Source organism: Diospyros lotus, chromosome 1 (genome assembly GCF_014633365.1).
Source record: "Diospyros lotus cultivar Yz01 chromosome 1, ASM1463336v1, whole genome shotgun sequence".
In the NCBI taxonomy this organism is placed as follows: domain Eukaryota; kingdom Viridiplantae; phylum Streptophyta; class Magnoliopsida; order Ericales; family Ebenaceae; genus Diospyros; species Diospyros lotus.
Genome location: NC_068338.1, coordinates 25670394 through 25742482, shown reverse-complemented (window position 1 = coordinate 25742482; position 72089 = coordinate 25670394). Strand labels below are relative to the sequence as shown.

The window sequence follows — 72089 nt, the reverse complement described above, 5'->3', positions numbered from 1 at the left end:
AAATAATGAAACAAGAAAGAAAAAATTTACAAGGGAATGGGGTTAAGAACAATGATAAGCCAAATAATGAAAAAAAGGAGCATTTGTGAGACCAAGTGATTGGGTAGTGTGTTTAAGAAACATCTTAGAGGAAAAAAAGAGTTAGATAATAAGCAAAAGATATATATAGTTGATCTCAATGTTTCGGTAACAACTTAATTAGTTTATTGATAAGAGGTAAATAAGAAGATAAAAATAAGCTAATTAATTGAGGGAATAATATTATATTTATTTGACCTATATATACATCAAGTCTTTTTCATTCAAGATAAGCTTCAAATAGGGTTGCAAATGAGTCGAGCCGTTTGAGTTTGACTCGGTGTTCAACACAAATTTTTTTTTTTTTTTTAAATTTTGTTCGTTAAGGTAAACGAGATGAATTTGAGCCTGACTTTGAAACTCGATTTGTAAACAAAATGAGATTAAGCTCAGTAAAGCTTAGCTCATTAGCTCCCAAGTTGGCTCGATTAGAAGTTCACGATTAGATATAATAATATATGTATGTATAATATATTAGATATATAATTTATAAATATATTATTTAACATACATACATATTATTATTACATAACTATCATATCATCACTTTTTCTCTTCCTCTATCTCTTATCTTTCTCCCTTCTCTTCTTGTTGCTCTTCTTCTCCAACAGTCCATTTTCATGTTCCTCTTCTTTTCGCCGCCTTCCTCTCGTTGCTGTCTTACCTCTTGCTACCTTGTCTCTCGCTGCCGCCTTGCCTTTCGCCTCTTTGCCCATAGCTGGTGACTGCCACTACATCCTTTATCTCTACCACTTATTGTCGTTGCTGCACACTCCTCCCTCTCTTGAGTATTGCTATAGTACAACCTCATCTTCAAAGTGTGATTGAACTCACGTTGTAATACCCCGCCTTTCTAGGGCATTATATTTATGCTAGGATTTTTTTTCTTTTATTTACATACTCGAATCATTCTAAAATCCTCAACAAAATTGTATAAAAATAACATTCTCAAAATAGAACTAGGGAACGGTAAACTTAATCATAAACAGAAGCAGAATTAGAACCTAATGATCTTGAAAATTAAAACATAAAAGATTCATACGTTCACATCACTCCATCCAACATAAAATTACAATAACAGTTTAAAACCAAATACAAAGCAACTGAAATACTAGTTTTAGCCTTGGCATAGGGCCCACAAAAACTTCCATCATGCTCATGCCTCGATCACTCCCTTGCCTTTTCGGTCGCTTATCTCGCCTGGAATGTGGAATATTCCAGGGACAAATGTCTGACATTAAAAGATGAATCTTCTAAGAGAGGGTTATAATAACATGTATGTATAATGCATGGACTCACATAAATAGATGCCCTAGTGTAACTTACCTGACAAACCAGCCCGACACAAAACCCTAGGCAGTAGTCCCATCTTGCACATAAGGCAATGTATTACTCTTATATGTTGTTTCAGCAATACCCTTGGGGAATTACAACTACACTATCAGGGCAACATCCCATCCCATGCACAAATATCAATATGCCAACAATATCATGTTATGTGAAAAGTCACATTTATCAATGCAACGGCATATATACAAATATAACAATATGTCTGCAATTTACATATATAACACTTGGGAATAGCATGCATAGTAAAGCAAATCTCATCACGTGTAAGCCTTTGGGGTAAAACTACTCATCTTTCAAACTAGATTCAAAAAGCCTTGAAAAGCGTGCAAAATCTTGGTTTGCATGCAAAGCATCAAAAGTCGCACAACACTAAATCTTGAGCCACAAAGCACCCTATTCATCATATTTATTCAAATAAATATCAAATCCTATTTTTTCACAATTGTTTTCCTATTTTTCTCTAATTTTCTTCTCTAATATTCCAAAATAAATACCTACTCAAATATTTTTGCACCAAAATTCCTAAAATAAATTCCTAAGAATTTAAAAAAAAAATAGAAAATAACTACTTGGCATGTGCCCTCATGCGCTGGCTCGTGAGATAGGAGTGAGGACTGACGGGTGTAACCTACGCGTCGGTTGTCTTCTCCAGCTCCGGCATACCAGCGATGCTTGCTTCTTCTCCTGGCTTGTTCTACTCCTTCAGTCAATCAAGATGGTGGGCTTGGATGCTTGAAAATATGGCTGGAAGTGGTCCAACCGAAGATTTAAACTCTCGGCCGATGCACTTACCTCATTTTTCCGGCGACCCTCAAAACCTCACCAAACCTATGCGAAAGCTCTCCAAAACCTCTAGAAACACTCCCCAACCTTAAAAGAAGAAAAGCCCCTTATCCCTTGCTCTCAATTCAACCTAAAATGAGAGAAATTTGAGTTTTAATTTTTGGAAACCCTTGGCCCTTTCGACCTCTATTTATACTGGAAATCGAGCCTCTAAACATCCAATCTTATTTAATCCAAGGCCATAAATGCTTTTAGTTTCCCTAGATCAGTCCAAAAACCTCGATGAAAGCCCTTAAAACCCAATTACAGAGGCCTAAAATTTTGGCAACCTCTTGGTAGAAATTTTGGCCATATTCGTAGTCGACACGGTCGATTGTCAGCCAAAGAATGGCCTAGGCCTAGCCCTAAGGCCCCTTAGCCCACTCCCTCGAGTCTCCCATGACTGAAATCAGTGATAGGAGGTGTGGCCGGCAGCTTGGTCGGCCATGGCTGTCCACATTTTTGAAAAATTTCACTTTTGCCCCTTTCAAGTTTCAAAATTTCATTTCAGCCCTTTCCACAAAGCCCTTGAGCCTCCCAAAATTTCTATTGGGACCCTTGCATTTTAAACTTCTCATTTGAAGCCCAAAGATTCAGAAATAACATCATTTCGACCTCCCTCGAGCAATTTTAAGAAATTACACTTTGGCCGAGAAGTATGCTTTGATTGCGAAACCCCCTTGTTTCATCTCAAAACCACTTAAAGGTTGTTACTTATGAAAAAATTGAAACCTTTGAGGGTTCCATTGACTTTTTTGAAGTCCCTTACATAAATTCAATTTTTCAACTTGAACCGAAGCTGTACCAAAAATTATCTTTTATCCGATTTCTTTTGATGTTAAAAATCATTCCTCGAGATGTTCATAAACTCCGTACCCTTTTTTCGTAGGTACCTAAGCGCCAAGGTATACCTTGCAGTTGATTAGGTCAATTTTTTGGGCTATTTAGATACTAATATTCTATGAAATTTGTTTTTTCTCAAATTAACCATTCCTGAAACAACCCAAACTTTTTGGGTGTTACACACGTTCATCAGCTTTGCTTCAGATCTCAAAACAACAACCCGCCTAGATGTAACCGCTGCATTCCTCCCTGGCCACGACTTCTTTCCACTCGCCACTCTTCAAATCCGACACCAAAGCTTTGTGTGCCTCGCCAAACAGCTCATACCTAGTGGTGGTGAGTCCAAGCTCAACTCTTCAACCGAATTAACGAGCTGAGCTTGAGCCAAGCAAAAGCTCAATTCATTTTAACCGAGCTCAAGCCTGAGTTCAAGTATGCTAAGCTCGAGTTGAGCTTACTGAGCCCGAGCAGAGTAAGCTTGACTCGGCTCGATTGCAACCATATATATAACTTCAAATAAGGCAATTAAGGGCACAATATTGTGCTAATTATCATGCTAATGAAGGTAATCAAACATTTTCGTTAACTTCATTCTAACGCATAATTAATTTATGAATGTTGAGAAAACAATGAAAATAATTACTGATCAAAGACAAAAGACAAAAAAAAAAAAAGGTTTGACACAGTGGATTTTTGCAACATATCTATTGTAATTTAGGAATAGTGGGTTTGCAATTTAAAAGTCAACTATTTTTATAAACAAAAGAATTCAAAATGGTATTGAAATGTATATTATATATTTAGTAGAAGTTTTATATATAAGTGCAAATGTGTCTCAAAGTTGGAAAAGTGAGCTACCCCAAAACCAAATATAAAGGTTTTGCAATTGAGTGAAAAATTACGTTTCTTACATTTTCTCCTTTACCACCATATCTAATCCCATCCGCCATTGTTGCCTTCTTTTTTCAAGTCAGTAGTAATTGATAGCTCTCACAGATTAAGAAGTTGAAGGATTTGACAAGAATTCAGGTTATATGTCAAAATTACATAGTTATTTTCTTTCTTTTCATATGTAGATTAATCTTCTGATAATGTTAATTTAATTTGTTTTAAGTGCACCCATTTGCTTCTAGTGAGTTGTTCATTTGGATTTTGCCAATTCCTTGATGTGATTTTGAGCATGCAAGTCGAATTCCTTGATTGATCATGAGTGTTTTTTATTTTTAATCATATGCTTGTAAACACCCCGTTTTCCCAAGGCATTAGGTAACATAAGATTTTGGGGATATATATTTTTTTTCCAACGGAAACTCAACACAAAAACCGTTCCCCGAAGATCTCGTTACACACCATCTCAGAATATCAATGTAGAATCATTAATAAACTAAGACAGGTAAATCACCTCAAATGCGAAAGCTAGATCGAAACCTCAATAAATCATAACCAAACCCAATTTATTTATAACATAAAGTCAAACCAACGCTTACATGACGTCCTCAAAATAAACAACATAATTGAAAGTGACATATTATAAGCTATCCACTAATCGCTGTCACTCCTCAACAATTTTCTTTCCCTTCGCACTGCTGCCTTCACTTGAAACGTTTGAATATTCTAGGGACAAAGTCCATATTAGATGATGAATCATCTAAGTGAGAGTTCAAAATCACGTTTTCATGAATGAATGCAAAACATGAAATAAACCAACACAACCCGGTAAGCCCTAGCCTAAGAGAATCCCACAGCGCTTAACCCTACCACGGGGAAAAAACAATCTCTCTAAAGGCCATGCCACCATACCGACACATCGACACGATGCGGTTTTAGCTTAAGAGGGGCAAGGTCAACGCATATCCCCAACATCTTGGGATCAATCGTTATCAACTCCCAGCCTAGAAGGGTCACATCAACGCAGGAACCCGGCTCACCACATTTACGTTGGGGATTACATTTCCACTCTAAACATCTAGGAACCACTACACAATCCCAACTCAATATCTCATATAGACCACCTAGTCATCCTAGTGCAACCTCCCTGACCAAATGGCCTGACACGAAAACCAAGACGGCTATCTTGGTATGCACACCAGCATAAGATACCCCTATTATTCTGTCACGCCCTTGGAGAATTATCACTACACTATCTAGACAACATTTTAGGTTGACATTCCATATGAACAATCATAAAATGCATAACAATGCCACATTTAACGACTCAATGCATCATATAAACAATATTTTATAAAATGCAATGCCCAAGTATAAAACATTTAGGGACGAACCTTCCTCATAAAACCAACTGTCACCGATTATCGTTTGCATGCAACAAAACCATTTTGCATGAAATCACAACATGTTTAGATAGAACAAGTACCAAGTTTTTCGGGTAGAAGCACCCTCAGCAAATTAAGTTTTTTGGTAGAACACCTCAAATGTATTCAGAATGCCTCGATCCATGTGCACTACCTCGATTTGTGTGCCAAATCACAAACACCCAAACTTATACTCAACCTTGAGCCACGATACTCCTTAAACACCATATTTAATTAAAGAGCATCAAAAATCATTTTTCCTCAATTTTTTCATAATTTCTTCTATTTTTCTCCTAATTTTCACCTCGATAATTCAAAAATAATTATATCCTCAAACTTTTTCCCAAATATTTCAACACAATAATTCCTAAAATAAATTTAGAAAAATACTGAAAGAAAATACCAAAATTGCCCCTATCGCACACGCCCAACATTTGTTTACGTGTGAAGTGTGGCGCGTGTAGCTCAAGCGCCACCTTTTTCCTCACTTTCGATCGCCAGAACCTACCCCCTTAAAGCCCTTGTGACATAGTAGAAGCCTTCTAGTAACCCGTTGATTAGCTCACGAATACCGGATTATAGGACTCAATCAATAAATCGTTGATTCTAAAGAATACCGAATGAATTGAAGAGAATTAAGGGAAAATTTCAACAGAAATTTTATTGAAAATTCATCAATCGATCCAAAATCTCCTATAAACATAGAATTTATAGGCTATAATTTGGAAAACATCTAGAAACCCTAAATCTCGAATCTTACCAAAAAAAGCAAGATTGAGATTTTATTACAGAATTAAAAATCAGCAAGAAATAAGGGAAATCTCTCAAAACGGCATGTTAAAATTCACTCCCTAATGAAAGTTATTAGGAAATCAATTATTTCCTAAAGTAGAAAAATTGCTAATTTCGAGGCCTAAATGAAGGAATTAGCTCGAAATCATTAGCCCGATTTCCTTAAAGTTAGCCTTTAGAATCGCCCAAATCACACTTGTCATAAAATGATAAGGCCATCTCATCCACATCACCTTGCTTAGTCGATCACAACAGCACTAGTTGCCGACCGAAAAGACACTAAAAAAACCCCCAAATCGCGAGTTGTAGGTTGGCCCTAGGCATCCGCCTCGCATCTCCGACCAATGCTCGAACAGCCTCCAAACGCACACCAAACACCCTCAAATGCTCTTTCTCAAATATTATCTTTATCCTTATCGTTACCACAATCCAATGCAAACCTCTGTCCTATAGCTAATGAAATACTCCAATTGTACTCCACCATTAATCATGATGTTGTCATTCTCTCTCTCTCTGAAACATCTAGCGAAACTCATAGCATTGCAACTATATCTTTTTGAAACCATATTGCCTTACTTTTGTTCTCTACATTATTTACAGATGTCCAATCTCTTTTTCTCTCTACTTCAAGTAAATAAAGCACAATTATCATTTACATACATATACATATGCAGTATATGCTATAGATTTCTATAGTTTTAATGCAAGAACTTTCTTTACTTCAATGTGTATATATATGTATGTATGCATGTGTATCAATGTATATTTACAAATATTTATCTATGTATATATATGTGGATATTGATTATTCCCTTTTAATGATTAGAAAAAACAACAAAAGGTAAAAAGGAAATAAAAAATACACACCAGAATAAAAAAATATGTGAATACATCATATACCAAAAAAGCCCAACTTATTAAATTCAAACAATAATGGTATATTTACATGTGTCCTCAATTATATATTGATAGGCTACATGAAGGGTTATAAATTCAAGATAATGTACAATTAAAGCATTCAATGGCAAGATATTGTGCTAACAATGAAGCCAATCAAGGTATAATTAATTTCCTACTAAATGTGGAGGAAACAAAGAGAATAATTACTCACCAAAAATGAAAGGAAACAAAAAAGGCCTGGTGTGGTGGCTTTTTGCATCAACTATTATTGAGTTTATATGAGTACAAAATAGTATTGAAACAAAGGTTATATGTTCATAAAAAATTTTATGCATGAGAGCAAAGGTGTGTAGAAGTTGTGAGAAAGATGTTTCAGCCAATCTCAACTAGAAAGTTTTTACAATGGAGTGATTAGTTACACTTACTACATTTTATCTACTCTCATATCTTTATCCGCCTCCCTTGGCACCATCTTCTTTCTATCTTCTTGACTTGTTTCTAAAGTTTGGTGGACTAGGTTAATGGTAATCTATTCCTCTTAGAGTTTAAGAAGTTGAAAGAGTTGACGTTGATTCATATTAAATATCAAACTTACTTTTAATTATCTTCTTTCCTTTTTATATAGTTTGATCTTTTAATAATGTTTATTTTATTTATTTACAACAATTTCTTCTTGTGAATTATTGCTAGTTCCTTGATGTGATTTGAGCATGCAATTCGAATTCCTTGATGTGTTTTTCAATACATACATTACCTCTTAGGATTATTGTTGATTTTTTGCACTGTATGTCCAATGATGAAAGCTCAACTGTCGACTACAAGCTCAAGAACATAAATAGAACAAGAAGAAATAGAAACAAATAGAATAACCAATGCTCACGAACACACACCACGAACACCAGAGATTACTTATTTAAATTCGAAATTGAATCCTAGTCAATTCCCTATAACAGATACAAGATTACACAAATGAAAACAAGAAGCCTTACAATCGAGAACTTACAAAACACAGTTGTTACATAGGCACTCCAACACTCATAGATCTCTCGATCTCTTTTTCAACAATAGTACTGATGCACACACTTAGAGAAATATAGGAGGCACAAAACGCTTCTTCCAGATGATGTATCCATTCGCATGGCTTTTCTTCTTGTTTATAGATGCTTCGATGATTTCAACTAGGAAATAAAAAAGGTTAGGATAGATAACGATTTCAAGATTGGCTATTGGGGCTACAATCTCTAACGACCAATCTTATAATAATGGTCAACAAATAGCATCCTACCTGTTGGCCATTTCTACCCAACTGTCGACATTCAACATGCCATCTGTCGATAGTCTCAATCTATTTTCAGACACATTCTAATAACCTCCATCTTGAGTCAAAATTGATGGATTGGATCATGACCAGGGGACTTGCATTACTCACCTAGCTACGTAGGGAGCACCTTGAGCAAGGATAAAGCCTGCTCAAAATTAGCTATGGGAACTGATTTAGTTAACATATTCACTGAATTGTTATTAGTTGAGATTTTCTCAACTTTGACCTAATCCTTAGCTATAATGTCTCTAACAAAATGTAATCTGACATATATATGATTGGTGTCTCATGGAATGGGTTGTTCTTAGAAAAATGTATTGCACTTTGTGCATCAAAATACACCTTAGATACTAGGTCTTTTGATCCCAGCTCTTGAATGATCCCCTGTAGCCAAATTAAATGACCTCTTTTACAGATTCAATAAGAGCCACATATTTAGCCTCTGTTGTTGAAAAAGTCACAATATGCTAAAGATTCGATTTCCAACTCACTAAATTTCCACCTACCATGAAGGCATAACCAATTAAAGACCTTCTTTTGCAAAGGTCAACTATATAGTCAGAGTCACAAAAACCCTCTATGCAGCTACTTCCCTTAACATTTGAGCTAAACACTAACCCTTTGTTCACAGTTTCTTTTAGGTATCTTAGAAGCCACTTAACGTACAACATTCCAATGCTCCTTGGAAGGCTTGCTCATAAATCTACTAACTAGACTAACACCATATGCAATTCCAGACATTGTTCCTATCATTTTATACATGAGGCTACCTACTGTATTTGAGTAGGGAACTCCTTTCATATATGTTTCCTCATCCTTAGATAATTCACCCTTAACAACACATAGATTAAAATGAGGAGGAATGGGAGAAGAGACAGGTTTAGAGTTAGACATTCCAAACAATTCTACAACCTTTTTAAGGTATCCAGTTTGGGATAAGGTTAAAATGTCTTTCTTTCTATCCCTTATTATATCAATTCCTAGAATTCTCTTTGCTACACCTCTTTCATTTCAAATTCTAATTTTAGGTCTATAGTGAGCTTACAAATCAAACTCCGGTTAGTCGGTTGGTTAGTTGTAATGGTAACTGCCAAGTGCAATGGTAACTAAGGTTTGTGTATTGAAAAATCTACCACTATGTATTATAAATAGATGGCGGGTGTGCGATCTTCTGATAATTGGAACAGAATGAGTAAGATAAGAGGAAAAAGCCTAGTTGTTTCTGTTAGTGTTGTGTGCCCTGATGTTAGATTTGGATAACATCTAACAGAGTTGTTTTAATGAATTAATTGTAGTTTTGTCTAAATCTATAAAATGCAAGATTTTTCTTAATTCATATTTTCTCCAATCAATTATATGAATGAGTCGCTATATTTTTTGTCTGAGAGTCTTATTCTCAAGGTGTTGAGACAATGTGATGGGATTTTTTGATAACAGAACTTCTTAAACTATTTCTAGTTCTTAGATTTTTTGGATGGGGACTCCGATTAATCAAGTATGGACAAGTACAAGGGCTACTATCTCATTTGGTATGGGATACTGATGGGAGGATGGTCTGTCACGCACCATATGACATGATGTAACACCTCGCTTCTTCGGAGCGTTAGGTAACGTAAGATTCTGGGGATATTTGTTTTCTAATCAATGGAACTCAACACAAAACTGTTCCCCGAAGATCCCATTACACCTTCTTAGTATATCAACTATGAATCATCAAAAAACTAAGACAGGTTCATCAACTCAAATGCGGAAGTTAGATCGAAACCTTAACAGGTCATAATCGAAACCACTTTATTCATATTATAAAGTTGAACCAACGTTTACATGACGTCATCAAAATTAACAACATAATTGAAAACGACATAAAGTAAATTATCCACTAATCGCCATCACTCCTTGGTGATCCCTTTCCCTTTTGCACCGCTGCCTTCACCTGGAACGTTTGAATATTCCAGGGACAAAGTCCATATTACATGGTGAATCATCTAAGTGAGAGTTCAAAACACATTTTTCATGAATGAATGCAAGACATGAAATAAACCAATACACCCGGTAAGCCCTACCACAAGAGAATCCTAAGCGCTTAACCCTACCACAACAAAAGAGCAATCTCTCTAAAAGCTATGCCACCATATCGACTCGACGACATGACGACACGACGCGATTCTAGCTTAAGAGTGCAAGCCAACGCATCTCTCTAGATTACGTTCCCACTCTAAACATCTGGGAACCACCATACAATCCTAACTCCAAAATTTCAGATGGACCACCTAGTCATCCTAGTGCAACTTCCTTGGCCAAACGAACTGGCACTAAAATCAAGGCGGCTATCCCGGCATACTCACCAGCACGAGATACCCCTATTATTCCATCACGCCCTTGGAGAATTACGACTACACTATCCAGACAACATCCTAGGCTGACATCCCACATGAACAACATAGTATGGACCACCTAGTCATCCTAGTGCAACTTCCCTGGTCAAACGACCCGGCACGAAAACCAAGGCAGTTATCTTGACATGCACACCAGCATCAGACACCCCTATTATTTCGTCACGCCCTTGGAGAATTATGGCTACACTATCCAGACAACATTTTAGGCTGACATTCCATACGAACACACAAAACGCAAGATAATGTCATATTTCACAATTCAATGTATCATATAAACAACACTTTATAAAATGCAATACACAAGTTCAAAACGTTTATGGACGAACCTCTCTCATAAAACCAACCGTCACCCATTACCGTTTCAATGCACAAAACCATTTTGCATGAAATCACAACATGTTTAGATAGAATAAGTGCAAATTTTTTGTAGTGAACAACTCACAGTAAACAAGTTTTGGAGGCGAACACTCATCTCGAATGAAACTCAAAACACCTTGAATCTTGTGCCCAACCTCGACTTTTGTGCAACTCCTCAAGTATTTTGACCAAACCACCTCCTTACATGCCCTCACACGTTGCCTAAGTGCTCTGTGCATGTGATGCCTCGCGTATGCTTTAAAAGCCCTCTATCCACTAAACCCGAAGCACTCTCGTCTAGCACAAATTTATCACAACTTTGAATGAGAGAATCCTTAGCCATGAACCCCCTATTTATAGGTTTTGAAAACTTAGCCACCAAGAAACACATTGTAACACCCCCTCTCCTAGAACTGCCCGAGAAGAGGTGCTACAGGAAAATAAAATAAAACTAACTGATAACTAAAATCTGATACCACTAATGAATATCTCAATCAACCGAAATAAAACACTGGTCAATATCAACAGAAAACTATAAACTGCATCTAAGGAAAAATCCCTAAATTGAATCAAAAATAAACCTAAACTGATAAGACATCAACTAATAAACTCCCAGACATCTTTAGTCTTGAGTGGCTCCACGTACACACACTACTGGACACTGCTACTAGGCCCCACATCTGGTACTCCCTCGCTAGGACCTGAAATGGTGAAGAGTACAAGGTGAGCTACAAAGCTCAGCAAGTAAAAAAAATCTGGAAAGAATAACTGGGGCTGAATCGAAGAATATCGATACTGATAAAATACTTACTAAACTTGTACTGAGAGATATAATAATTACTGGATTGCATTTACAAGATGTAATGCACATAAACTGTAAACTAAATGCAGGTATGCAACTTTGGCACATAAGCCCACATAACTGTAATACATACCTGGCTGATCTGAATCCTGCAAACATAAAAACTATAAGCATATATTGTGGGCAATACGCCCCTAGCCCCCTGGTCGACATCAGGCGAGCATCTCATAACTGAGATATAACTAAACTGATACTAGTGGGATCCCCGCAGACAAGCCACCTGGCGCGCATAATGCAATGCTCATATAAATACTGGCACACAATATGTAGTGCTCCATATAAAGTCGTGCTCAATGCTCATACAAATGTGTATGCACATAATCTTACAAAATAATGTTGTTCATGTCATAATTAACTGCTAAACATGGTATATGATTTTTACCAGCTATATTGAGATACAAAGATTCTGAAATTTCTGAGTATAAGCATGGCATATTGGATTTTATCATATCTTGGCATAAAAATTCAATATTTAAATAATTAAATATTTATATTAAATTTAAGACTTGCATCAAGAATTTATTGGAAGCCATTCGGATGCCATATGATACTATTTGGATGATTGAGAAAGTATAAGGAAGCAATTCGAATGAAACAACATCCCATTCGAATGAAAAAATGGACTACAGCAAGCTCATTTGAATGGCAGAAACTCATTCGAATGACAGAGGCTCATTCAAATGATAGATGATATATCAAAGGCTATTCGGATCAAATCAAGGACTCATTCGAATGACTCACAAATTCATTCAAATGAATTTTGACAACTTCCAACTTTTGAACTGGCAAAAAGTGACTCATTCGAATGAATTAATAGGATACTCACGGGTCATTCGAATGACAGAGAGACTCATTCGAATGCTAGACTATACAAAGCAACAACTTATTCAAATCTTTAAGGACTCATTCGAATGACAAGAAAACTCATTCGAATGACAGTCTCAAAACTTCAAAAATACATATGAATGATATGATAACACATGACTCATTCAAATGACAAATGACTCATTCGAATGACTGATACATTATAAGGGAAAAACTTATGATAACACTGAAAACTCATTCGGATACCACTGAACTCATTCGAATAACAAAGAGGCTCATTCGAATGACTGGAAACTTATACAAAACGAAGCTTACGATAACAGAGACCATATCTTGAATCAAAACTTAGCATCACTACACCATTCCAAAAGAAATCTTAGGAGAACAATCCCAATTGATATAAAATAATATCAAGATGTATTAAATCAATCGCTTATGAAAGAAAACGCTGTAAAGGATTATGCATAGCTTAACATAACTCACTGGGTAATGATATACTGCATGAAAATATATAGATATATGCATGATCATTCTGACTAATTAAACTGGAAACCCAAAACAAGAGTCTTGGTATTCTGAGATCATTGCTAATATGATTTGAAGATCATATTTAAAAGATTCACTATAAAGAATCTCACATACTTCCTCATGCACTCACTGATCTACGCATATATATATACATTGGAACTGATATAAATCTGAGAACTCAATAAAGAATTGGAATAAACTGAGAACGAACTAACTTGAATCTGTAATGAAAGGAATTACAGATAGGATACTTGCCTTATGCTAACTCTGATCGGATCGAATGATTGCAATGGAAGATCTAGACACTGCAATGCTTCTCAAACTCTTTGTTCTTCACAAACTTCTTCTCTTTCTGCGGCGTGAGAAAATTGACTTATGAACCTATATATATTTACTGATCTGAGAAGCCCTAACGCCATAACTCATTCTCCTATTATAATCAGGAGACTTCACAAACCCAAAACCTTCTAACGCTCAGATACCTCAATCCCTTAAGAATAATAACTCTAATTAATTAATTAAATTCTAATAACAAATTGCTAAATGACTCTCATGTCCTTGCATTTAATTTTTCATAATAAATAAATATAATTAAATGCTATTTAAATGCTATTTCCTCAATCAAAATCTCCAAATGGCCATATTAAATAATTAATTGGCCAAATCTCTGAAACAAAATTTAAATAAGAAATTAAATAATTTCTAAATAAATTTCTAGACCCTCTAATGGGTCGCTACACACATATTCTGCAATTATTTCAAATCTTCCAAAATCTTTTCCAATCATTCCAAATCTTCTAAGATCTTCTGCAATTATTGTAAATCTTCCATGATATTATATAATCATTACCAAATCTTCTAAGATATTCTGCAATCATTCTAAATCTTCTAAGATTTTATATAATCATTTCCAAATATTCTAAGATCTTCTGCAATCATTCTAAATCTTCTAAGATTTTCTACAATCATTCTAAATCTTCTAAGATTTTCTATAATCTTTCCAAATCTTCTAAGATTTTATGCAATCATTGATATCCGAATCAAATCTTATTCAAATCAAATCTTTATCCAAATCAAATCATATCCAACAAAATCTTATCCTTAAAGTCATCATGAGGCTTCATCCTTATCTCCAAAGTCATTATGAGGCTTTTCCTGAATCTCTCAAATGCCCCTAGTAAAAAGTTTTCAAGAATTATACTTTGACTTGAACTTTTGGATAATTGCACTTAGACCCTTTTTAACGTGGTCCTCGAGCTAATTTTTAATTGCATTTTAGTCTCTAAAAAATGGATTAATTATGCTAATGCCACTATTTTTTAGGTAAATTACACTTTTACCCGACCCTCTAAAATTATGATTTTGCCCCTAACTTAGAAATTAAACTTTTATCTCCAAACATCCACAATCCCTTAAAATATCCTATTTCCTCAAGTATCTGAATCTAAAAAACTCGAGTATTATATCCCTTACGATCATTCGATTTTCCAAACTAAAATTAGTCGTACTGAGAAATTATCTCTGTTCTGATTTCTTTAAGTGTCATAAATCTTGTCTTAAGACACTTGTCGATGACATACCTTTTTTCTTAGATATTTACATTCTAGGGTACTCCCTTCCATTGATTCGATAATTAGTTAACTAAATTCTCAAATTGATTTTTAGTTCCTTGAACTTACTTGACACTTTGCAACATGGGGTATTACACATGAGATGTTGCTAGTAGACCTGTGGGTGGTCGTTGGGGAATAGTTAGCCAAATGTGACGCCGATGGCTGACCACATGGCCTGGTGGATAATGGTCGAGTCATCAAGTTGTGATGGTATGATGATCCTTAGACTTGAATCGACATGGTTGTTTTGTGTATTCGTGTGCAGGATTTACTAATGAGCTAAAGCATCCAATTAGGAGGTAGGAATGCTCATCTATGTGGTTCATATTACTAGTATATGGGGATAGGTATTGGGAATAGGATTCGCCACTCTTGTCAATATTTGATAGGGTGAACGTCGTATATGATCTACTATTAATGTGACAGAACAATCCCTGGCCAGGGCAGATTGAAAGTCAGGAAAAGGTGTTTCCTAGGGTGTCATCTAGTCACATTAATGAGGTTTGATACATAGTTACTGAATTTGTTACTCCATGACTCTCGCTCAGTTGAGACGTTAGGTGATTAAAGGATTATAGTACATAGTAATCGTCAACTATAATAGGTTCATTTGAAGTGAGATTTTACTACCACTTATACTATCCCGAATTGCTCTTAGGTGCTATTCAGGAACTCTCTAAACATCGTTGGGATTTTGAGAAGTTTCGATGACAAGTCAAGGGGTTGAGTGATATCGAAAAGGATTTCGGTGTTATCTGATTGCTAGCAGGTAGTGAACCTAGAAAGTCACACACCAAATGGTTGGTCAAAAGTTAACCCTTGGCTCTCCTACCAATAATGCATAGTGCATAGTGTATAGTGCATATTGTGAAATTAATTATTGATTGCACAAGAACTAGGGGGTTGCCTAGACGTGAGGTTAGCATTAGAATTGGAGAAGAAGAAAAAGGGGAAAATGGGGGATTAATTTAAGAGTCAGAGCCCTCTACCCTTCTCTCTCTCATCTCTCTCCATATGCTGCTCTTTTCTTCTTTTTCTTCTTCTTTCTGATTCCTCTGAAAATATCATAGAAATTATACATGTAATTGTTAAATATATAATTTTAAGACATGGGCACTGACAATACGCATATCCTCTATGTCTAGCATAAGAAGAAGTGACTGGAATGGTACCTTACTACATACTAGGTGTGGACAAACTAAGACCACCACAACGTGAGGTGGACAGGTCTCTGTTTTGTACCCCAACCTTATATCGAACAATATGTATGCATTTATTTATGCATTCAATTGTTGAATATGTGTGTTGCTTAGATACCCAAGCTATGTATGGCGTGTTTATTATATTTCATTGCGTGTATCTAATATATGGTAAAAAAATTATTTTTACCCATACTGTCGTACTTGTGATTCCTTTCAATTTCAATAGCCTTTGTAATCTCTGTGAGGAAACTCATGTGAGACTTCTTGTACCAATCATTCAAGATTAGTGGATTCTTACCCTCAATTAAGGCTAAACATAGGATCGTCATAATTTGATGATCTAAACCAAGATAATTTCGTGCCTCTTGAGTTCCGTTCTTATTGTTTTGTTCCTATGTTCATTCATTTCTATGTGTGCAATTATGTGTGTGTCTCCTATTTAAGTGTTTTCATGTTTAATAGCATGGTATCAGAGCGTAGGGTTATATAGCAAGAAAACAAGAATCACTAACAAGGGTTATAATTGAAAGTCTTAACCCGTGAAAATTGTATCAACATCATTCGCAACAAGGTATGATATAGAAAAGTTTGATGGTTAGAATGTTTTCAGATTATGGAAAATGAAAATGCATACCTTGTTTGGAAGTCTTGGATTTGAGGAAGCACTCAAAGGGGAGGCCAAAATGCATGCAGTCTATACTGTAGAAAAGAAATAAGAAAGAAGGCCTATAACACTTTGATTTTGAGCCTTGGAGATAAAGTATTACGAGAGGTTTCAAAGATGAAGATAGCAGTAGAAATTTGGCTTAAGTTGGAATGCCTATACATGACAAAATCTCTCTCAAGCAAACTATATTTGAAGGCCAAATTTTTCACATTCAAAATGAATAAGGGGCAGAAGTTGCAAGACCATATTAATGAACTCAATAAGCTATGTTTGGACCTTGAAAACATATAGGTAAAGTACGAAGATGATGTCTAGGTAGTTGGTTGGTTAGTTGTAACGATAATTGCCAAGTGCAACAGTAACTAAGGTTTGTGTATTGTAAAATCCGCCACTATGTATTATAAGTAGATGGCAAGTGTACGATCTTCTGATCATTGGAACAAAATGAGTAAGTCAAGAGAGAAAAACCTAGTTGTTTTGATGGCCTTTGTAATCTCTGTGAGGAAACTCATGTGAGACTTCTTGTACCAATCATTCAAGATTATTGGATTCTTTCCCTCGATTAAGGTTGGACATAGGATCATCAAAATTTGATGATCTAAACCAAGATAATTCCACGCCTCATGAGTTATGTTCTTATTATTCTATTCCTATGTTAATTCATTTCTGTGTGTGCGATTGTGTGTCCTATTCATGTTCCTGCATGTTCAACAAGTTATAAATGAAAAGGGGATTTGTTGCATATTTTAGTAGTGTAGTACTTGCCTCATGTCATGCACGCACATAGGACTTTGCCAAACTACAATAAAATTAAAACTGTTTTTCTTATAAAATGTAAAATTTTCCCTTTCAAGCTTATATATACATGCTTGCACAACTTAATGTACAAAACTATCTTATGAATAGCGCCTAATATAAATTCACTTCCTTATCCAGAGCTTAGAGCCAAATAGTTTCAATTGCCAATTACATTTGTTCTGATGAATATATAACAGTAAATCATATCATCAAATGGACATGAAAGAGCCAAAGGAGTCAATTTACTACCTTATCTAAAAAATTAAGTTACCATATGCACACATACGAAAGAGCTGCATGTAGATTGCTTTTATGCTTGGATACTAATTTTGCAGTGTAATTAGGGAGTTACTTCAGAGGATGCTTGCCAAACTAGGTTTAACATTTTAACAGAAGTGGTAGTTGTTTTCTCTTTATTCTGCAGGGTCTACATCGGATTTAGAAAATGGACAGCTTATGCACAATTTGGTGAATATTCAAGATACCTTTTCTTTCACCTATTAATTTAATCTTCTTCATAGTTAACTTTGTTTGTTAGGACTTACAATGTTGTTATTCAATCTGTTGATATGAAGCAGGCAGAAGAGAAAATGATAAGGCAATAAAAGGTAAACTTAAATCAATCTTTCAATCAAATTAAAATTATTTCTCGCTAATTACATAAACAAGGTCTCCTTAATTCTACATATTTGTCTCAATTTAACATTATTTAAATGTCATCTAAAAATGATTTTGTAAAAAAGAACATATATACCTATTCTTGCATCTATTTAATTTTTTTCATAGTTAATATTATTTGTTATGACTTACAATATTCTTGTTCAATGCTTTGATTTAAAACAGGCATAAGTTGAGGAGAAGGTGTCAAGGCCAGCCCTCGGATTTTTCCGCTAACATAGGAAATTCGAGAGAAGATCCATTCAAAATTGATACAAATAAAAAAATACTTAAAATTGCCCAAACATTTCTTTTCATTCTATATTTGCTTTCTATCAATAAGAGCCAAAATAAAATATATAACATTTATTACATCGACATCTCGGGCTTACCATAAAAGGGCACTACAACTATAAATACAAAATGAAGCCCTCTATTTATGCCCTCAAAATTTGACTCATGGATCTTGAGGCCAGGACATTTCTGTACACATCTAACCAGAATTCGCCCCAAATATCTATCTTCCACTTTTCTAGATTGACAAAAGAAACAAAGTGAGCCATAAATTCTTAAAAATGTAAATTGTGATAGTAATGAGTAAAGTCGTATCCACAAGGATTGGTTAGATCTATTATTTTGAAAAATTAAAATAAATAGAAAAAACAATTGGGGGGTTTTGAATTTTGGAATTTAAACAATTTAAAATAAAATAAATACGGGGATATATGAATTAACGAAAAATCAGTTTAAACAAGTATTCAATCCAGTGTATAATCTTAGAATTGATTCGAGGAATTCATCATTGATGCAAAAATAAAATCCTCCATCATTTCACTAAATTGGTTATGGTTATTAACAAGCTCTAATAGCCTATCCCTCCTTACTTTGATAATAATCAAGACAAGCTCATTGATTATTTCCCTTGTTAATAAACAACCCTAAACAAGCTCTTAAAGTTTAATTTATCAACAACGTTAATTACTAGAAAGACGACCAATTCAAACCAATGAATACACAAGCTCGATTCATTGCCACCAATATTATGTAATCTCCATAACATAAATTGAAGACTTATCCATAATCAATTATGTTAATTGCCACCAATATTAGAGCATCTAAACAATTACGGATTCAGATTTCTAATTGGCAATATATTGTTCTGACAATTATACAACGGGCCCTTTTGTATTAATTAATCAAAACAATAATTTCAACAAACATAGAAGATATATAAATAGAGAAATAATAAGAGAATAATGAAAATCAATTCGATCTCACAATTCCTGCATAATCAAAATTTCGATTATCCTTGTATTGGAATAAAAGTTTAGCAACCCATCAAAAATAAAAGAAAACACCTAAGGAAAAAAGAAAAGGATCTATTGCATGCGCCACTGTTGTGCCCGTGAATCTTCTACTCCATTCTCCTCAATTGCACCGCTTGATTGCCTCTACGTTTTTCGCTGCTTTCATTAATATATATATATACATATGCAGTGCCCTTCGTCTTCAACTCCACGGGCCTTGAATTATCCAATCACATTACACATGTGTGGGCCTCCGATTGAAATATCATATTATTATAATATTCTTGCTTTCAATTGCACCTTCAATGTCCAAGCTTCCTAGCCTTTAATTTTAACTTCAATTGCACATGTGGCCCTTGACTAAAGTGTTATATTTAGTCTTTAATTCAATTCTAATTCCATGCATGGCTCATTACTTCACTTTTACTCCAATTCTTCATTATCTTTCCTGCAAAATTAATATATAACATTTATATAAATACATATAAGAAAATAATAATAAATAATAAATGTGTGAGATTTATTTTTATTTTTCTATTTTTATTTTTATTTTTTAAACATAATTTATTAAACTTTGCCACTAATGTCTTATATATAAAATATTATTATAAGCAAGCACTATAAGACCTAAAACATGCTAAATAAACTAAATGTTAGGAGAATAAAATTATAAAATTACGAGTTTATCAATGTCGTATATGGAAACACACACTAGTCTCAAAAACATAGATGACACACAAATCCATGCCATGAGGTTATATAACACGATATCCATCCATAACATATATGCATAGATGCACACATAAGGTCTTTGGGGCTCACATAAAATGTAGACACTGACGCTCAAGAACCGATATACAAACCTATTGGTAGCCAAGTACAGGCTACCAAAATAATAACATGAGCCCAAGGCTATCTTATCACATCCATCACTTCTAGTGACCCTTGTAACATCCCGCATCGAGCGATAAGAAGGATCGGAACAACTTACCCTGATGGGCCTACGCCAACTTCCCATGAGGGGTCACCCATCCTTGGATTTCCCTAGGTTAAGCACGCTTAACCCTGGAGTTCTTTGTCTGCATTCAGCCTAAAAGGTATCCAGCTAGTGTTGTTTCCTTTCTTACTTATCCTCGATATATACTACCCTTCTCTAGGCTCTTGGGGAATTACATTCTCCCCCCCCCCCCTTAAGCACATGACGTCCTCGTCATGCAACCTTAGAACTGGTCCCAGACCTTTTCCCCTTTGGAGGCTGCCATCCTAGAAGCCTGCAAGGAGCCGTTCTTTGATCAGGCCTCGCGCCCCGGCGCCATTCCCCTCCCTCATTGGACCGCCTTCTTCAAGGTCGGCTCTGATACCACCTGTAACATCTTGCATTGAGCGATAAGAAGAACTGGAATAACTTACCATGATGGGCTTACACGAACTTCCAAGGGGGGTCACCCATCCTTGGATTTCCCTAGGTTAAGCACGCTTAACTCTGGAGTTCTTTGTTTGCATTCAGCCCAAAAGGTATCCAGCTGGTGTTGTTTCCTTTCTTACTTATCCTCGATATATACTACCATTCTCTAGGCTCTTGGGGTATTACAACCCCGATCCAGTACCCCCAGCCTTTGGCTAGTACATAATTCCCAGTCCAATACCCCCCAACTCTTGGCTAGTACACGGTACTCGATCCAGTACTCCCAGCCTTTGCACTAGTACATAGTTCCCTGTCCACTATCCCCATGCAATGTAGCATATAAGGAATGCAATGGCTCTTGAAGCATTAACATGATGGCAAGGCCCCCATAAGCCAAGCATCAGGCTATGCTATGCCCACGTAGGAATTCACACACATGAATGCTCTAAATGCATATGCTCACCTAGTATACCCACGTTGGCTCTTACGCCAATCGGGTTATGCCAACATGCACACATCCCCACAAACAAAGCATGTCCCCCCAATGAATGCAACCCATAACCCTACATCATAATGCGAAGCAATATAGTATCACAATGCCATGCAACACACTCGCAGTTATTGCCCATTAAGGTTCTTGGTCATTTTATACAATTCACATTTCAATAGGTTCTCCCACATCAATTAAGGCAATTATTTGATAATATTGGTAATCAAGTCAAGGTAGAAGTATTCGATTTCCAAAATTAAAGATTGAACGAAGTTTAAGGAAGGAGAAAGCTACGAATCAAGCATACTTTTCCAAGGAATCCCACAAGCTCAATATTTGCCCAAAAAGCTCAATATTTGCCCAAATGGCTCAAATCCTATACCAAATTGAACCTTATTGAGTTAGGGTCTCAACAAAAAAAAAAAAAAAAAGGATCTTAATTATGATATCAGGACAAAAAGTTATGGTTAAAAGAGTACAAAGTGCGTAAATCTGAAAGAATTGGAATAGTCAACTAAAGCTTAGCCAACTAAGGAAATTCTTAGTCGACTGAGAAAATTGATTAGTCAATTGGGCCAAAGGTTGGCACTAAAATATGAGGAAATAGGCATTTGCTAATTCGATTAAACCCCAAAATTAGTCGACTCAACACACATAGAACACACGAAATGGGCCCCAAAATACCCCAAAACGACCACCACTAGCTTTTTAACCCACAAATGCCATTGCTTGAATGAAAAAATAGGGTGAAAAGGCCCAATAAGACTAACCACAAGACCCAACAAAAGGTTTGACTTAACATAAGGTTCGAAGAAAATATATAACCGATACCAAAAATAATTTTCAACAATGAGAAGATGAAAAACCATGAAGCATTTCGACATCACAATGAAAAGAAGGAAAACTTGTCTTTGATGATACTTAAACCAAAGAAGAAGCTTGCCCCTCTTAAAATCTTAAAATTCTTCCTCTTGAAACTTCACCCAAGAGTAAAAAATGGAAAAAATAGCAAAAAGAAATGAAGAGGAAGAAAAAGAGATGAACGAGAGGGAGAGCAAAATAATTGGAGAGGAGAGAGGGAAGAAGAATATTAAAGAAGCAAGAAGGAATGGGGGGAGATGTGCTGCTTGTCCCTTCTTCAACCACCCCTCTCCAAATTCCAATTTTGTCCCTCTCACTAACACATACACTGTCAAATATCCAAGCCTTTTTTAGACTTTTTCCATTTTTCTTATTTATTTCCTCCTTTCTTTATATCCTCACTTATGGATTTCCATAATTATCCTTAACTTTTTCTCTCCTCCAATACCTTCGTGAAACCCACAATGGTCATTTTGCCTTCTTTTACATTTCTTTTCCCATTTTCTTTTCACCCAATAATTCACACAATATTATTTATATAAAATACCTATTTCTATTTTTATTAAATAAAACACACAGTTTATGCACATTGGCCCAATGCCCATTTCTTTAGCCCAACACAATGGCCCAATTAAATAAAATAACCCACTTCCATCTTAGGGCCCAATGGGCCTTACAACTTTACTTCCCATAAATCACAAAAAGTTACACTTGGCCTCAACCCAATTTCAAAGTCCAATCCATTAAATTAAACACATAATTTACTTATAAATAGTTTCTTACATAAATATATTTTTCACATTTAATTTAAAAAACAACAACAACAACATATCAAGCCTTTATCCCACTATGTGGGGTCGGCTACATGAATTCTAGACTTCCATGTATTTATGTCTTTTGTCATATCTTCATTTAGATCCATACACTTCATAACAAACTTTAATGTCTCTCCCAAAGTCTTCTTAGGTTTGCTTCTACCTCTTTTTTTGACTAATTGTTCCATTTCATCAACTCTCCTTACATGAGCGTCTATTGGTCTCCTTCTCACATGACCAAACCATCTTAGTCTAGTCTCTCTCATCTTCTCCTCGATTGACACTACTCCTATCTTATTACGAATAACTTCATTTCTAATCTTATCCTTCCTTGTATGGCCGCACATCCATCTTAACATCCTCATCTCCGCTACACTCGTCTTTTGCTCATGTTGGTATTTGACTGCCCAACATTCTGAGCCATATAGCAAGACTGGTCTTATAGCTATCTTATAGAATTTTCCTTTCAGTTTTAATGGGATTTTACGATCACATAACACCCTCGATGCATTTCTCCATTTTAGCCAACCTGCCTTAATTCTATGTGCGACATCCTCATGAATTTCTCCATCTTTTTGAATCACTGATCCCAAATATCGAAAATAGGGAAAAAATTTCAAATGCCCATAAATAAAATATTAATAAACTCCTAGACCCACTAACGGGTTGTTACAAAAGGTGAAGGGCAATATGAGGTAAATTTAAGTTAGCCTCCTATTTAAAGTCAAATTATTTCCCATTGTCTAAATAAACAAGTATGTCTCCCCGATTATACATAAATGCATCATTATTTACATTATTTAAATGTAACCTTAAATGATTTAGTGAAACTTCATTTTTCTAACCAAAAAATTAAAAAGGATTTTGTAAAACACTTTGTTTTCGCTTATACATATATCAACAGGTTTTGGAAGAGAAAGCACCAAAGAGACGACTGAAAGAAAAGGAGGACCTCAAGCTTGGGTTTGTGAGCCACAATAAGACCTCAAACTTAGGTTTGTGAGTTGAAGTGAATTTGCAAAGTGAAGCACAAAATAAAAAAATACCCAGAATAAAAAGTTTGGCTTGCAATAAGAGGGGACACAGCTAAACTCAATTTTGAACTTATTCCTGTGGAATACGCATATGTTTGGGAGTTATGGAATATGTGTACTTGGGTATGGAATAATGGATGTATCTTTCTATTTGGATATATATAATAATGCTGGAATTGAACAATAATTACAATTATGTTTTCTTTTTCAGTATAATAATGCTTTTGGGTATGAATACATCTGTTTTCTTTTGTTTTCATGTACCAATAGTCAGTTCAACGAGATGATTAATTACAACTATTTAGAGGGAATTGTTCCCCCTTTATAATAACAATAAAACTCAGATGCTTCTCATGAAATCAGTTTAAAGATTTCTTCCTTTGTATCGAATTGCTTAAAACTGCTAATGTTTTTTCTTTTTAACGCAAGAATTAGAGACCATAATACATAAGCCTTAGGCAGAGACCTGGACCCTCCTATAACCTATGGGCAACTAACTAAACCGGGCAATCTAGCCGGGTCGGGTTAATCCGAGTCAAAGACCCATGCCCGTCGCCCCCATGTAGCGCAAATGATACAGATATTGCGTCACTCCCTAGAATCGAACACACAATCTTGTGGCACCACCCAAATCCTACACAGCTTTGAAAAAAAAAATTAGCAATTTTAACCAAATTGATACAAAGGATAAAAAAAAAATGCTAATGTTGCCTCACAGTAGGTTCAGTCCTTGCTTAATAATTTTTGGTCAAGAGATTTACTGCATTATAATTTCGAGTTTTGCATGTGTATATTTATGTTTGGACATCTTTATTATGTATTATGATTGTTACTTTTATGTAAAACGTTCCCACTGATCCCACCCCCAATAATAGATCAATCAGCCCCTACTCAATTTCCAGAAGTTTTGCCAAGCAAGCTCTTTGGCATTCAAAGGATTTAATGGCATGGTTACGAAGTTTAGTTCCGTTTAGATTACAATCATAATGTAGAATTTAGAATTATGAAGTTCCCAAGCTTCCTTATATGCATATATATTTGTGTTTGTGGGTTGGTTTTTGCTGATCTTGAGGAGCATACATGTATTTATTATAGGCTGATCCATAGCCTTGGAAGCATTTGTTGTGTTCTTGGCTACCCTGATTTATGATTTATGAAGCTCGTGTTACTGGAATTTCTACAATTAATTACTATAAGTTTTTTAATTACTACATGTTTAAAAATTGCTACATTGATCAAACTATTTAACAGAAGATTGTTCTATCTTGCATTTTAGACACCACACTAGAACTTTTCTAGTGGCAATTTGTGACGGGGGCAAAAAAGCTAGTGATATTAGCTTTGGATAAAGAATTTTCAAACAAATATTGTATACTTTCAGCAAAAGAGCTAGTGATATTAGGGGAATGAAAATATAAAAATATATATACAAGGAAAATAAAGAAAATGAAATATATATGTATATTACGATATACTAGAAATAAGTCTTAAGTTAAATAATTAAAATTACCTACCTTAAGCCCAAAAATTTAAAGAAGAAAATTTTAACTCTCCCCAAATTTCAAAGTTTTTACAGCCATCTTGAGGTTGAGATTTATCTCTATTTGTCTAGTTTGCCTTTTATTTTTGGTGATATTCTAATGTTGTTAAGCTCCTTTAGTTGGATAATCCCATCTACACTTACTTGAACATTGTTTGTTGTCGTGTGCGTACAGGTTGTCTTGTCCAACATGCAACTCTTTCAATGACAAACACCTTTTTTTTAACCTTCCTAGTCAACATTTCCTTTCTTGTTTATTCTAGAATAGTCTTTTTTTTTTCCAATAGAACTTTCTAACTCACTTGAAGAAAATTAGGTGCTATGTTTGACTTTATCTATCTGCACTCCTAACTCTATTATTTGTCATTCATTTGTAGTTCTAGCTCCCTTGAAAACAGGTTCATCACTTTTTTTTTTACCTCTTGTTTGTTCTTCATGTGCCATCATTAGGTCTGCTTGTGAGGAGTTTCGAGTCCCTAATGGTGGTCAAGGGTATCCAATTTCATTTCCCTCTTCTACTTGTTTTAGGATAACTCTTTGTTTTCTATTTTATAACCCTGTTTGAAGTCACATTCATGATAGATTCTTCCATTTGTTTTATCTTGCATGCTTCCATTAGGCGAGGTAAGACTTTCACACCTCTTGTTGTAACTGATGAGAAGCTGAAATCACTCACATAGTTTTTATTAAATCCATCGAAGCTTAAATACAAGAGATTTGTAACTAAATCAGCTGCTAATCCTGAAAACTTGCTACAAATTCTCCCATAATCAGCTATAGTTTTTCAACAGAACGCTAAATTTATGCAACTAAACTTGACTTGATAAGCACATAACAAACTCCTAAAAAATATACAACAGAAGAAAAAGTAACAACCTCTTAAACTCATGGATGAGTCAGCAACTAAAGCATAATTATCAACATTCCTCCTTGCTTTGGTGGCTGCACACATCAAGCCTAGTCCTTAGAGTGTCAAATATGTCCTTGGGGAAAGCTTTAGTGAAGATCAGCTAACTGATCATTGGTTCTGCAATGTAGCAGAATAACTTCTTCTAGCTTCTGCACTTCTTGAATGAAATAAAGTTTAATATTGAAATGTTTTGTCTTTCCATGAAACACTGGGTTGTTTGAGATAGATATAACTACTTAATTGTCAACATAAATCTCTGTCCTCTCCTTTTGTTCTAGTTGTAAATTAACTAGAAGCTTTCTTAGCCACAAAGCTTGATTCACTACTGTTGTAGCTGCTATAAACTCAGCTTAATTAAGTAATAAACTGTGCAACCATATCTCGCTTCTTTGAGCACCATGAGAAAATCCCTGAACCAAGTGTGAAATAATACCTAGAACTCTCTTCATGTCATCTATAGATCCTCCCCAATCTGAATCAGTATACCTTAATAGCTTGAGCTCTTGATTATGACTGTATCGAATTCCATAATCTAGAGTTCCCTTGACATACCTTAGCACACGCTTCATAGCCTTGAGATGAGACTCTTTTGCATAATGTAGGAACCTGGATAAAACCTTGATCGCCTGAAGAATATCAGGACGTGTTAAATACAAGTACATTAAGCAGCCTATTAGACTTCTATAGCTATGTTCATCAGCTTTCTCAACTCCATCTTCTTTGCATAACTTTTCCTTTTGATTCATAGGAGTGGCCATGGGTTTGCAATCTTCCAACTTAAACTTCCTTAGAATCTCATTAACATATTTTTGTTGGCTCATAAAGATTCCTTGCTAATCTTGTTTAACCTCCATTCCAAGGAAGTAGGTCATCATTCCAAGGTCTGTCATCTCAAAAACCTTCCTCATATCTTATTTGAACTCTTTAACAAGCTTGACATTGCTTCCTATTACTAAAAGATCATCAATATATAGGGACACAATCAAGATGCCAGCATTTAAACTCTTAGCATATAATATGGATTCACTTAGACTTTTAGCAAACCCAAGCTCTTTGAGATAGTCATCAATTCTGTTGTACCAAGCCCTAGGGGCTTGTTTTAAACCATACAATGCCCTTTTCAGTAGACATACTTTATCCTCCTGCCCCTTCTTTGCAAAGCCTTCTGATTGTTCAAACAAAATCTCCTCCTGTAGGTAGCCATTTAAGAAGGAAGATTTGACATCTAATTGGTATACCTTCCATTGTTTTTGAGCTGCCATGGCCAAAAGCAATCTAATGGTGTCTAACCTTGCAACAGGAGAAAAAGTTTCTGAAAAATCAACTCTTGGTACTAGTGCATAGCCTTTAACTACTAACCTGGCCTTATGTTTATTGATGGAGCCATCTGCATTCAACTTGGTTCTAAAAACTCACTTCACACCAATAACATTTCTATTTTGAGGTCTGTCTACCAACTCCCATGTTTAACTTTTCTCTATCATTAACATCTCCTCCTTCATTGCAGCCTTTCTTTTGGGATCATTTTTCGCTTCACTAAAAGTTGTTGGTACTAGTATGGCAACACTGTAGCTTTGGTAAATATCAATGAGCAATTTGATTCCTTTAACTGATGGATCATCCACAATTTCATCCGAAATTAGCTCAGGTAGAATAGTTTGCTTTGCTTCTTTTTTTTTCCAACACCATTTCTCATCCTCAACAAAATGAACATCCCTGCTGATTAGAATCTTTCTAGTCTCAGGTTGAAAGACTCTATATGCCTTTGATTGTGAGTTGTAGCCAATGAAAATACAAGTTTCTTCCTTCCTATCCAGTTTATCTCTCTTTTCCTGTGGAATATAAGTAAAACAAAGACAACCAAACACCTTAATTAAGATTCATAACTTGAGGCTTACTACAAAACCAAGCCTCATATGGTGTTTTTCCTTCTACTGCCTTTGTAGGTAGTCTATTGAGGAGAAATATAGCAATGCTAGATGCCTCTGCCCAAAAAATTTTAGGAAGATCCTTCTCATGAAGGAGGCACCTCACCATCTTACCAATAGTTCTGTTTTTCCTTTCACTTACTCCATTATGCTGTGGAGAGTAAGGAGAAGTGAATTGATGCTCTATACCAGCCTCTTCACAAAACTGAGTAAACTAGTTTGAGATGTACTTTGTCCCATTGTCAGATCGAATGGCTTTAATCTTGCATCCACTCTGATTCTCAATCCAAGCCTTGAATCTCCAAAGTATACCTGCAACTTCAAACTTAAACCTGAGAAAATAAATCCAGCTCATCCTTGTAAAATCATCAATGAAAGCTATCTAATATCTACTCCCTTTCAGTGATGGTTCTATCTTTGGTCCACTCAAATCAGTGTGAATGAGCTGCAATTTTTTGGTTGCCCTCTAAGCCTATTGTGGAAACGACAACCTTGTTTGCTTACCAAATTGGCAAGCTCTACAACTTGGTAAATGCTCAACTAGAGGTGGCAATCCCCGCACCATTTCTTTTGTCCTCATCAGCAATAGTGCTGCTTGATTGAAATGTCCCAACCTTTTGTGCCATAACTCAGTTGTCTGTTCTAAAATATTGTAGGCATCATGTTCCTCTTTCATAAGATCCAAAGAGAAACTTTTGTTCTTCATCTTTACTCAAAACAGTTCATTTCCCTCTGCATCCTCAATCAAACACATCTTATTTTCAAATAGTGTATCCTTTTTCAAACAGTTGTCCAACACTTAAAAGATTTTGATTAATGTCAAGAACATAACAAATATCAAGTATAAGCTTGGTACCTGAATAGGTTTCAATGGAAACTATTCCTTTTCCTTCGACTTCAATACACTCTCTATTTCCTATTCTGACTTCTGTGGTCACTACAAAAAAAATTGATTTTTCACGACAGTTTTTTTGTGGTGGTTTCTAAAACAGCCGCAAAACACTGTATTTTGCGGCAATATTAGAAAAATCATCCCTAAATTCAAATAAAATTAAATAATTAAAAAAACTAAATTAATAGTTGCAACATTTTTTCAAAATCACCGCGAAAATACAATTTTTTAATCAATTTAGCGGCAGTTTCTAGAAATCGCCGCTAAATTCAAAAAATAATTAAATAATTAAAAATAAAATTCATTAAAAATTTTAATTTAAAAAAAAACATGCAGCAAAATTTTAATATATAAAATTTTAATAATTTTAAAATGAAATTTTAAAAAATATATAAAATCTTCTTTTTATTTTTAAACAATTAATTTATTTAAAATTTAGTCCATTATTGTTTTAAAAAATAATCCATTAATTTATATTAAAATATATAGAATATAATTATGGAAAATGGGATTGGTTTAGTATATAATTTATATGTAAGAATATATAATAAAGAGGCCTCATAGATCAGATGGTTTTAAGCGCACGCACGTACAAGAGGTTGTGGGTTCAAATCCAAGGAAGGGAGAAAAGTTGGAAAATCAAAATTCTAGCATGGCTGCGTGTGGGCACGCGGCCTAGCTGCTTACTTGTGCGCTGGTGTAATAAATAATGGCAGTTCTGAAACCCACTGCTAAAATTCAAAATTTTTGCAAATTTAATATTTTGAGGTTTTTTTGCGGCAGTTTCGAAACCGCCGCTAAATATTTTAAAAACCACCTCTAAATTACTTAGTTTGAGGTGGTTTTTAAACCGCTGCAAAAAATAGCATTTAACGGCAGTTACTCCAGCGATTGTTGAAAATCATCTCTAAATACTTCGCGACACCAGATATAGAGGCAGTTTTCAAAATCGCTGCTAAATTACTTTAACTGCTGCAAAATGCAAAAAAATCGCCACAAAATGCAAAGAAAAAAAAAAGAAACGTCGCTAAATTCTAATTTTTTTTGTAGTGTTGACTTGCTTAGTTCCTGAAATAGCTCCTTATCATTTGTCGTGTGATTAATACAACCGTTGTCCACCAACCAACTTTCTCTAGAACTGATAGTGGAAAAACAGGTAGCTACAAACAATTGTTCCTGCTCTTGCTCTTGTTGATCTGCTACTTGTGCACCTGCTTGCTGCTGTTGAGTTTTGTTCTTGCAGATCTTAGTAATATGACCTAATTACTGGCACTTGTGGCATTTCACATCAGGTCTCCTCCAACACTTAAAAGAAGAATGACCTTTTTTTCCACAATGCTAGCATTGAGGATAATTTGATTTGTTTGCTCCCCCAGGTGTGATTGAATTGCAAGGCTGATCAGCACTTCCTTTCTTCCCCTAATTCTTCTTGCCCTTGATCTGCAATTTGTCTTGTAAAGCACCTTTAACAGCTCATTCTCGCCTCATAAGTCTTCTCTGCTCTTTTGCTAAAGAGATGTTAGACAAATCCTTTGAGTTCTCCAAAGTAGAAATTGTTGATTCAAAACGTTCTGGAAGAGTAACCAAAATCTTTTGAACTATTCTAGAGTCAAGAAAATCAACACCAAGTACCCTTACCTTATTTTCTATGCAAAGAAGCTTATCAGAATAATCTTTCACAATTTCTTAGTCTTTCATTCTTTGCATCTCAAACTCTCTGATTAGGTTCAGCATTTGCATCCTTTTGATCTTCTCATTTCCCTCATACTCTTTCTTGAGAAAATCCCAAATAGCCTTTGCTGACTTGAGAGTCATAATCCTGGTAAAGATGGTTGATGAAACTGCTATAAAAAGACAGGTTTTTCCCTTGGATTTCTTTTTATTTCTTCTCTTTGTGATTTCTGATCAATGCCATTGTTAGATTCTCTGGTAAAGGTGGAGCTTCGTAGTCCTCTTCCACTATTTCCCAAAGATCATTGACTTCTAAGTAGGCTTCCGTCCTTACTACCCATATTTGATAGTTTTCTCCATCAAACACAGGAGGTGTTGTAGTTGTAAAGGATGTCTCATATTGCATTTTTACATTCATAAGGTCCCTCAAGATATGACGGGCTCTGATACCAATGTTGTAACTGATGAGAAGCTGAAATCACTCACACAGTTTTTATTAAATCCACCGAAGCTTAAATACAAGAGATTTGTAACTAAATCAGCTACTAATCTTTAAAACCTACATCAAATTCTCCCATAATCAGCTATAGTCTTTCAACAGAAATCTAAATTTATGCAACTACACTTGATTTGATAAGCACATAACAAACTCTTACAAAATCTGTAACAGAAGAAAAAGTAACAACCTCCTAAACTCATGGATGAGTCAGCAACTAAAGCATAATTATCAACACCTCTTGAAAAAATATCCCACAATTTCTCCTGTGACAAGGAATAATTGAGACCTCTTCTCTCCCTTTGATTTCAAAGCATAAAGAATGTCAAGAAGGGTTGACTAATATCTAGTTCCACTCTAAATCTCAAAGCATTTGAACCAGCCACCATCCTAGAAAGGTTTCATTCATTTGAATTTGCATCTCTTTGAGTATTGCCATTTATAGATCATTTTCTCCACTCATTTTGTTAGGGATGAAACCATATGGATTTGTACCTAGAATAGCATAGTACAAAACTCCACTTCCCTAATAAACAATGATGGATCCTACTTATTCACGATCATAAGTTTACTTGAACATTCAATTCATATGCTATATTATGTATCATTTATGAATCAATTGTTCTAGCAAAGTGTAGGAAGAAGATGTTTGCTTACTCCAACTTGCAAAATCCCCCTCAATGTTCTAGGTATGAGCTCTCCACAATAATTTTGATGGCATTTTGGTTTTATCTTCATGCTCGATAGCACTTCACCGAGTATACTCAAGTCTTGCATCTCATTTAGATGTTCTGAAGTTATCGACTCCAAATTGTAAAGTTAGTTGTTTCATTTAGTGTGCCACAACTTTTGTTTGATGTATTCTTATCATATAAAACCTGGTGTTGACTTCCAAAAAGGCTTCCTAGCCTCTAGGGTGAATGTGGTTGTTTGAGTTAAAGGAAGTTATGGTTGACTATGACAGGTGAGGTAGGGTGGATTTATTTGATGGGATTTTATTATTTCTGCTTATTATTGTTTGGATTAGGTGGAAGAGAATGCTTGAAATGTTATTGGTGCTAGAATAGAGGGTTATGGCATGACTTGTAGTGGTTTGAGTGTTTTTTCTTATAAGTAAGAATATTATAAAACAAAAAACTAACACCGAAGCAACTATAAATGAACACCAAGGCATACCTCGGACCACCAAAAACTAGGGGAAAAACACCAACAATCACCCTTTGAACCAAAGAAAAACATAATTATAAACAAAAACTAGAAAGTAATCACTAAAATCATCCAAATTAGACATTCGCCAGATAGGATTGAACAGAACATAAGCCCAAAAAAACATGGCAAAATAAAACACAGTAGGCACTGGTACCAAACATGAAACCACAGGATCGCATCAACCATCCTCTAGAAGAAAGAAAACAACAATGCATCAGTGAAAAAGCTGGTCCCTCGGGAACCGCCAAACATAACGAATGGTATGACTATGCAAAGACAATCTGAAGCGAACAGTCACCAGATAGGCCCAAACAATGCACTGGATTTGATGCTCCAACTGAGAAACAAATCTCTCCTGATCTTGAAAACATCTGTTGTTGCGCTCCCTTCAGATTAAATATACAAATCATGAAGCACCATCTTATTTGAAACCGACCATGAACCCTTGCTACTCCATCTAAGAGCCGCCCACAACACCCCGATATCCCATCAACGCCACAGCCAACTAAATTTCTTAGATCTACGAAAGAAGGACAACACCTTGTGGGAAAACAGACAAGTGTGATTGTAATTCTCTTGATAGTTCACTAGATGTTGTCATCCCAGTATGAGGAGAGAGATTTACAAAGAGAGTAGGACAAAATAAAATAATTTAGAGATAATATTTAGTACAATTGTTATATTTTTACATGAAAACAAAATTGTAATTAAATGCCACTTATAAACAATCTCCAAAAAATCACTTTGTTTTATATAACTTATTAGCATATTCAAAACACTACAAGAAAAATGGGTTTTAACAACAGGAAAATCAGTCGTTGAAAGTTGATTTTCGGTCGTTAAAAAGTTGTAATGATGGGAATTTTCCTGTCGTCAGTCGTCCTTATTGCCTCCGAGGATAAAAGTTTTTAACGACGAGAATGATAAACTCGTCATTAATTGTATTAGCGACCGTATGATTCCCGTCGTTAAAAATAATTATTAACTACCAAATTATAACCCAATAACGACAATATTTCTCGTCGTTAATAGTCTAAACAATTAGCGACTGTATGATTCTTGTCGTTAAAAATAACTTTTTAGTTATCAAAACACAAACCAATAACAACAATATTTCCTCTCGTTAATAATGTGAACAATTAGTGACGGTATGATTCCAATCGTTAAAAAAAATAATAATAATTTTTTTAATAGTATGAAAACAATTACTAGTCATCCTTGACAAAAACATCTTGTTTTGATATAAACCACCAAACCTATATATCATTATCCATATCAAATTGGAATTGTTGATATTATGTGATTCAAAATGGTTTTATCAGATTTCTGGCATGCTGTTACATGTTGCTAAGATGCATTTTATATTTGTTTCATTTAAATATAAATATGTCTCATTATATGCTGTTATATATATATATGATGTTAATATATATATTTGCTGCATGTTATTAATATCTTGGGCTGTTGTGTTTATATGGGCCGAGCCCATATTATTTCCGTGTTGCCTCTTGTGCTGCTGGCCGAGCCCATTCCTGATAACCCATGTTGGCGTTTCTATAAAAGGGCAGCTCGATGCCCTAATCTCCAGAACTTTCTGATATTTGTCTTGTGCTCTCTCTCTCTGAAAACCCTAAGTCGGCGGTTCTTGAAGCGAGACACTCTTCGTGAATCCTTCGTTCTGATCTATGTTTCAATCGATTCTTTGGTTACTTCCATGGTAAGATCTGACGGTAAGAACGGTTATTGCTTAATCTCTATGTGCTTTAAACGCCTGAGGCGTGAGAGGTTGTTGATTGATAGAACAGACTTTTGCCTTGATCGTGAGATCAGTATAGAACAGATCTACCTTGATCTTGTTGTTTTTCGATCTGTTTTTCAGTTGTATTGCAATACTGTTTCTATTTTTGTTCATGATCTTGTAATCATTTGTAAACTTGAGATCTAGTGGATTGACTAAAGGTGGAGCCTCTGCAATGAGTGGGATCTATTGATCCGAACACGTATATCACTGTGTCTTGCATTTATACTTTTCTGGTTTAAAGTGTTTGGTTTACTGTGTATCGCGCTTAATCTGTGTTTGGCCGAGAAATCAGGTTGTACAAAACCTACAAGTGGTATCAGAGCCACGAGGTTCTAAGATCCCGATCAGACTATCTCAGATCCGAAAGGCAAAATCTCAGATCTGGTAAGAACTTAAAAAACTTAAGGTTTTTTTTTTTAAATCTCGTACTCTTTTTACCCTAACTTTGTATGTAAAAAAACTGGTCGAATCTTAGTCTGTTAAGATCTGTGCTGCATGCTCTAATCCAAGCTGTACTTTCTTGATCTTGAATAACTAATCTATCGTTTACTTTATTCTGTAACATTCTCTGCCTTGTGTTCTTGTCTGAATTTGAAAAACCAAACTCTGGTTTAGTTAATTTCTGAAAAATTAAATTTCAAATTCTTATATTCAAAACTTAAATAAGATTTATATCTTATCTGTTCCTCATACCTATTAGTTCCTATTTCTGCTTTATTCCTGTCTGATTAAATCACAGTTAATCTCAAATATCACCTGTAATTACCATTCTGTTTTTACTGTCCATAAAATGGCTCCATCTAAGTATGAATTAGATAAGTTTGATGGTAGTGGTGATTTTTCATTATGGCAAAAGAAAATGACTGCAGTATTGGTTCAAAACCAGTGCTCTGAAGCACTGGATGAACCTTCTGCAGCTGAGAAGGATAAAATAGAATCTCCACCTATTCCTGAAATGCGAAAAATGGATAGGTTAGCTTACAGTATAATAATCCTAAATCTTTCCGATAAAGTCCTTAGACAAGTAAATAAGGAGAAGACTGCTTTAAAGGTGTGGAATAAGCTAGAATCTCTATATATGACTAAGTCTTTAACAAGTAAGATTTTCTTAAAAGGAAGACTGTTTGGTTTTAAAATGAATACCTCTAAAACTCTAGAAGAAAACCTAGATGACTTTAATGTCATTGTAATAGGTCTAGAAAACATAGATGAGTGTATCTCTGAAGAAAATCAAGCTGTAATTCTTCTAAATGCTTTGCCTGAATCATATAGAGATTTAAGAACTGCAATGCAGTATGGTAGAACTTCTTTATCCTTAGAGGATGTAGTGTCTGCCTTAAGATCTAGGGATCTTGAAGATGATAAGAAAGATAAGAAAATAAATAGTTTTGAAGGCTTAAATGTAAAGGGTAATTGGGAACAGAAATCTAAGAACAAAGCCAAAGGGAATTCAAGGGGTAGAAGTAAAACAAGGTCAAACTCTAAGTCAAGAGGAACAAGTAGAGGATCCTCAAAAACAAGAACCTGTTGGTATTGTAAGAAAGAGGGTCATGTAAGAAAGAACTGTTATAAGAGAAAGAAAGATCTAGAAAATGAAAACTCAAATAATCAGGATGCAGCAAATATTTCTAATGGATATGATAGTGCAGAAGGCCTAATTATAACAGAACATATCGTAGGTAATGAGTGGATTTTAGATTCAGGTTGCACTTTTCACATGACACCTAGGAGAGACTGGTTGCTTAACTTCCAGCATATAGAAGGTGGCAAAGTCCTAATGGGTAATAATCAATCCTGTAATGTAACCGGTTTAGGGTCAGTTAGGTTTAAAATGTGGGATGGAGCATATAGGACTTTAGACAATGTGAGGTTTGTGCCAAACCTTAGAAGAAATATTATTGCTCTAGGTATGTTAGATTCGAATGGGGGGTCTTATAAGTCTGAAAATGGGGTCCTTAAGGTGTTTAAAGGATCCATGGTAGTTCTTAAGGGAATCCGCAAGCAAGGACTGTATGTCCTTCAAGGAGAGTCAATCTCTAGGTGTGCTGTAGTTTCATCTTCTGAAATAGATGACACTGTGTTGTGGCATAGGAGGCTAGGTCATATAGGAATGAAAGGATTACTAGAATTAAGTAAGTAAGGAATCTTAGATTCCAGGAAGATTGGAAACCTAGACTTTTGTGAGACATGTGCCTTAGGCAAGTCTCACATGTTGCAGTTTGTTTTTGCAACTCATAAGTCCAAAGATGTTCTAGAGTATGTTCATTCTGATCTTTGGGGATCTCCCCAAGTCCCTAGCTCCCTTTCAAGTGCCCAATATTTCCTTTCCTTTATAGATGACTATTCTAGGAAGGTTTGGGTCTATTTCCTTAAGTATAAGAGTGAAGCTTTTGCTAAGTTTAAGGAATGGAAGACTTATGTAGAGTTACAATCAGGCAAGAAAATAAAGACCCTTAGAACAGATAATGACCTGGAATTCTGTAATCAAGAATTCTCAGATTACTGCACACAAGTAGGCATTGCAAGGCATAGAACTTGCAGTGAAACACCTCGGCAAAATGGAGTTGTTGAACACATGAATAGAACCATCCTAAACAAAGTTAGATGTTTTTTGAAAGACTCAAACTTGCCCAAGAAATTTTGGGCTGAAGCAGTTTCAACTGCTTGTTATCTCATAAACAGATCTCCTTCCTCCACCATAGAATTTAGAACTCCTGAGCAGCTATGGAGTGGGAAAATCCCATCTCTTAACCATCTTAGACCTTTTGGATGTATAGCTTATGTCCATAAGAAAGAAGGGAAGTTAGACCTTAGAGCCAAGAAGGCTGTATTCTTAGGATACCCTCAAGGGGTAAAAGGATACAAATTATGGCTGATTGATGAAAAGAAAACTGTTATCAGCCGGGATGTAGTATTCAAAGAATCAGAATACTATATCCCAAATAAGGTGGAAAATGCTAAGGAAAACCAAGCTGATAAATTTTAGCTTGAGGTGGAAAGAGATAGAATTAATGAAAATGTAGTAGAAACTGACCATGAGAGTCATCAAGAGTCCAGTTCACAAGACTTTGCTGAAACTGAAATAGAGAGTGAGGATAATGAAAATTCAGCTGAAATCATTCCAGAATTGGATGATTATGTCCTATCTAGGGATAGGGTAAGAAGGAGATTAAACCTCCTACTAGGTATGCCCATGCTGATGTGATTGCCTATGCTCTTAATATTGGAGACTCAATAGAGCATGAAGAGCCTCTTAGTTATCAAGAAGCTTGTTTCAGTAAGTATAAAACTAACTGGTTAAAGGCATTGAAGGAAGAGATGAAATCTCTTCAAAAGAATAAAACCTGGATTCTTGTAAATAAACCTAAAGACCAGAAAGTTATAGGTTGTAAATGGATATTTAAAAGAAAACCAGGTATCCCAGGTGTAGAACCAGCCAGATTTAAGGCTAGGGTAGTTGCCAGGGGTTTCTCTCAAAGAGAAGGCATTGACTACCATGAAGTATTCTCACTTGTAGTAAAGCATACTTCTATAAGATTAGTTTTAGCCTTAGTAGCCTTAAATAATCTAGAGCTTGAGCAATTAGATGTTAAGAATGCTTTCCTTCACGGAAACCTAGAAGAGAAAATATATATGGACCAGCCTATAGGTTTCATAGAAAAATGTAGAGAGAATAAGGTCTACTTGTTACAAAAATCCTTATATGGTTTAAAGCAATCTCCTAGACAGTGGTATAGGAGATTTGATGAGTTTATGCTCAAAGAGAATTACCCTAGGTGTAACTTTGACCACTGTGTCTATTTTAAACAACTTAAAGAAAAACTATTTATATATCTCCTTATATATGTTGATGATATGCTTATTGCATGTAAAGAGAAGGGAGAAATAGATAGATTGACTCAAGCATTAAAATCAGAATTTGAAATGAAAACCCTAGGAGCAGCTAGGCATATCTTAGGGATAGATATCACTAGAGATAGAAAAAGGGGTACATTGACCTTGTCCCAATCAAGGTATTTAAGAAAAGTGATAAGCCTCTTTGATATGGAAGGCTGCAAACCTGTTTCAACCCCCATACCTCTTCATTTTAAGCTCCAAGCTGTAAAAGGAAACTTACCTGAAGAAGAAGCTGACTACATGAAGAAGGTTCCCTACTCTAATGCAGTGGGAAGCCTCATGTATGCCATGATAAGTACCAGGCCTGATATAGCCTATGGGGTTAGCCTAGTAAGTAGATTCATGTGCAATCCATCTAAGGAATATTGGTCAGCTGTTAAATGGGTCCTTAGGTATTTAAAGGGGTCAGTGAACAAGGGTTTAGTGTTTAGATCAAATGCTGAAAATTCCAGCAGCATTAAGGGTTACTGTGATTTTGATTTTGCAACTGATTTGGATAAGAGAAGATCCTTATCAGGATATGTTTTCACTTTGGGTGGAAATGTGATAAGTTGGAAAGCAAATCTCCAACACATAGTGGCGTTATCAACCACTGAGGCTGAATATGTAACATTAACAGAAGCTATGAAAGAAGCCATCTGGTTGCAGGGAATAGTTAGAGAATTAGGTTTAGGTAACCAAATTTCTAAAATATATTGTGATTCCCAAAGTGCAATTCATCTGTCAAAGAACAGTGCCTTCCATGAGAGAACCAAGTACATAGATGTGCGTCTTCATTTTGTTAGAGATATTATAGCTAAAGGTCAGGTAAAAATAGAAAAAATTTCTACCTTGATAAATCCTGCAGATATCCTAACTAAATCAATTCCTGTAGTGAAGTTTGAGCAGGCTTTCGACTTGCTCAATATTCTTCCAACGTAGTTGTGGAAGATTTGCAGGGGTCTCTAGTCATCATCCACTATTTTTAATCCATTCTTGAATCAAGGTGGAATTTGTTGATATTATGTGATTCAAAATGGTTTTATCAGATTTCTGGCATGCTGTTACATGTTGCTGAGATGCATTTTATATTTGTTTCATTTAAATATAAATATGTCTCATTATATGATGTTAATATATATATCTGCTGCATGTTATTAATATCTTTGGGCTGTTGTGTTTATATGGGCCGAGCCCATATTATTTCCGTGTTGCCTCTTGTGCTGCTGGCCGAGCCCATTCCTGATGACCCATGTTGGCGTTGCTATAAAAGGGCAACTCGATGCCCTAATCTCCAGAACTTTCTGATATTTGTCTTGTGCTCTCTCTCTCTCTAAAAACCCTAAGTCGACGATTCTTGAAGCGAGACACTCTTCGTGAATCCTTCGTTCTGATCTATGTTTCAATCGATTCTTTGGTTGCTTCCATGGTAAGATCTGACGGTAAGAGCGGTTATTGCTTAATCTCTATGTATTTTAAACACCTGAGGCGTGAGAGGTTGTTGACTGATAGAACAGACTTTTGCCTTAATCGTGAGATCGGTATAGAATAGATCTACCTTGATCTTATTGTTTTTCGATTCTGTTTTTCAGTTGTATTGCAATATTGTTTCTATTTTTGTTCATGATCTTGTAATCGTTTGTAAACTTGAGATCTAGTGGATTGACTAGAGGCGGAGCCTTTGCCGTGAGTAAGATCTATTGATCCGAACACGTATATCGTTGTGTCTTGCATTTATACTTTTCTGGTTTAAAGTGTTTGGTTTACTATGTATTGCGCTTAATCTGTGTTTGGCCGAGAAATCAGGTTGTACAAAACCTACAGGAATGACACTCATAAAATTAAACATGTCATTCAAATAACACCAAAGTAATCATTATCCATTAGCATTTACACACCAAAAGTAGTATTAGGATTTGTGATTCAAAATATATTAATAAATGTTTGCATTTGATTTCCATTTTATTTGCATTACATTTGGCTTTAATTTCATTTGTATGTGGATTAGTTATTTGGGTTATGTATAATTAACTTGGGTTGGGCCGTTATTGTCTACAGCCCAACAAGCCCAAGCCCAAGCTTATTGTGAAACCCATTAATCCCAGCCCTGTCCCTTGTCCTGCATATATATAAATGAGATTAGGGGAAATCATTATGTGTTCGCTTTTCTCTTGCACACACACACGAACAGTGAAGTCCTAATCGGTCAACAAGAAAGGGCACACAGAGAGAGGGTAGAACGTAGAAGCTCACGAAGAGCTCGAAGGCGCTCAATGATCCAAGAACGAAGAAGAAGACGCAAGGTATTTCTGATCTCAAATCCCAGTAAATGCATAATCGCTTGGGTGGTTTGAGGGAGAGATCTGTGAGGTTTGAGTGCTTGGGATGCTTGGGTTTTTTAACATTGTATAATTTTGCCTTGTTTGTTTTGGTTTCTGATTTGCAATGGTCATGAGGATCTTGCGGGTGTATTGTGTAAATCCCTTGTTCATATTCATATAGTGGATTGACTAGAGGCAGAGCCTATGCCGTGATCAGTAGGATTCGTTTGGATCCGAACATGTATTTCTTGTGTTCTTGCGTGTGTGCGTTGTGTGGTTCATTTCTATTTCTTGGATTGGTACTGCTCTTGGCTTTGTGATGGTGTGTCCGATTACAAGAAAATACAGCAAGTAGTATATATATATATAAGTGTCAATTGCCAATAAATTACACCAAAAAATATGTTCAACTAAAAATAACACTTTGACAATTATATATACTATTCAAAAATGTACACCAAAAAATATATTCAACTAAAAGTAACACTTTAACAATCATATATACTATTCAAAACTAATGTACAACAAAACACTATATATAGTCATAAAACTGTTCATGTACTCCAAGATAGCAGTTGCTTCCTTTAGAGTCTTGTTATCTCATTGACCTACGTTACAAAAAAAAAAAAAAATGAAATTAGAGTCAAAGAAGTGTTCATGTTTTCTTTATAAAATGTTAGAAATAGAATTAACAAAGCCCAAAACGTCTCCATCACAAACTACATAACATACAATCACTAAAATGTACCAAAACATAGAAACCCCTAAATATAGAGTAGATTGAGATGTAGATTAACAAAAACACCAAGCCTTAGTTCTATGGAATGGGCCCGCCTATATATATTCTAATTTGTGAATTATCTTTATCCATGACCATATCTTCTGTAAGATCATTAGTCCTATGACCCACTATAAAATATTTAGAAGATGGCAAGTATATCATTTTTTGCATTCATGGCTAATCTCACAAATCAAAAAGCCACTTTCTCTTCGTGCAACAACTTTCAAACATAAAATCTCCTTCCAACAATCCATGAATCCATATTGGAAGGATTCAGATCCTATATTTCAAAATTCTCTTCTTCTTTTTTTTACAACATTAGAAATCACTAAATCAGATCCTATATTAAAGTTTTAAAGGCTTTTTAGGTTTTATATATATATATATATGTATGAATCATGATTGATACATTAATTCTATTTCTACGAAGACTCAAAATCTCTCATATGTTAGCTTCCCTAGCATCTATATACTAGCCTTTGTAAGAAAGTAGAGGAAACATTCAATAGCCATTAAGCATGGACATTCCAAAATAGATGCTGTAAATGTATTCAACACGTATGCCCATGTGACATGCTAAATATGCGTTCTACAAGCACAAGGTGACATTGTATATAAATATCAGATACACAATACAGTTATTGTCTTATATAAATAAGTGTTAATTGTATTGCTTGCGGCTTCTTCCAACTTCAGTTTCAGGAATGCGCAAGTAAGGGTTGCTCTATCACTACAAAAAAATTGGGTTTTAGCAGCGGTTTTTTTGTCATTTAGCGACGGTTTTTGACCTCCGCTAAGTGTTTTAGTGACGGTTTTGAAAACCGCCGCTATATGAGGGGTCGCGGCGGTTTTTAGCAACCGCTGGAATAACTGTCGCAAAATGAAATTTTTTGCGGCGGTTTTAAAACCGCCGCTAAATGCATAATTTCGCGGCGATTTTGTTAAACTTAGCGGCGGTTTTAAATTTTAATATTTTTTATTTCTTTTATAAAATATTTTGATTTTAGCGGCGGTTTTAAAACCGCCGCTAAATCATATTTTAATTAAATAAAAAATAAAAATATTTTAGCGGCGGTTTTAAAACCGCCGCTATTTTAAAACTAGAAAAAAAAATTAATTTTGGCTGACCGCACCAGCGCGCAGGCGCGACCATGCGCACTGTTACAACCGCGCGAGCGCGCGGCCCCCGCGCGCGCACGCTGGCGCACCCACTGGGTGCGCGAATTAATTCTGAACTCTGTTGCTCTCGAGTTTCAAACCCGGGTGGCCGGGATGCTCCTGTGCGCGCGTAACCACTTGATCCAGCAAGCTCCTTCAACATATACTCGCGCAAATAATATTTATAGTAAACAAGCCATATATATTTATATTATATTATACAATATAATTATAATATACATTATATATATATATGTTTATATGTAATAAATAAATATATGATATATGATAAATAATAAATATTATATTTATATATTACATAAAAATAATATAAATATATCATAATATATAATTATTTTAATTAAAAAAAACATATACGTTTTTTGTACTATTTTAATTAAAAACTTATTGTAATAAAATAAGAAATAGAATTAATAAAGATAAAAAAATAATACAAATAAATAAATTCTTTTTGAATATAATATATTCAGATTTATTTTTTATTTTTTAATTAATGTATAATATATATTCAGATTATTTTAACTTTTTAATTATTAATTGTTTAATTATTATTAATTTAATTTTATGAATTCAGTTGGAGTCATTTTAATTTTTTATTTTTATTTTGATTATTTAATTTTTAATTTTTTTATATTTTAACGTGTTGGAGTCGTTTTTCATTTTTTTTTGTATTTTTAATTATTTAATTTAATTTTTATTTAATTTATGCATAATATATGTTCAGATTTAATTTATTAATTTATAATTTTTTTACTTTTTATTAATAATATTTTTTTATTAATAATATAATTTTTTTGTATTTTTTATTTAATGAATTTAGCGACAGTTTCAAACCGCCGCAAAAATTAATTTATTTTTTATTTTTTAATTATTAAATTTTTTTTTTGTATTTTAGCGGCGGTTTTGAACCGCCGCAAAAATTAATTTTTTTTATTTTTTAATTTTTTTTTTTTTTTGTATTTTAGCGGCAGTTTTTTGAAAATCGTCGCTAAATTTAATTTTAATTTTTTTATTTAATGAATTTAGTGGCGGTTTTGAACCACTGCAAAAATTAATTTTTTTTTATTTTTTAATTATTATTTTTTTTTTTTGTATTTTAGTGGCGGTTTTTTGAAAACCGCCGCTAAATAGGCATTTAGTGACGTTTGGAAAACCGTCGCTAAATTTGGTGTTTAGCCGCGGTTTTCAAAACCGCCGCAAAAAAACTTGTTTTTTGTAGTGTATTACATTCACAATTCTTTAGAAAACATTATTAAGATCTCCTAGCTTTGTATTGATAGGTATAAGTGCCTTTATTCCCATATCTTGACTTACATAGGGAGTAAAAATTGTGTCTTTTGTGTCATTAGTTTTGATCAATTTGGACGGTTATTAACATATTTAGCTTTCTTGAAAAATCTTACAAATTAGGGAGATTTTGTGAAATTGGTAAAATTTTATTCTAGAAGTTTTGGGGAATTTGTTCCATTTTTCCTAACAGTTGTGACTATTGTGTATCTCTATAACAAATTCAACAAAACTAGCTCTATTTGGCGCTACAATTCTAAATGACCTTCCATTGTCTACAACCACCCATTTTTTGCATTCATGGTAATTTTAAATTTCTCTTAGTTTAAAAAGGAAAATAAAGATTTCTAAAAACTAATTTAATTTCATGCACGATAAGTCAATAACGGAAGCTATACTTGCAAAAATCTAAAAAAAGGTCAGGGGGTAAACAAAATTATTTATATATGATATTTATAGGCATGAAGAAAAAACCTACAACAGAATCTTTAAAGGAATCTTATGAGAAATTTTAGAAAAGAACGGAGCATGAATTGTTTATTAAAGACATACCCTATGTAATATAATTAATCATTGGACAACAATTTGTGTTAGGATTTATGAAGAAGAATTTGAAACTTTTTTCAATTATAAGTGGATTATATTATAAATACAAATATAATAAAGCAAACACCCTTAAGTGTAGTATACTTGAAACTCAGGTGAGCTCAACTAATGCACGAAATCTCTCCATTGCTCTCTCTCAATGTCTATTGGACCCACTTGATTTCTCTCCTCATCTGTGGTGTACACGTCATAGTATTTTGCGTCATTTAACCTTTTATTCACCCATAACTTACTTTTGGCATCTAACAAGCCCACATACAACACACTATATAAAAATATAATTAACATCTAAGGCTCACTAGACAAGTCATTACATATTAAATCTTATCACTCACAGGATACATATAGTATTAAGCATTAAAAATTTTAAAAAATGGATGATCACCCACCACCTGGAGGGAGTGATTAAATCCTATCGCTCACAGGATACATATAGTACTAAACATTAATAATAAAAAATAATGGGTGATCACCCACCACCCGAAGGGAGTGATTAAATCCTATCACTCACAGGATACATATAATACTAAGCATTCAAAATTTAAAAAAAGGGGTGATCACCCACCACCCAGAGAGAGTGATTAAATCCTATCAGTCACAAGATACATACCTCGAACAATGTTGGTGTCACAAATAAAAAAGAAACATTAATTATTATAGTACGTCCTAAGTGTGGTCATTTGCATTTGCAGAAGCTGAGAGCATATTATCTTAATAAAAAACATACTGTGGGTGTTTGATGGAAATACTAACGAAGAAAACAACCTAATCCAGCTCTTTACTTTACAAGAACTTAAATTTGTGATTAAAAAAAATAATAAAAATATCCCTAATTGTAATTGTGAGTAAATACAACTAAAATAAATTACTTACAACACTTCTTCAATAAATTAAAGATGAACATAGAAAAGCTTTTGAGCACCAATACTTCTCCTATTTTCTTTAACACATGAGATAACTAGTAAGCCAAAAATCTCACTTACTTCTATTAGTTTGATTTTGATAGTGTTTTGATAATAAATGTTTCAACACAAAACTTTAATAAATGATGACTAAATCTTAAATTACTCTGAATGATATTTAAAAATGGCTTTTAGAAATAATGAGCCAAGGATTAATATATTTAAACAATACTTGAAATTGATATATTACAAAATGTAGCCAAAGTTTAAAATGCAAAGGAAAAACTGTCAACTGCTCATCAATTCCAATAGCTAGTTGTCTGCCGAGGATGTCAAAGGCTATATAAATACAAGACCCTTGACCTAGACCTATAACCTTTTGATCCCAGAGCAACCATCCTGTTGCAACCAAGGCTCTCCCTCTCACATAAAATATATTAACAAAAATTAATTAATTGGCTACTAAAATTCTCTTAAAGGTTGTTATCAATAATATACTTTATAATTATATTAAAATAACTTATTATTACAAGTGAACAATAGGGAGGTCAAAGCAACTAAAAAGGTAGTAAAACCAACAGTTTTGCAATGTTAGTCAAGAAAATATAAAAGCCATAATGGACTTGCCAACTTATATATCAAACATAGAAAATTCACTAGTTTTACATAAACTTGTTCTAGTATGAGGTAATAACAAAAGGCATACATAGATGGGATCATGGCACTGCAACAGATACATAGGTATCATTTATCTTAATACAGTTTGACCAAGAAGCCAATAATTGAGACATAACTCACCTGCCCAGCTCCCTCTGTCACACAGACAACAACTGATCCCTTTATCTCAATTAGGTACTTCAGATGCCTCAGGACACCATGCGGTCCATGTAAATTAAAAGGTACCTGAAGTACATGCAAACATCAAGTAAATATCTAAGCTCAAATAAAAGAAATTTTATTAAATATCCTGATTAAGGACCTCTAGGATCGAACATATATCAATTTGTCCACTAGCAAGTGCAACATGCATGGCTATAAATCCACTACTACGCCCCCATCAATTTGATTATGCCAATACCATGATAAGCACTATGTGCCTGTTGGAAGATTGAAAGAAAACTCAGAAATCAAGGTACTAATACCAGGAAGGATTGTAAACTACATGTACATAACTCCAAGAAATGAAGGATGATTTTATTATTACACCAAGTTCACAACAAACAAAATAAGGGCAGTAGAAAGAATTAAAAGCAACTTGTACCAATGCACAACAAACAAAATAAGAACTAAATGAAACTTACACCTCAATGTATGCTGAATTTATTGCACGCTGTGCTTCTTCAATAGCAGTATCAAAACCAAAAGTTTTATCCATCAGCAGAATATCATTATTTATGGTTTTAGGCACACCAACTATTGCCACTTTCATTCGTCTTTTCCGACACTAAAAATCATAATGAAGAAATTAGATTATGTAAACAGAACAAATAATGAAGAATGTTATACTAGCAGTGGCAAACGGGGGAGGATCTGGCAGCGACGAATGGAGGCGGAAGTAGCGGTGACGACAGAAGGCGAAAGCGGCAATGAGGCCGAGCCGCGAGAGCGAGGGAGATGACAAGGCAGTGGGCGAGCCACGAGAGGCGAGAGCAAGAGCAAGGGCGAGGGTGAGCCGCGAGAGGCGAGAGCGAGGGCAATGTAACGGGCGAGGGTGAGGGCAAATGGTGGGAAAGAGGGAGATCGAGGGAGACACAGAGAGGATGAGGGTAAACAGCGAGCGAAAGCGAGAGGCGAGGGAAAGCTAGAGAGCCAAAGAGGGGAGACTTGGGGATTTGGGGGAGGTTTGGGGACTTAGGGATTTTTGGGGGAAAAGGGGGGCAGGAAAGAGGCGAGGGAGATTCCCGCCTCTTCAATTTATTTGGTTTTTTTAATATTTACTAATTAAATAAAAAATAATATAATTTATAAAAATAATATTAGTAATTATTTAATTAATAAAAATAAAATAATTTAAATAAAATCTTATTATTAAATAATTTAAATTATTGTATTTCAAAATAATATTTATTTAAAAATATAATTATATTATAAATTTAATAATTACAGTAAATTAGTTTGATATATTGAATTATTTATTAATAGTTTGTTATCTCAAATAATTAATTTTTTTTCTATAAATAAAATTATATTAAACGAAATCTGCAGAATATCTATAAATTACTAGAGTAAATCTCGAGTTTCACAAAAACAATTTAAAAAAATAAAAATTCAAAACTTCCACCGCACTTAGGGTAAATCTCGAGAGATGGATCTGGATTATACATAACACTTAAACTTCAAAAATAAAAATTAACCCCCTATAATTTTTTTATAGTATAACTATTAAGAGGGAAAACCATTCCATATTTTCGTCCGAAAACCATTCCAAACTTTTATTGATACTCCTTTATTCTACTCATTTTAACAAACACTACCTAAATATATTAAATAAATATTTTTTTATATTTTTTATTTTTTAACAAGAATAACATATGTCACTTCTCTAATTGTTTATTATGAATGACTTAATTGTACATTTAACTGTGTTACAAAGTCTATATATTAGATTGTGATATATGATATTGTTATCAAATATAAGATACAATGTCATATATATATTATGGTTTTTAAACTTTTTAGCTTAGCAAAAAATTCTCCTATTTATAGAGAAAAATAGATTGACAAGATAGTTCCGAGACTCCATTCTATATAATGTAATCCCTCGATATTGTTTCATATGATGATTTCTAAAATTTAAAATAATAAAAATTTTAATAATATTATGATTTTTAAACTTTTTTATTTATTTTTCAAATGTAGTGTTTAATTTCATGCTAGATAATTTTTTTTATTATTTTATGATTCGAATTAAAAATTTTAGTCATTAACGACGGGAAAATGGTATATTAACGATGACTTATTTTGTCTGCTGTTAAAAGTTATCTTATAACGACAGAGTTTATATTTAGTCGTTAATAGTACTACATTAACGACCAAAACTAATGTTGTCGCTAATTTTTGGTCGTTAATGTCTGTTTTTGTTGTAGTGAAAACATTTTTAAATTAGTAGAACCTCTGAGTTACTTCAATTTTTTATAACTCAAATCCAACATCTAAGACAATCTATTTGGTTTGTTGACTTAATCAGGGGTTCGCATAAAAAAAAAAAAAAAAAGCATAGTGAGGTTGAGCTTAAAAAATATTTTCAAAACTATAGGGGGTATAAGTGAAATTATCCATTTTGACATGATGAGTCAAATTGACCATAATTTACCTAAATATATGTCGTTATAAATGTTGCAATATTGATGTCATTGTCCTAAATAATCTCTCAAAGGAAACGACAAGTGGTCATAAATTAGAAAAAAAAGGTTAGGGTGGTTGCCATTAAGAAAGGAAAAAACCTTCGAGAAGGTTTGCTAGCGTCGCCTTGGTAACGTCATCACTTTGCTAGCGTTGCCTTGGTAACATAATCATTTCATAAAACATTCATCAATAACAAAATGGTTTTAGATTCACTTGTGAATGAAATAACCCGCAACAATTATTTGGTGATGAAAAGGTAAAGTAATGACAAAATGGGTAAACAGTAGCAATATTGAAGTTGGCTAATGCTAGTAAGGACATTTTAGATAACACATGTTGGCCAAAAATAAATGATGCTAGCAACCCTTGTGAATCAAATAATTGGTAGTATTGTCTTGGAAACAAAAAGGTTAGGCAACAACAAAGTGGTAGGTTGAGCAATGTGCAATAACATCTTATTTTTATTTGGTCAACTTATTCACGGCGAAAAAGAACAAAATAGGAAAAAAATTCACTACAAAGTTATGCTAGGGGCATTTATAAACAAAAGTGTTAGCAATGTCTAACCAACATTTTCGTGACAAAGGGGTCACTAGTGACAAAATAGTAGCTTTTGGCAATATTATAGTAACAAACTTCTTTGCCAATAGATAAGGGAAAAAAATTAGGCAAGAGCCATAGCCAGCTATTCTTTGATTGTTCTTATTCTAGGCAGGTGGTGTCCTATGGGCAACGGCTCAATGGAAAGGTAAAAATCCTTGGCATGTTGCTAATCATTTAGTTTTGCAAACGATAGTTTAATTTTTGTAGTGTGAGTGCAATAATCGGTGTTGGCGAGATTTCGAGCAGTCTGCGAACCAGCTTGCCCATCAAATACAGTGTGCTGTGTGGGCACGATTAGTCACCGTCCCTTTTTCAAATACTCTACAGAGCTATGCGCTTCGACATTTTTGGCGGCTCCCTACCGACCAGCACTCCTGGCTTAGGTCCATACATTGACGGTTTTGGCCCTGAGTATGTGTTCCTATATGTGTCCTGGGACCAGTTGATGTCTCTTACATACACATCCTCCTGATCCTAGGGTTACTCTCTGTGCGCATTGTCAGCTTGGTAGCTCTTCCGTGGCTGCCTTCAGGTCTGCTGTTTGTTCCTGGCCTTCTCATTGACCAAGATGGCGTGCTTTGGAGCGCCTTTCACCTTGGAGTTTGAACTCACCTGGACTTGTTCCTTATTTTCTATTCCATGTACCTCCGTTGTTTTCCTTCTATGTTGTTTTGATCCAGTCGTGTGTGGATCTTAAGTGCCTGTTTTCGCTTATGTGATTTTGTTCTTTAGGGTATGCCCTAGTTTGTGTTTTGTACTGTTATTTTCCTTCTATTTATACATATCCCTTTTACTTAAAACAAAAAATTAGGCAAGAGAGAAATATAACTATGGCATGGTGCTAGTAGGGACACTTGTGAACTAGATGATTAGTAACGTCGTCTTGATAACCAAAAGGCAATAAGAAAATAGTAGGTCATAGCATTGTTGTGATAATTAACAATTTCTCATTAGTTAATTAATAAGAAAATAATCATACAAGAAAGAAAAAAAACTACAACGAAATGGGGTCGTTAACAAAATGGGGTCAATGTTGCGATAACAATTTCTTCGTTTATCGATACAAGATGAACATGACAAGAATGAGAAGCCAATTAATTGAGGGTATTATTATATTTATATGTTTACTGATTATATACTAATAGCCTATTTATACATGAAGTCTTTTTCAAGAAAGAGAAGCCAATTAATTGAGGATATTATTATATTTATTTGTTTACTGAATTACAAATTAACAGCCTATTTATACATGAAGTCTTTTTCATTCAAGGTAAGGCCTACAAATAAGGCAACCAAGGGTATGCAAATAAGGGTATGCTATTGTGCTAACTATGTCAAGGTAATTAAGCATTTTGATCATCTTGAATTCTAAGACATAGTTAATTTAAAAAGTAGCTACCTTTATTCACAAAAGAATACAAAATTGTATTGAAATGTATATTATATATTTGATAGAAAATTTTATGCATTGGAGCAAACGTGTCTCCAAGTTGTGAGAAAAGTGGGTCACCCAAAAACTAACTATAAAGATTTTGCAACGAAGTGATCAAATACACTTCTTACATTTTCTCTCTTGCCAGCACATCTCAACCCATCTACCACCGCCACCATCTTCTTTCTATCTTCTTCCAGGTCGGTGGAAATTGTTAACTCTTACTGATTAAAAAGTTGAAAGATTTGATGAGATTTCAGATTATATGTCAAATTTATGCAATTATTTTCTTTCCTTTCATATGTAGATTTGTCTTCTGACAATGTTTATTTCGTCTCTTTTTAATGCACTCAATTGCTTTCTAGTGACTAGTTCATTTGGATTTTGCCAATTGCTTGATGTGATTTGATTATGCAAATGAAATTCCTTGATTGTGTGAATTCTTTATTTCTAATCATGCCAATCGATGTGTTTTCTGATTCTTACATTGCGTTTCATGAGTATTTCCTTATCAATACTTTTCTATTTAGCATGCTAGTCTTTATCTCTTTGTTTCTTTCCTTTCTCTTCTTCCTTCTACTTTTTGGTGTTCTTCTACTTTAGATCTACGTAGAGAACCTAGATTTAGACAGGGTTGCATTAGTCCCTCTTTTTTGTTTTGACCTTCTTTTTCTTCCTTGGTTATGAATCTTCTCCGATTCCTTTTTAGTTTTTCTATATTTCTTCTCCGACTCCTTTTTCTTCTATAGTTCCTCACAAATTTCATTGGAGATACAACGAATTCACTACAAATCTTCTTGGCTACAAAGAAAAACTATTTAATAGAAGACAAAATTAAAGATAAAAGAAAAGAAAAAAATTAACGACTACTAGCTAGCAAACAATAATCACCGTTTCAAGCATTCATCTTTATCTTCATATTTGCCACAATTCAATGCACATTGCTATCCTATGGCTAAAGAAATACTCCAATTGTACTCCACCATTCATTGTGATGTTGTCATACTCCCTCTCCCGAAAAGAAGTAGTGGAACTCATAGCATTAAAGACACATCTTTCACTACAAAAAAAATGACTTTTAACGAGAAAAAATTAACGAGAGGACAAATATCCCGTCGTTAAAAACGTAATTTTCATAATTATAGTGAGGGATTATTTATACTCTCGTTAAATGTGATGTAAAATTAGTTTTCTAACGACGGGTATTTAAAGTTCTCACTATTAATTAAAAATCCCGTCGTTATTGAATCTTAAAAATTAACTTGAATATTTCTTGCCAAATATATACTCATAATCTTAATTAGGCAATTTGTTTTCCCACCAAATATATACCTATAATCTTAATTAGGTAATTTTTTTTAATTAATTTCTCTTTTAACACTTCAACTTTATTTTTATAAAATCTTATTTTATTAATTTCTATTCTAATTCCAAACCCTTCTTCTATAATTAACGCAGAGCACTTCCATATCTTCTCCCTCCATATATTCTCCTTCCCGCGCGTCCAACTCTGCCTCTCTTCCCGTTGAATCCAAATCCCGCCAATCCAAATCGCACTACCCTCTGCATAAATCGTCTTCTTCCCGTTCAATCCATATCTGTCAATCGGCGATCGAAGCTTCTGCATATCACTGTTGCCTGCAGTGTCGTTGTTGTTGATCTTGGTTTCGTGTAAGGTTCTCTATCTCTCTTCGAATCGAAGTTTTCTTTTGGTTCATTGTTCAGGTCTCAATCAGTTCGGATATGGGTTTCTTTCTTTTTGTTCAATTTCAATATTCAGGTACTTAGTTATTAGAATCGTTCATCCCTTTTGTATGTGTAGCGAAACCCTAGCTAACTATTACTTTGTGATTTATACAATTGTGGTTGATTTTAAGGGTTTATGTTTTAATTTTTGCTACATACATGTTAGGGCTTTTTGTGAATTTCGTTAATTTTTTGTCTTTCTTTTTCTGTATCCCTAATCTTATATATAAATATATATATATATAGACACACTGTGTGTAAAGATAAGTCTTAAGTTGTAGGCTTGGATTGTATTAACAAAAGCACAATTATATCAAATGTTATCTTTATTGGTAAACTGTGATTCTGGGGCATGTTGTCGTCATTAATGATAGTTGGTTTGTGATTATGCAAGTTATGTTATATTTGATGCCCAATGTGTCGCATTCCGCCTTGACGTGCTACCATCAATGAGACACCTAACGGTTAAAATAAAGAAATCATAAATAATCATAAAAGGCAATTTAAAATGGCTAAAACACGATAACAGTAGCAGCAAGGCTACTAGTTCAATCCGGCTCGTCGAGCTACCCCAAAAGCATATATTATGGGCTGAAAACGGACACCGTATGTAAACTTTACGCCCATAAGACCGATCACTGATCACTATGACCATATCTCCACTCCTATTTTCCAAATACGCTAATGCATCACGATCCCGTATCTCCACTCCTATTTTCCTGTTGAGAATGTGATGTGCTTGTAGTTAGGAAGAGCAAGGGTGGACTTTTATTGGTGACCTGGATGATTTGAGACTTTGGCATGGTTTTTTAAAGGTTTATATAGGTAGACTACAAATTTAATGTCCTTAAAACCCTGTGCAAGGCATCTTTTGTACCTTTGTTTTCATATATTACAGAGAGTAGTTATGTCTACAATAGTGCCCTGTTATTTCCTATTGATGGTAATGCCTTTAATGTATTTCTTGTCCTTGTTATTTATACAATGTAGGAGCACGTTTCAACAAACATTCTGATTTGAAGTTTCATCACTAACTCAATATTTAAAATCCAGTTACCCAAACTTTTTGACAAATTTTCTTTTTTTAAATTGACATTTGGCAGTGTCTTGTTGGATAGAGGGGTGAAATGGCATTGAGTAATCATCTTTTCTAATTAGTGAGTGTGTCATCTTTTTTGATCAGTGAGTGTCTACTTTAGCTTTGCTTTGCTTTCAACAAACATTCTGTTTCACACGTTTATGTTGAATTTTGTGTCTACAACTATCTGTTGACTTCATGATTCCATCAATTTCTGTTGCTTTGCAACAAATTGATTTATTTGGATCTTACAAGGTAGGGGCTGTAAGAAAAGGTTGTTTTTTTTTTTTTTTATAAGAATCTTTCACATTTTTTTATATGAATTTGAATTCCTACAATAAAACACTTGTGATGGGTTTTTGGTATAGTAGTGATAGTCCCTAAACAGCTTGAATTCCCACACAGTTCCTATAGTAAAACACTTTGCCCTTTTTTTGTCCATATGCTAATCCTTGGGGAAATAAGTTGGGTTATCTTGTTGAGATGCAAGCTATCAGTATTTTAGAGCCATTATTTATATTGTAACTCTATGCATGAGATGGAACACTCCAGTCAGTTCCCAAGCTGTTCTGGGTCACTCATTTTTTATATCCATATACATATATATAAATAGTTAAATAGGCATGGACAAAAGAACAAGAAACTTGCAGTTTACTAATGGTATTTATGAACATATTTATGCAATGTATTGGTGTTATTATCATTTCATTTTATTTTGTCTTCTCAAAGAAAGAAAAAGAAGTTTGTGTGCATCATTTTCTTTTGGTACAGTATGATATAAAAAAAAAAAAAAAAAAGTGCAGTCCCTCCTCTCCACAGGTTCATTATCTGGAGGGTGGTGCACCTTTAGAATTGAGATTGAGGAACAAATAGAGGTTTTGTTAACTGTTATTTCATGGTGGGGATCTTATCTTGAAATCTGCAGAGCACTTTAGGAAACGAGGGAAACTGAAATGCAAAGGGGATCTTATCTTCTAACTGTTATTTCTGTTATCTAACTGTTATTCATGCACATCCTGCACTTGTTGCTATCCTCCCTACAGAACTTAAGGAGCCTGATTAGGTAGTCTTGGATTGGTGTTACACATGTAGGAATAGCAGTTAGCTGATTGAATAGAAATTAATGGTAAAAGCTTGACCCATTTGTTTTGCTAAAACAAATGTTCCACCAAATAGCACAACTACACATACTGAAAAAGCAGAAAAAAAGTATAATAAAACTAATAGGTACTATATGTTCTATTTTGTCTATCCTTTGGTCGCTTTGGACACTTTGTATGACACTTGGGCGCAAGAGAGAAAAGGTTCCCTTCAATAACATAGTGTATGACACTTTGTATGACGCTTTGTATGACGCTTTGGACATTTTGTCTATCCTCAACCATAACATATTCGTAACAAAGATATAACAACAGCAACAATCATAAAACTTAATTCCACTAGGTGAGGATGAGGATGTCCATAACACAGATAATAAAATAAATTACACACAGCAGTGAGAAGTGAGAGTTTTAGCAGCTTACTGTGATAGAGGACGAACTATATTGAAAGCTTCAGTTGCTTGTAAAGCAGTTATAGCCATCCCATGTGATTTCTTCATGTTTCCCTCATCAAGGACCAAACCATGGTAATAATATGCGGCAGCCTGGGAGAAAAAACCATAGTAATAGTATGCATTACATTGAACAAGAACAGGCAAAACTACCAAGGTATTAATTGTGAATTCTAAGAAACAAAAACCAAACAACACCACATCAAAACTATGAGCTTGCTGGAAAGGTTTTTTTAACAAATAGAGGTTTTGTTAACTGCCTATAATATTTGTTAACTGCCCATAATGGTGGGGATCTTAGCTTAACATAGTGTGCATATAATATTTGTTAACTGTTTTTAATTACTATTTGTTTCTGTTGATAGCAATGTTGTTCAATGTCTTTCTTGTCCTTTTTTCGTTTATACTAGGTCTAAGTATATTTCTTCCTTTGAACCCATCACATAATAGCAGAAATTCGTATCAAACTTGGAGATGTCCTATATGTAATATTTATGTTGATTTTGATTTATTTATACAAATTGGTGATCATCATATCTGTGTTCCATCTTTTAAATTGAACCATTGGGTAATTTCTCAAATTCAAAATTAGATAGGAATTAAATCTTTTACTATTCCTCGTGCATCCTTTCATATCCTTAAATGCATTTGAATTAGGCATACTTATTTACTTATTTGATTCTTATTGATAGATCGAAACTCATTATATTTTTGTTTGATGTTGGAACTCTCAGATTAGTGTCATTCTTTATATTAGTAATGGCACCCGATAAGCAGTGGATGAATCTTTTTAATGATCGGCTAAGTGAAACATATCAATTTGGTATTAAGGAATTTTTAAGATATGCTACAAAAAAGGTGGGAGATCGTGACATTCGATGTCCATGTGTCAAGTGTAATAACACTTACTCAAGAAGTCATGAAATGGTTGAAACCCATCTAACAGTTTATGGCATAGTCCAAAATTATACATTTTGGTATCATCATGGAGAAAGGTTAGGTGAATCTGACTCTGAATCTGAATATGGATCTGAAGGTGAAGAAGATGAGGTATTAGAAACTAGAGGAGAGGAAGATATTCATGGGATTATGAGGGACTTTTTTCCTACTTTAGATGCTTTCAACAAAAATAGCGCAGATTTTGGTGGCCCAAGCAATAATATGCAAAAAGAGGATCCTAATGATGAAGCAAAGAAATTTTATAGGCTATTGACAGATTTGGAGCAACCATTATATGAAGGTTCTAAGAGTTCAAAATTATCTACTATAATCAAGCTATTACATATCAAGAGCCTTGGTCGTTGGAGTAACGAGTCATTTACTATGTTATTACAAATATTACAAGATGAATTACTCCCTGATGGTTCGACTTTGCCAAATTCATATTATGAGGCAAAGAGGATTATTCAAGATCTTGGACTTTCGTATAAGAAAATAGATGCATGTGTCAATAATTGTATGTTATATTGGAAGAAAGATGGGAAGTCTGACTTTTGTAGTATATGTGGAGCTTCGAGATGGAAAAATGATAATTGTAGCGGAGAAATCAAAGTTGGAAGGAATGGTAAAAGAAAACCTGTAAAAATATTGCGATATTTCCCGTTAAAGCCGAGGCTTCAAAGGCTATTTATGTCCAGCAAGATAGCGTCCTTTATGAGATGGCACCATGATAAAAGAGTAGATGATGGAGTAATGAGGCATCCGGCTGATTCTTTACAATGGAAATCTTTTGATGAAATGCATGAAAATTTTGCTTCAGAGCCTCGTAATGTGAGACTTGGTCTTGCAAGTGACGGGTTCCAACCATTTGCACATTCCAAAACTTCATATAGTATTTGGCCAGTATTCCTTATTCCATACAATTTGCCTCCTTGGATGTGCATGAAAGACTCTAATTTCATTTTATCAATGCTCATTCCAGGTCCTGAGGGACCAGGGGATGCTATTGATGTCTATCTCCAACCTTTAATAGAAGAATTACAAGAGCTGTGGGAAGTAGGAGTTGAAACATTTGATGCATCAATTCACCAGAATTTCAAGATGCATGCAGCTTTACTATGGACCATTAATGATTTTCCTGCATATGGAAACCTGTCAGGGTGGAGCACTAAGGGTAAATTGGCTTGTCCTTGTTGTAACAAGGATACCTTTTCTATGAGGTTAGACAATAGTAGAAAGCAATGTTTCATGCGCCATCGTCGCTATCTTCCAATGAATCACAAATGGCGTATTGACAAGAAATCATTTGATGGCACGAAAGAGTATGGATTACCACCAAAACCTCTTATTGGTGAGGATATTCTAAATCAGGTGAAAGATCTTGAAGGAGTCATTTTATCTAAAGATGTTAGTAAAAAGACAAAAGTTTCACATGATAATAGAGGGGATAATTGGAATAAGAAAAGCATTTTTTTCAAACTTCCATACTGGAGTAGTCTTTTGTTGCGGCATAATTTGGATGTGATGCATATTGAGAAAAACATATGTGATAATGTGCTTGGAACAATTATGAACATTAAAGGGAAGACCAAAGATACTGTTAAATCTCGTCTTGATTTGGAAGCAATGAATATCATACCAGAGTTGCACCCAATACAAAAAGGAGACAAGCTTGTGTTGCCAGCTGCAACTTACACATTAACTCCAGAAGAAAAGCATACATTTTGTATGTTTTTAAAGCAATTAAAGGTGCCAGATGGGTTTTCATCTAATATTTCACATTGTGTTAATATTAAAGAGCATAAGATTTCTGGCTTGAAGAGTCATGATTGCCATGTTCTCTTACAACACTTACTTCCTCTTGCATTACGTGGTCTTCTTCCCAAGTCAGTATGTGAACCACTTTTTGAATTGTCTTTGTTTTTCAAAATTTTGGGTGCAAAGACTTTACGAGTGGATGAGTTGGAGCAGATTGAATCTCAAATTGCCATGACTCTTTGTAAATTGGAAATGAACTTTCCCCCTTCATTTTTTGATGTGATGGTCCATTTGCCTATTCATTTAGCATTTGAAGCCAAAATTGCTGGACCTGTCCAATATCGATGGATGTACCCTATTGAGCGAGAGTTGTATGAGTTAAAACAACTCATTCGTAACTTAGCTTGTCCTGAGGGCTCAATTGCAGAGGGTTACATTGCAAAAGAATGTATGACACTTTGCTCAAGATACTTCACTAACATTGAGACAAAGTTTAATCGTCTTAATCGAAATCATGATGATGGTTGTCAAGAATACAAAAGTGAATTATTAATATTTTCACAACCTGGACGTGCATTGGGATCTAGTATGACTCGGGATCTTCACATGGATGAGTGGGAACAAGCGCATCTTTTTGTTATGAAGAATTGTGATGCAGTTCAACCTTTTTTAGAGTACGTTATCATCAATAAAATAATTTCTTTTATGTACTTTCTTTTATGCAAATATTGTTAACAATTTTGCTTCTATTGTTCATATGATATAGGGAGTATTTGCAAGTCCAAGCTAGAGCACCACTACAAATGTCAAATGAGGAAAGTGATAGAAGATTTATTAATTGGTTTAAAATTAGAGTAAGTGAATTCATGTTTCAACATATTTATAATCATCATCAATAAGCATATATTGAAATTGATTTAGTACTTTACTTTTTTTGTAATTTGTAGGTTGCAGCGTTACATAAACATGACAATCGTAAAATAACAAAGGAGTTGCTCTCTTTGTCACGTGGTCCCTCCCAATCTGTTTGTTGCTTCAATGGTTATGTTGTGAATGGGTACAGGTTTCGTGTAGAATGTCATGACAAAGGATTTAGAACACAAAATTGTGGGGTGGTTGTGAGTGGTGACATTGGGTCTAACATGGGAAATATAGATTATTATGGAATCTTAACTGAGATTATTGAGTTGCAGTATCTTGGTGGTAGAAGGGTGGTACTCTTTCGTTGTAAATGGTTTGATGTGCATGATAAGGAAAGGGGGGCCAAAGTAGATGAGTATGGTTTCACCACTATAAATTGTGATCGCTTGTTAAAAACAAATGAGCCATTTGTCTTGGCATACCAAGCATTCCAAATGTTTTATGCCATTGACAATATCACTAAAGGTTGGAAGGTTGTTTTGAAAACACAACCACGTGATTCTTATGACTTGCCTTTACAAATGGATGACAATTGTGATAAGATGGATAATGTTAGTGAAGCGTATCAACAAGAGGAATCATTCAATTATAAAGAGGCAAACCCTATTTCAACTACAATAAACAATGAAATCAATTGGGCAAGGGAAAATGTGGAGCCAATGGCGGTTGAAGTAGCAACTAAAAGAAAGAAAAGAAAAAGAAGATGTTAGAAAATTCATTTTGTCTTTTGTAAAGGTAAGTTATTATATATATATGCATATATCCTTTAAAATCTCATTTTTCGTTACACCTTAACCTGTTGTGTGTATTATTTTGAACTCAGTTTATTGTTTTTGTCTTACTCCAAGTTTAAGTAAATGATGCAAAAGATCAAAGCTGGAAAAAGGTTGTCGTCCACGACAAACAAGTTTATAGCCCCAGGTGCATTGGGTAAGGGATTCGAACAGGGATTAAAACAATTACAGTCAAGAAGAGATTTAAATGGTGTTACAGATTTACGAAGAGGATATTCAAATGGTGCTACTAAAATAAATGCTAGATCAGGTAAATATCATGCAGCTTCTAATTTCTCACAAATGTAAAACTTCTAATGATTGCATTTTGTTTTTTTTTTAGGTGAACTGACATCCCACCATCTTTTTGTTCACTTTGGTGAACTGTATTATTTTGACAATGACTTTCAACGAGATTGTAGCTCTTTCATTGACATTTTGAGTATATGCCAAAAATTCATGGACATATACTCAGTTGGTGTGAAAATCTCCTATGGGGATGGGAAGCAACTAACTGGGGATGCTGATGTTTATGCTATGTTTAATGACCATAAAGGTATAAGAGACATCCACCTCTATGTTGAGGAAGATACAGAAATGGATGTTGTCCCTTTTAGACTGCCACATGATAATCCAAGTTCTGGTATAGTTCTCTATTAATGTCTACATTCTACCATTATATTTACCATGTTCTGTAATTTATCAAATGTTTATTGATTGTTTATATGTTTCATAATTACTAGAATCTCCAAAGGTAACAAATTTGAAGATACAAGGTGATCTCCTAGTGAACAATAAAATAATCATTACTGGCACTGTTATTGGAGGGGCTGAAGTTGCTAGTGCAGTTCAGTGGTATAAAACCACTACTGCACAATTAAATATTCAGAATGGTCTTGAAGAGATCAGCATGTCTAGTACTGAAAAGGCATGTATATATTATGCAAGGCTATTTATTTTTGAATTCAATTTTGTTGTGTATATATTAACTTGTAATTTTGATCTATAATATTGAACGGTATTGCAAAATATTTTAGGAATTTCTCTTACCAATAGGAGTTGTTGGGTATTACATTGTTGCAAAGTATACTCCTATGACTCATGATGGTACATCAGGTGAACCAGTGTTTGTTACCTCAGAACAAGTTGTTAAGGGTAAGTATATGCAATTCAAGTCTTAATTTGGTTTATATTTAATTATATGTATTTTAATTTTTCTTTATTTTTCAAATTCTTAAAGGTGAAATTCATACTCAAAAAAAGAAAGTTCGAGGAAAAAATCAGAACAAGAAAGTAGCTGGGCTCAAAAGTGGAGAAAAGCTTCCAGTTATATTCTACAATAATCGAGCAGTGGGAGACAATCATCAACTATGGTCAAGGCACTTGGGAAGAATTGTGCGTGATCGAACCATTTGTCCTATACAAGTAAAAGCTTGGAAAGAAATAGGGGAAAATGAAAAAAATCACATGTGGGAAGCAGTTAAGGTAAATTATCCTTTTTACTCTTATCTTTTAGGGAGATTTATTTTTATGGAAGTAATTTTAAGAAGTAGTTGGTGTTTTGACCAGTGGAGTGTGTTGTGACTTGCTAATTTACCTTGACATAGTTGGGGTTCCTTGGCTGTATCTTTGAGGAATCTGAGGAGGCCATCTGGGTCACTTAAAAGCATTGTTGTTGTGATTTTATAATTGTGAGTTGATGTTATTTATTTGTTGTCACTGGACAACACTTGTAGTAGGAATGCTACTTGACAGTGATTTTTGAAAAGAATATTTTATTTAAATATGATATCATAGGCCTAGCCTTTCTACCAAACTAGTAAATTCTCTAGTTCCCTAATGAGAAGGCTACAATGGCATACAACTCAAATGATATTTGATCTTATGAAAGTTTATTTTTAGTTCCTAATTTGCTATAAGAACATGAATGGTTGCAAAGCTGATATTGGTAATTATAGTTTCATTTGTTGTAGATATGTACATGTTATTTATTCTGCTTTACTAGTAGATAGTGTAAGGTTTTTCAGCTAAAATCTGATAATAAAATCTGATAACAAGACTAATCTTCTTCTACTTCTAGTTGTTGAGTTTATTTAGATTCATAAACCAATTTTCCCCTTTTTCTGATGCAAATTGAATGGAATTGTTAGAGAAGTTCTTGGGATTCATAGTAATGGCTGAACTGCACATGTAATTTCAATCCTGTAAAGTTGTGCATGATGGATTGGTTAGTTATCTAATTATATTAAATTCTGATTTTAGTGGTTGTGGGTTTTCTTTCTATTTTTTTTGTTTTTTTTTTTTTTTTGGTTTGGTTTGGGGTAGGGGGAGTATTTACATGAAACTGCTGAGCATGTTTTAATTTTTATTAGAATACTGATTTTATTTAACACTTATCTCTTGGTTTTTGTATTGTAGATGGGTAAGTGATGGCCCAACCTCATGGTCCATAATAGGCTGAGAACTCAAGTTCGAGCTCAGACCACTCTTTCTCTTGCTTACTTACTCTTATCATATATGGCTAAGGATGTGGTTTTTTACTTTGATAAAATGAGTTTAGCTTATAAAATTAAGATAGTCTTTGATGTCTTATCAATTTTACTAATTATACATCATTTTTAATAGGATAAATTTGATAATCCCGACATAGAGTTGTATCGTGACCACACCTTGGAACATATGAATGTTTTGTGGTCGAATTGGAGATCAAGTTTGAATACTATGTATGTTAAACCTTGCACAACTGTTGCTGAGGCTTTGAAAAATAAGCCACAAAGTATGGATAAGGAGGATTGGGAATGGCTTCTGACTAAGTATTTTTTAACTGAAGATTTTCAGGTATGATCAAATTTTAAAATTCAAATGCAAAATGGTTTTAATGTTGTGATTCTTTATTATTACATATCTCTTATGATTATTTTTTGGTTCTCATATAGAAAATAAGCTCTCAAGCCTCTCAAAATAGAGCTAAATCTTCAATGCCTCATCGCACTGGTAGTAAGCCTCATAGAGAGATTATTTATGAAATGGTAATAAATTTTAATTTATTTATTTATGATGTTTATTGTTCAATATAATTTTCTTGATGATTTTATATATAATTTTCAAAAGGGAGGAAAAGAAGGTAATCCACCTGATATGGGAAAGATCTTTTTCGAAACTCGAAAGAAGAATGAAAAGTTTGTTGAGCCTGAAACTGAAGAAAAACATGTATGTTCTACTACTTTAACTTTGATTAAAGTTTCTTTGAGTAGTATTATCCTATTCTATTTTAAGTCTTTAAATTTTACAGGAACAAATTGTAGAGACCATTCAAGCAGAGCCAACACTTTCTAATATTGAGGTAATTGAAAAATGTTTTGGAGCGCAACGTCACAGCCATGTGTTTGGCTATGGGGGTGGAATCAAACGGAAGAACTTTAAAGATCCTAGTAAAAAGAGGATGGAAGAGCTTCAAACTAAACTTAATGACAAGGATGAAGAAAATCGCATCCTAAAGAGGCGCATTGTAGAGTTTGAAGAAAGATTGCGAAGGATTGAATCTATGATACAACAAAACCCAAATGCTTCAACTGAATTTTCCCCATCTTCTGTTGATGAAGATGTTGACGAGGTTCTATTATTTTGAAGTCATTGATACATTTTTCTTACTTTGCATGTTTCCTTGGTTGTGTGCCTTTTTTCACTTGAGATTCTATTCACTTTATGTAGGGATTTATTTTATTATTATTATTTTATGATGTAAGTCTATTTTTAGAGACATGATTACTTTTGATCCTAAAGTTTTTTTTTTCTTTACTGAATAATTTAAATATTTGCAGGACAATGTTCAAAGCTAGACTATATGAAGGTTTTTCGACAACTTCTTATTAAATAGGTATGATATTCTTAAACCTCCTATACATGAGATTAATGGTGAACTTAATTAATCACAAACAATATTGATTATTGAGTAGAGATAGTATTAATCATGGGATTAATGTATTCATGTTTTTATGGAGCTTATTGATGTGTTCATAATGATATGTTGTGTATGCTGTCACATATTAGAATAGGTATGCATGCAATACCCTTCTTGCTTTTGCTATGTAGGCAAGGGGTTGATAAAGATATGATAGGAGTATAGGATGAGAATAAATAACCTCTGTTGACTTTAGCATTTACATGGAATCAAGAACATGCAAAAATGTTGTTCCTTGTTATTGTTCTTTTCATTTTTTCCTATAATTTTTTGGTCTTGTTTTTGTTTGTTTTCTTTCTTTTGTTATTGTTCTGTTCATTTATTCCTATCATTTTTCAGACTTGTTTTTGATTTTTTTTTCTTTCTTTATGTATAAAAGTAAATTTGCTTTGGCATGCTTCTACTTGGTAACATGAGTAATGAACCATCAAAGAGGAGACTAATGAAACCTGGTTATTCTTCTTTTACCTTGTGTGGGGCAAAGTTTAGGGAACTTGTTTGTAAGCCTAGAAGCTTTTGTCCATGTCTAACCCTCACACCCTTGAGATGCATTTTCCTTCCTCATTTAAGGATTAACCTGATTATACTAAAAGAAGGATTAAGATTTGGGTTGGTTTATTTGTTAACTAAAACAACAAAATTCACCGATCTGGAAACATGCAAATAAACACAAGTTGAGATGCTTTATTTCTCATCTAGGTTATGGCCAGCTGGATGCTTTATTTTTCTTTTAGGTTATTCATCTTATAAATAAGCAGATGTTATTCTTCTATGTTATATATGAGAAATAAGATAAGTCTAATTCCTTAGAAATGTAATATGATGAGCCATTAAATTATGATTTCAAAATGAATCTTCTTGACACTCCTTTAATTGTACAAAAATGGAAAATTTGAGATGCTTTATTGATTTCTGTTCAACCCTAGGCATGATAAACTTATTTTGCCTGGTGTTTGTGTACACATGCATGCAAAAACATATTTCTATATTGCTTCTGCAGGTAATTAAACCAGATAATTTTTTCCCCGATGATATCAGGTTGCCATTTTGCTTCTCACTGAAATTACTCTGAAAAGTATAGCAGTTCATAATCCCACTGAGGTTGCTAGATTTGTGGTAAGTCCAGTAGTTATGTGTGCTCATGTTTGTTTATTTCTATATTTTTAGAAATAGGGATCCTATCTTGTGGGTAAAGGCTTTCTGCTTGTTACTGTTGATTTGGAATGTATCTTCTTATATGTCCTTGATACTATGGCTTTTTCCTATAGTCATTTATTTCCTTGTACCATTTATATGTTGAAATTTGAAATCTTTCAAGGAACGTGGGAATGCACTTATTATAGTTAATTCTAATCTCTTTATGACACTTCTAGCTATTATTGGTACATCACACACCTCTTGTAAAAGTAGAACTCAATGATGCATTTTTTTTTCCAAAAAAATAAAAATAGTAAAACAAAAATCACATTCAGGCTTACCATGGCCAGTTAGTGAGATGCGGAAATGAAGAGCGGTGGTAGCTTTAGATTTAGTAGTTTCAGTTTGAAAAGATTTGGCAGGAGGAAGCGCCACGGCGTGTGGATGAAAAAAATATTCCATTTGGTGAATAATACATTGTGCACATGCATAACAGCATCAAGGTCCTTCCTTTTTGAAATAGTCTCTTGAAGAATTGCACATACAGGATAGTGATTTGCTGTAAAATATACAAGGTTTCTCACTGTTTCTCAGGACAGAATAAATAAATAGAATGATAAGGTCTTCCTTGTTTGTTTTGCTAGATCAATGTGAGAGGAGTTTGTTATGAGGATGGAAAATGATCTGTAGTGTGTGATGAAAAAATGAGCATGTATTTAGCTGAGCACAGTAGCCAGACATCAACTTTGACATTGAATCTGGCTTGGCACATATAATAGTCAGCTTTTGTATTTTGATTTTAGACTTGCTCAATGATTGAAAAAGACCAAATTTGCATCTTACTGTGTAATTTTTATCACAAGACAGTTTGTAGATAGGTTTATCTATTGGGATTATTCATTCTCATCGTGAATTGTTGTTGAGCTACCCTCCATTTACAGTTAGCTTGGGCATATGCTTCATTTGTCTACTCTTCTGGATTACCTCCTGCATGTTTTTCTATTTACGTAAGCATGTTATATTTATTTTATCACTCTACTGCACTTCCATTTATATTTTGGAGATCATGTTTGATATTTCCCTTCATTATATTATGAAGGATGATGAATAATATGATTTTTTCTTTGTAATTTGTAGGTACTTGAAGATACAAGTCTAGCAGGGAACACTTGATATTGATTGTGACTATAATATATGGATTCTAATGACACTTGTAATAATTTTTTGATTTTGATTATAGGGAGTGATTAGGATAATATGAAACCCATATTTTTTTTTCTCGTTTCTATGATTGTGGACGGATGGAAGTTCTTAAGATGATTGTAATTAGTACATAATCAATGTCGATGATAATATTTTACATATATCTTGTTTTTATTAAATTCATTGAAAATCACATTTTTATTATTAGTATTTCTCTTGCAAAAATTAATAGGTACAAAATAAATTTTTATATAATAGTAAAAATAGTCATTAGAATTGTAATAATAGTAATAATGACAAATAAATATAGATATAATGACAGAAATATTTATCATTGATATTATGTTTAATGACCAGTAAATATATATATAATTATAATAACAAGATTATTTGTCGTTTAGATTATGTTTAGTGATCGGTAAATATTGCAATAACGACGGGAATATTCATCGTTAATATTATATTTAGTGATTGATAAATATTCCAATAACGACGGAAATATCCATCGTTAATAATATTTTCAACGACCACATACATTGTTATAGCGATGGAAATATTCGTCGTTGATATTATTTTTAACGACGGGACTTTTGCCTCTCACTACTTATATTAACGACGGTATTTATTTCCCGTCGTTAATAGTATTAACGACGGAAGTTTTAACGACGGGCGACGACGGGATTTTTTCTGTCGTTAAAACTCTTTAACGACGGGAAATTAACTTTTAACGACAAATTTTCCCCTCGTTAAAGACCTTTTTTTTTGTAGTGTTTGCCGACAAACTCCATTCTAATTAATACAACTCTATTTTTTTTAGGCCACATTATATTACTTTTACTTCCAAGTAAATAGAGCACAATTACCGACTGCATATATGTATATATGTATATATAGGAGGTATATACTGAACATATCCCTTGGTTTAATCCAATCCAAGGACTTTCTTGATTTCAATGATATATATGTACGTAAAATGTATCAGTATGTATATATACACATATATATCTGTACATATTTGTGGATATTGATTATTCCCTTTTAGTGAATGAAAAAAACAACAAAAGGTAAAAATCAAATAAAAAATACACACCATAATAAAAATAAATGTGAATACATCATATACCAAAAGCCCTGATTAATTCAAACAATAATAGTAGAGTTCGTCTACAGGGTTAGACAGGTTGACAGATAAGCTTACAGAATGGAGGCTAAAAGACTAAAATGCCTTCACCCACATTGCATTGAAAAAAGTGCAATGCAACGTGAATGAGGGCATTTTAGTCTTTTAGTTCATATTCTATAAGTCTGTCTGTCAACCTGTTTGGATTTCATGAATTTTACATAATAGTATATCTAGTTGTGTATTCAATTATATTTTAATAGGCTACATATGAAGGGTTATACATCCAAAGTAAGCTAAAATTAAAGCAATCAAGGCATTAATTTCCTAATAAATGTTGAGGACACAGTGGGAATAATTAGTCAACAAAAGAAAAAAAAAAGGCTTGGCACGGTGGCTTTTTCGTCAAGTTCTATTGCAATTTAGGGACTGATGTGGGTTGCAATCTTTGTTCATAACAGAGTACAAATTGGTTTCGAAACAAACATTACACGTTCATAGAAAATTTTATGCATGAGATCAAGGTGTCAAAACTGTGAAAACAATGTTGCAGCCAAAACTAATTAAAAAGATTCTACAATAGAGTGATCAGTAACACTTCTAACATTTTCTCTACCACCACCATATCTCTTCCCAACCACCACTGCCACCATCTTCTTTCTATCCTTTTCTCTTGTTTCTGAAGTTGGGTAGACTATATTCTAGGTCAACAGTACTGGATAGCTCTCAGAATTTAAGAAGTTGAAAGAGTTGATGAGATTCAGATTAAATATCAAATTCACTTAGTTACTTTAATTTCTTTTAATATAGATTGATCTTATGATAGTGCTTATTTTATCTACTTGTAATGCACCAATTTCTTTTGGTGAGTAGTTCCTTAGGATTTTTCCAGTTCCTTGATGTAATTTGAGCATGCAAATTGAATTAGTTGATTGCAATTGTGCTTTATTTTTCATCATGTGAATGATGTGTTCTTTGATACATACATTACCTTTAATGATTATTTCCTTATCAATCCTTCTCTCCTCTTTATACATCTTGTTTCGTTCTTTTTCCATTTTTTTTTTTTTTTTGCATTCTTCTTCTTCTTCTTCTTTGATATTCTTCTATTTTAGAGGAGGGTAATGAAACTAGATCTAAACTAGGTTGCCAGTGCCTCTCTTTTGTTTGAATCTTCATTTTCTTCTTTGGTTAAGAATCTTTCTGCTTCGATCTCCTTTTTCTTGTTATTCCATCTTTCTTCTTCTTCTTTCAAACATGGGTGGGTTTTTCATAAATCTCACTATGATCAAGATCACCACCAATTTTCTTAATTACAAATAAAAAAAGAATATTTATTAGAAGAAGTACAAGGAAAAAAAAAAAGAAAGAAAGAGAACCACCGTGACACTCGAGGTCTTCATCTATATCTTCAACACAATTCAATGCACTCCTCTTCCACGTAGCTATAACAATACTCCAATTGATTCTGCGGGAGATCATTTTCACAGGTTAGTAGCTTTGAGTTTGGATGTTGGCTTCGATTTTTTTTCTGACCATTGTATATATCTTCAATACTTTTCTTATTTTCTTATTTTTAATTTTTGGCCCAAAGGTTGATCAGTGTTGTGTCTTAGCCCCTGGTTTTCTTTGGTGGTCCGGGGTATGCCTTGGCCTTGGTTTGTAATCGTTTGGACATTGTTTTCGTTTTATAAATTCCTACTTAACAAAAAAAAAAAACTAAAATATTGCATCCTTTTTCTCAATGGCTTCAAATTATCTATGTGATCTTATTTGCTAGTGAATAATATTTACACCAGATAAATGGAGGATTTTTATCTTGAAAGTTTTGGTCATGGAAATTACGAATCAGAGGTCCCAGGACAACAATCTCCAACACCGTTCGGTAATGACCCAAATTTTTCATTAAAAAGACAAAAGCCTGTCTTTTCAGTTACCCAAGATGAATTCCCAAGTATGAGAGAAATGAGTTCTGAATTCGTAAATGCGGAAGACCTCATGAATGGTGGGTGGGATGTTGAAGCAAATGAAACCTCATTAGACATGAACCAAAATGATATGATGATGGTCAACCTCGAAACTCTAGAGAACTCATTTCCTCTCCCTATTACTCTGCCTTCCCAAACGTCTATGAATGAGGTTTGGGTAGATATCCAGAGGAATCAATATTCAGCAAACAACGCCAACATCAATAACATTACCTATTCCTCTCAAGGAGTTAATGTACTTGGGCAAGTGAAGTTTGAAGATTACCTAGTAAAAGAAGGTATAATTCAAGCTGAAGATTTGGATGCTCTAGGAAAGGAAGAAAAACATTGCCTAAATGGCTGTAAGAATTGTCCTCGCATTGAAACAAGTTTCGATCTAGCTACTATTCGAGGAGACCTGATGTTGGGTGTTAAATTTCCGCATCCAAATAGTGTAATTAGTATCCCTTTTTATTATCTGCTCCCTCCAAGAAGTGAAATTTACATTCCAACCAGAGCTCCTATGTTCCAAGCAACTCCACCTAGAGGCAGCTTCCTGGGAAATTTCTCTAACATTATTGGAAGAGGAAACCAAATTCATCTTAATGGGCTGGGGCAGTCTCTTAAAACGAGCGCAGTGAATGGTGTTTTGGCACATGCAGCAGAGCGAAGAAAACACAGGATGATTAAAATTAGACAGTCTGCAGCAAGATCTCGAGCAAGGAAACAGGTTCCTTTCTTCTCCATAGTTATCATTCTTATTTGCATTGTTATTTGATGCAATATATATATATATATATATATACGAACAATAAACCAGAAAAGAAAGAAAGATGCATAATTTGAATTAAAGCCTATGAAAAAATTATTTTGTTTTCATTCATAGTGATCTTTCAAAAGTTCTAAAGGCTAGCACAACATATTTTGAATAAAATTTCCTTTCCTTTCATAGTGGAGTATGTGCTTAATATGCAGATGTTAATTCAAATTCCTTGTATGGTTAAATCCAGGTTTATTCCTATATCTATTATTATTATCATTAAGTTTTTTCCATCGAGAATACATAAACTATCTTACTTGATTTACATAAACTTTACCAACTATCAATTTGTAAATCAGCTTATATATATGAGCTTATAGTTGAATAAAAAATACATATCTTGACTAAAACATATCAATTTCTTTTAGTATTTTCTCTGTTGTATCTGTTCATTTTCATTCTTATTCTTCCTCTAAAACTTTCAATTGGTATCAGAGCACTATTTCTTGAAGGATCTGTGAGTGTTAGGATCATCAAACACTACTCATAAACACAAAAATGTCAAACACAGAAGGAGACTCAACCTTCTCTACGTTGGCAATTCTAGTCTTTGATGGGGAAAATTAAAACATGTGGGTTGTTCGAATGAAAGCTTACCTAGAAGCTCTAGATCTTTGGGAAGCTGTGGAAGAAGATTATGTAGTTCCTCCACTGCCCGATAATCCCACCATAGCTCAAATCAGGAATCATAAGGAGAGAAGAACCAGGAAATCAAAGGCCAAAGCTTGTTTGTTTGTTTGTTGTTGTTTCAACAATCCTATTCTCACGAATTATGTCTCTCAAACAACAAAAGAAATCTAGGATTTTTTCAAGAAAGAATTTGAAGGAGATGACAGAATAAAGGGCATAAAGGTGCTAAACCTAATAAGAGAATTTGAGCTGCAAAAAATGAAAGAATCAGAGACAATCAAAGAATACTCTAATAGATTGCTCAGCATAGCTAACAAGGTAAGGTTATTTGATACTGAATTTCCTGATTCTAGGATTGTCGAAAAAATTCTTGTAATCGTTTCAAAAAAATATGAAGCTTCAATAACTGCCTTGGAAAACACAAAAGATCTGTCCAAGATCACTTTGGTAGAAGTTTTGAATGCTTTACAAGCTCAAGAGTAGAGAAGACTTATGAGGCAAAATGATTTTGTGGAGGGTGCTCTGCCAACCAAGCACCAAGATACCATAACAATTAACAAGAAGAAGAACCATAAGGAAGGTCAAACTTCAAGTGTTGAGAACTCTACAAATAACAACAACAGAGGCAAAGATAGAGGCTCAAGCAAAAATTATCCTCCTTGTCAATATTGTAAGAAAAAAGGGCATCCACCTTTTAGATGTTGGTGGAGACCAGATGTGAAGTGTAACAAATGTAATCAGCTTGGACATGAAGTTGTGATTTGCAAAAGCAATGTTCAGAAGCAAGGAGAAGCCGTAGCTGATCAAGACGAAGAAGACCAAATTTTTTTACAACATGTTTTTCAACTACAATTTCTTCTGAAAGTTGGCTGATTGATAGTGGTCGCACAAACCACATGACGTCGAATAAAGCTTTCTTCAAGGAGTTGAAGCTTTCAAAAGTTACGAAGGTCAGAATTGGCAATGGTGGCTATCTTCCTGCAAAAAGGATTGGAATTCACTACAAAAAAATCAGCATTTAGCGGTGGTTTTCTTTTGCATTTAGCGGCGGTTTTGAAAACTGCCGCTAAGTCAGCCGTCGCGGAGCGTTTAGTGGCAGTTTTCAGCAACCGCTGGAATAATCGCTGCTAATTTAAATTTTGCGGCAGTTTTAAAAATCGTCACTAAATAAGTGATTTAGCGATGATTTCTATAATATTTAACGACGGTTTTGAAACCGCCGCTAAAAATTTAAAAAAAAAAAATTTAATTTTAGCGGCAGTTTCAAAACCACCGCTAAAATTAATAAAAAAAATTAAATTGTTAATTTTAGCGGGGGTTTTGAAACCGCCGCTAAAATTAACAATTTAATTTTTGTACTGCTCACGCAAGCCAACCCGCCCCGCGCCTGACCCGCCCTACTCGCCCCGCCCTTGCGCGCCATGTGTCGAAGCTGGAAATTAAATCACAGCGCGCTCTCCCCAAGTTTCG

At 34.2% G+C, this 72089-nt stretch overlaps 3 protein-coding genes across 3 annotated transcripts; all 3 read left to right on the top strand.

Moving 5' to 3' along the window:
• The first annotated feature begins 38726 nt into the window (after positions 1-38726).
• LOC127812879 (secreted RxLR effector protein 161-like) lies at positions 38727-50188 on the top strand. Its single transcript, XM_052353455.1, has 2 exons — positions 38727-39252; positions 50025-50188. The coding sequence occupies exons 1-2, from the start codon at positions 38727-38729 to the stop codon at positions 50186-50188; spliced, it is 690 nt and encodes a 229-aa protein (XP_052209415.1).
• A 10397-nt stretch (positions 50189-60585) lies between these two features.
• LOC127813700 (uncharacterized) lies at positions 60586-63972 on the top strand. Its single transcript, XM_052354817.1, has 3 exons — positions 60586-60936; positions 61022-61266; positions 62407-63972. The coding sequence occupies exons 1-3, from the start codon at positions 60876-60878 to the stop codon at positions 62623-62625; spliced, it is 525 nt and encodes a 174-aa protein (XP_052210777.1). The 5' UTR covers positions 60586-60875; the 3' UTR covers positions 62626-63972.
• Positions 63973-69005: 5033 nt separating this feature from the next.
• LOC127812802 (uncharacterized) lies at positions 69006-69947 on the top strand. Its single transcript, XM_052353355.1, has one exon. The coding sequence runs from the start codon at positions 69006-69008 to the stop codon at positions 69945-69947; it is 942 nt and encodes a 313-aa protein (XP_052209315.1).
• The last annotated feature ends 2142 nt before the right edge of the window (positions 69948-72089 follow it).

Coding starts and splice junctions, on each gene's coding strand:
- LOC127813700 (XM_052354817.1), top strand. CDS start 60,876: ATGACTCATGATGGTACATCAGGTGAACCAGTGTTTGTTACCTCAGAA. Junction 60,937..61,021: donor CTCAGAACAAGTTGTTAAGG/GTAAGTATATGC, acceptor AAATTCTTAAAG/GTGAAATTCATACTCAAAAA. Junction 61,267..62,406: donor ACATGTGGGAAGCAGTTAAG/GTAAATTATCCT, acceptor CATTTTTAATAG/GATAAATTTGATAATCCCGA.
- LOC127812879 (XM_052353455.1), top strand. CDS start 38,727: ATGGAAGGCTGCAAACCTGTTTCAACCCCCATACCTCTTCATTTTAAG. Junction 39,253..50,024: donor AGTTAGAGAATTAGGTTTAG/GTAACCAAATTT, acceptor TCCTGGGACCAG/TTGATGTCTCTTACATACAC.
- LOC127812802 (XM_052353355.1), top strand. CDS start 69,006: ATGGAGGATTTTTATCTTGAAAGTTTTGGTCATGGAAATTACGAATCA.